This window comes from Tauraco erythrolophus, chromosome 16 (genome assembly GCF_009769465.1).
Source record: "Tauraco erythrolophus isolate bTauEry1 chromosome 16, bTauEry1.pri, whole genome shotgun sequence".
Lineage (NCBI taxonomy): Eukaryota > Metazoa > Chordata > Aves > Musophagiformes > Musophagidae > Tauraco > Tauraco erythrolophus.
In genome coordinates this window covers 13,666,306-13,738,394 of record NC_141480.1, presented here as the reverse complement: position 1 = coordinate 13,738,394, position 72,089 = coordinate 13,666,306, and the positions used below count along the sequence as shown (strand labels likewise).

Here is a 72,089-nt window from a genome sequence, read left to right as displayed (position 1 = left end):
GTCATTTAAATTTTGAGGCTTCAGTGGAAAAGGTGAAACTCAAATACATTTTCTGTCTTTGTACCATTTATAGCTAATGTTCTTTGACCATTTGTGTGTCACAGTAGGTCAATCATCACACCCAGTTGGTTGATTAGTTGTCAGCAACAGAGTTTATTGAGGAAAATACCAGAAGGCAGAGAATCTGAAGTTGAAAAACTGAGAGTTAAATAAAACACTTGGAGTAAAATTGCCATTTTCCTGAATTTCAAAAGGCAGTAGGTATGTCCTTTCTGCAGTGGTTATTGTTAAGTATTAAAAGGGTGTGGAGGCCAGTATAGCAGCTTCTCAAATTCTGATGGTATAAGGCACTGGGAACAGTATGACCTTCCCCACCTTTCTGCCACGGGTAGACTGAAACTTATGATATATTTAGAGAGTGTATGCAAATTATGAGATGTTCTAATTTACATGATCAGTCATTATTTATGTACTTGTTTTCAGAAATGGCAGCGAACAGCTTGATTACAAATGTAAATGCTAACGGAGTAGCGCAAACTGAGTTTTAGGAGGATACGAGCTGATGTTATTGACTGGCTATAGGTGTGCATGCTCTGCAAGATCCCTCCAGCTCCCTGGCAGGAGCACCAGCAGCTACTTTGGGTGCTGATGCCTTCCCTGTTTGCTTTAAGTCCTGAATGAACCAAAGTATGGCTGGAGCATTGCTCAGTAGCTCCAAGTGTATAAGGACTAATGATGTTATGGAGTAGGCTTTACACTGTGGGCCTGTTTCAGTGCAAATGAAACTGAACTAAAAAATTCCCAACTTTCATTAACATGGTTTGGTGTTTGTCCCATGGTGCTATGGTTTATGAATTCCAGCCATAGTTACGCAGCTTAAAAACAAGCTGAATGTGGGTGATCTAGCTAAAACAAGAGCTTTAATTGGTCTGAAATGTTTTATGAAACTTCAGATTTAAAAATCTCAGCAAGTAAACTATAGCAAATCTCAGAATTCGTGCCTATAACTTCTAACCTTGTGACGGGATACTGAACGTTCAGGCATAACAGTATTGGAGTACTGGTGTCCTTAAACAATTATGCAATCTGTATTAACTGTCTTTCTGTGATTAGATATAGCTAATTTCTACTTACCTCTTTATCTCTTAAAAAACCTAACATAAACAGTGGAACAGATATAAAAGACTATCATTTTGTCTTCTCGTGATTCTGAAAATAGTTGGGCCTCGTCAGCTCAAACGTTTCTGAAATCTGGATAGAAAACCTGCCTCAAATGTTTATCATGAAAACTTACAGTATTTTTAACCCACTCATTTTCTAACTGTATCATATCTTCTTTCTTAAATGCCCTTAAATTCTGGATTATAAACTAACATGCTGTAACTCAGGAATGCTGGGAAAAATGTAGCTTACAGTCTCTCAATAACAACCCGTCTTACTTGGTGCTCTAAATGGGATCTTAATTATAGAAAAATAAATTACTTATTTACTAATCCACACAGTCTATCCTAATTTGTTACTTTATCTTACTAAGAATAATTAAGTTCCATCCAAACATCCTATCAGTTAATCCTCCCTAGAAAATGAGCTCATTAAATATGTGTGAGAAGGGTATTTTGTGTTAAAAATCCTTCTCCTGCTTGAATAAACAAAGCTTTATTTGTGTTGCTGAGTAGCAACATTTTTAATTTCTTGGTGACATTTTAATTATGACTATTGACGCTACAATTAGGAGCACAGTGAAATCAGCACAGTTAGACAAGGCCATTCCCAAAATGTGTCGTCTTGTCACCTTCCAGAATACTTTAGTTTTTTTTTTTCTCTCCTCATAACAACACATGGAAGAGGGGGGCTAACACAGAGGTAATTCTTCAGTGAAGGAAATTATAATTAGGGCCACTCTTCTCAGTCCAGAATGAGATGATCTTAATTGTAACTGTTACTCCATGACAGCTTCTCCATTTCCTGTGAGGACTGAGCTGGTTCTTGTAAACTAGTTGGTGGTGGCCAAATTCAGAGCACAGAACATCTAAAATACAGCAACTGAAACACTACTGTGTGTTCTAGTGAACCAGTGGCTGCAGGCAGGGAATTAGAGAAGGTGTGAAAATATTTGGTGATTTCCAGCTACACTGATGGTTAAATGTACAGTGCTTTTTTATCAAAACAGCCGACGCTGGTTTTGAACTTTGACTTGGAAACTCAGTTAGACCACACTCGTTTCTTCAGCCCGTGCCAGGTACTGTACAAACATAATGTAGTTTGGGCTCTGGTTATGATGTGAATAATGATAAAGGGAGGAAGAACGAATAATCTTGGGAATTAATTATGAGGCATTCAGGAAGAATAGGTGGCAGTTCTTGGTAACTCCACTATGTTTGAATAAACAAATAAAACATTGTCAAAAATCTGGCAGAGCAAGGCCAAGAAGAACTTATGTACATTGAACTTATGAGCAAATTAATTTATATTCATTTCATAGAATCATAGAATGGTTAGGGCTGGAAGGGACCTTCAAAGGTCATCTAGTCCAACCCCCCTGCAAGGAACAGGGATATCTCCAACAATATGATATCTTCATATGGGATATTTCCCATATGAAGATCCCTTTCTGTTGTTTGTAAAATTATACTAAATGAGTCTCTTAAATATTTGCACATATTTACTCTCTTTGCATATGCTGTGTTCAGTATTTTAAGGTATTTCACAGATTCCTTCTGAAGTATGTCATTTTGTTGGGTGAACTCATGCAGTTTTTCATTCCTGGATGAGGTCATTTATCTATAGACTTCACTAGATCTCTCTGGTATGGAAAAGCTGACTACTACTTTGCATGCCTGTCTTAGAAATCAATAATGAAGCATATGCAACAACAAAAAAGTCTCAATGAACTAACAGTAGCCTGATTACTTACTAAATTTCAGTTTTCTTTGGCTTTTTTCTTCCTTAGTCTCTTTAAATATCTGTTATACTGTATCCTGATTATGAACCAGTCTGACAACTGTCAATCACAAGCTAATTGGAGTGTGACTGTGCAAAGAACTTAGATTCTGTTATATGTTGAAGAAAATTCCTTAGAACTAACCTTGGCTTCTGGTATCTTAAAATCAAAATTAGGAAAGAAGATCAGGAAATTAGAAATTTATTTTTTTTTTAGAGAGTATCTGTTGTTTTAGGAATGTCCCTGTTCTGTAAGATAAATAAGGGAGAAAGAAAAGTAGAAAAAAGAACTCCTGTAAGTAAATATTTTCCTTTTATGAATAGTGTTGAGAATAGAAATAAGTATTTTAATGTGTCTTGCTCTATAACAACACTGGAGCCATTGTGGGTTAACATAATTTTCCGGGCCATTTATGATAATCCCTTTGTGATAGCAAGATTATCTGGTAGAGTGATGCAACAAGTGAGCTGAGATCACTTATATCTATTTATGACAAGTGCTATAGCACTTTCATCGTTATGGGGATTCAGTAGAGACTTATTTTGTGTTTCAGAGTGGCAAGGGTCTGTTGAGAGGAGGGAGATTAATTTTACAGAAAGGTTATATGCAAGCCCTTTTAAATATTTGGATGATTATTCCAGCAAAGCTGGAAAGTGAGCCTCCGGTCTGTTGTCTAGCCCTCTTCCAGTGTTTGAAAGGACAAGAGAAAAAACAATGATTTGGGCAGAAAAGAAAAAAAAGGAGAAACTAGGATATAAATTCTATATTCTGAGTATGATGGAGATACAGCATCGTATAGAGAAGACACTGGGCAAGCCTCAGAAGATCTGCTCTTTCTGATGTTGATCTGCTCTCCTCTTACCTGTGTGTCTGATTCTCTTTTCAACGTTTCTTTCTCCTCCTTGCTAATGCGAGCTTCTTGAAGACCTCTTGTTTGTATAGTGCCTGTTTCAACTAAGCCACAATATCGTCTGGGACTCTGGACTATCTGTTGTGCCGATTGAAACTCACGTTTCACACAAGGTGGCCCAAATAAGCATTTACAAACATCCCTTTTAACTGGAATTTACTGATCATCAAGATGACATATGATGAGGAATCCCAGACTAGTTTGCTTGTATACTTCTCAGCATTCTGTGAAATGAATAAGAATTAGCCCTTAGGGGTTTACACTTTGCATGTCAGCAGGATTTGGTGATGAAGCAGATTAATTTCCTTCACTTTGGATTAGGAATGTGGCTTTTCTGATAAATTATAGTTCTACCTTTACAGAAAATATCCCAATAGGCCAATTAATTTGAATTTGCTGCATAATATTAGCTGGTCTAGTTAACTTACTTGATTACATTGTAATCTTTCCCTGCCACACATCGTAATCTTTCCTTTTCTCTCAGAGACACTTTTTCATTTTTTAACTTGCTGTATTTTAAAAATTAATTCTGATTAGTATTAAGTAATGTGGTACATTTAGTTACACTACTCAGTCACTGCTGGGTAACCTCTTCTCGATCCTTGTCTCGATTTTCTCATTCAGAGATGAACAGGATTTCTGCATTTTACATACTAGTGCTGTAGGTGAGAATAAAATAGACACCACCACCCATTCTTTTTCTTCTTTATATTCCACTCCTGTCTCCTTGGAGGTTTGATTCTGATTTTCATTTTCCTCCTTCATGACAGCAGTGCATTGGAGTGAAGTTTGTAAATTTTCAGCAGTAGCTCCCAAATCCCTACCCTGGTCAGGATGCAGCAGCGTAAGCCTAGACCTCACATCAGAAATTTTCTTGCATGCTTTTCTATTTTATCTTCCCAGTTTGGGCTTGTCGGTTTTCCTTTTACTGCTAAACAGATCCTACTTGTATCTACACTCATCTGCTATTTCCATTATCTAAGATCAGGAAGTAAAATGATACTATAATCCACTTCAAATCATATTAGAACAATCCTCATTAACTGAGGCTTTGTCTTTAATCACCTCATCAGATTATGAAGATAGATTTTTGTCTAAAAACTGCCACCAAGGTTATGAATAGGGCCACTGAATCTCCCTGAAATACTCTTGTTTCTCTGCAGTTGAAAATTTTACTTCACTGAAAACCTTTCACTTGTGCCCCAGCCTGATTCTAGCATGCACTTTTTTCACATGGGACTCAGCATCATACTCGCAACCTGCAAACTGTATCAAATTATTCAAATTTTGTTCAATGCTAAGGTGTAGAAAGCCCATAGCTGTAACCCACATAATTTCCAACTCTGAGTGTGGGTCTGAAGTTGGATGGCTGAAACTTATTTTCCTAATTAGGGCTGCAGTTTCTTGTCAGATCTTTTGGCCAGGTAGGAGATGATAGTGGCAATTACTTTGATTATGATACAGGAATGTTTTTCTTTTTTCCAGATGTCTGTCCTCCAGATAATCAAGAATTAAGTTAAATTTGAATTATATGTATGTTGGCTCAATTACTACAATAACAGAAGTGTTGTGATGTAGCTGGAGAGGGGCCTGACTTCTCAGATGAAATCACTAATTAGGTCTTGGGTTCTCAACATGAATCAAAAATTAAGACGTACAAATACAGCTAAATAGTAAAGTCCTGGAATGTACATGAACATCTTCAGATCTCTTTACTGGGGGATGGGAGTTTGTTCCCTCTTTCTGCTGCAGCCTTTTGAGTCTTCCTTTTCTTGCATGCGGGGCTTTTTTTACTTCTTAATACTTTGCAGCCAAATGTCTGAAATCCAGCACTGTGCTGCTTTTTTTTTTTTTCCACTGGTAGCCCTCACTGCTCATCTTTTTGTCTTTTGTACATAATATGATTTTCACACTATTTTGTATAAAACACAAGACATTGCAGGTGTGAGAATTTGTTTTATATAGCAGAATGTACCTAACATTTATAATAAATGTTATTAACTCATGGACGTTGAGCAGGTTTTTCAGTCAGCTATTTATTTCCTGTGAATCACTTGATACCACATTAATAATATTGCAACATTATCAACCTTGCGTTTTAGTCATCATATTTAGACTTCCACACTTCTTTTCATAGCATCTATATCCTCTATTCACTTTGAAAAAAAAATCCTACAACTTCTCATCACAGTTCTTTTAGAGCAAGAATATATTGCTCAAGGTAAAGTACATCTGTGTCTCTTAAAATCTGCAGAAAAACCTTATGAACACAGCAGTGAAATTTTATATTTCAGTATTTAACAGACTTTGTTTTTTATACTGATAGCTCAGAGTCGTACATATCATATGGTGCAAATGTATTTGGTTTAGACTAAAACAATGGTACATGGATGTTCCTAATTCAGGTTTCTCAAACTATACGTTATTGACTCATAAAGACTTGTACTCCAAAAAGCCTGATGTTCAAAGTTTGTCTTCGTTAAGTATCAACTAATAAAAGTAAATTGCAGTATTTGTTCAACATTCATTTCATGCGCTAGTTAAAAAGCAGTCTAAAAGATCTAGTCAGAAATATGTTATCTTATCCTTGTTATAATATTAAATACTTTGCTGTTTCAAAGGCCTGAGCACAAACAATTGTCAGTCATGATCAACGAGAGGTGTACAATTACTACTTTCTTTGCAGTGAGGGATGTTAGCATTGCTAGATCTCAAATGAGACATGAATATGCACTATTTTTCTGAGATATTTCACTCGGTGAAACTGAGAGCACCCTTATCTCCCTCCCACTCCTTATCTTTGCAAATTACTGCTTCCCTTGCTGATGCTTGCGGAAGGAATGATCCATACAGATGTGACTATCAGCTGTTAAACCTGGGATAATTCCCAGTGGAATCAAAGCAAAAGCCATGGTCTTCCTCTTCCTTCTCTTCCATTTCTTGAGTCCAAGTTCAATTTACCATATGGAGGAAAACTATATTAGAAAAAAATAAAATGGAGGGGTGCTTATGTCACAGATCTAGTTTGGTGATGTATAACAACATCTTACAGAGAGTAACAAAGCACTTTTGCTCTAAAAACTGATATTTTTTTTTGTAAAATCCAAAGGCAGTGTTAATTAGGGATAAAGTTCTCAGAATGGGCAGGAGGGCAGCAAATAAATTTCTGTATTTTACTTTCTGCTTTGACTAGATCAGAAATGACTAAATGGAGGGGTTTTTTTTTTGCTTTTAGGCCATATACAGTTGCAAGTCACAGCTGTCCCAGGACTATTGCTCTCTAATCCTGACATAGGTTGCCTGCAGCCACTAAATCTTTCCACAAGCTCTTTGTGTTTTTTAATCCCACAGTCCCTTGTGACATAAAACAATCTGTCATCTCACTTTTGTCCTGAGTCTGTTCCCTATATCTAGCTGTAACAAGTCTTGGCAAAAGCAAGAGTGAAACAAAAGCAGGTACTTGAAAGTTTAGCAAATAGAGGGAGTTCTAGCACACAGAAATGAAATTAGAACAAAGTTTTGGGGGTTCCTGAAATGTGCATCACTCATGGGGAGCTCACTCTGGCTTGTTTAAAATTGTGGTTACAGCTCAGGCCACAAACATAGAGTGATTCAACCCAGCTGCGCTGAAGCTCACAACTTACTCTCACAGCAAATCAGAGGTGCACTCCAGCCTGGTAGATGAAATGGGGTTGGAAGGTACATGGGTGACAGTGGCTGTCATGCTTCAGTGGCACTGAGCAGTCATTGTCAACATACTGTTTTCATGTACTGAAGTTATTTAAATGTACTAGGCAAGAATAAACACCATGACAGAAAAATTACTTTTAGAGGATCTTGTACTTTGTTATCAAAATGCTAATAATTACAGTGAGGCAGATAAGGGAAGTTTTCAGATCATGTGATCTGTTTCACCATTGAAGACTATAAAAAGAACTTAATAAATAGATTTAAACTAAATTTAATAAATCAAAACTAACCATCTTAGCAGATGGTGCAACCATTGAGTAGTGGGATGTTGTACCTGAGCTTCTAATGCGCTTCACTGCTTTGAGAAAACAGGAAAGTAGTTTTGCAGTGGGTGCCAAACTCAAAACTTTCCAATGATTTCCACAAAGTTTAGGAGGAATTGTGGCACTGTTCATGCTTCTCAGGCAAGTATGTAACATGGCATCCTCTACATGAATGCTTTTGTGTTAGTGGGTGAGTAGACAGCAGAGTTTAAGTGCAACTTAATACTGAAGCTATGGCAGAAAGAACCACTGCTTGAAGTTGGAGAGAAAATTCCTATACTTGTGTGTATTTACATTAAAACATATATATTAACTACAATCTAATAATTTGATTAGATGTTTAGGACTGTTTCATAAGAGTTGAGAGATTCCCCTTACTATCCTGCAATTTAAGCTCTAAATATATGTATGAACGGAACCTACAGGAAGGCTGGGGAGGGACTTTTTACAAGAGTGTCCGCTGATAGGACAAGGGGAAATGGGTTTAAGTTGAAGGAGAACAGATTTAGATTAGATCTTAGGAAGAAATTCTTCAGTACGAGGGTGGTAAGACTTTGGAATAAATTGCCCAGAGAAGTTGTGGATGCCCTGTCCCTGGAGGTGTTCAAGGCCGAGTTGGACAGAGCCTTGAGTAGCCTGGTCTAGTTGAGAGGCGTCCCTGCCCATGACAGGGAGGTTGGATTAGATGATCTCTGAGGTCCCTTCCAGCCTGTGCCATTCTATGATTTAAGACATAGTTATTTTCCCAAAGGACATTCTGCCTTTGGCAGAGTCCCAGATCTGGTGCAAATTCATCTATGGGTCAGCAGGTTTTGCACTCTTTCTGTCATGTTAGCCGTAGAAATATTCTTAATGTATTTTATACAGATTTATACTCTACCATTTTTCCCTTAAGCAGATAGTAATTAGGAGCAATGGAAAAGAAAATGATCTTATTCTCTCTGACTTCCCATAAGACCTTATTTCATATTTACTGAACAGCAGCCTCACAGTGTCCTCTTCGGAAGATTCAAGTGCCAAAAGGCAACTGGTTGTATTTAGTAATCTTCTGCATCAGTAGTTTTGCCTTTTGGGCTCCAAAATTGATTTTCCTCATCTTGGCATATCTTTACAGCCATGCCCCTTGACCTATTGCGCTGCACTGGCCCAGCAGTGGCATCAGTGGCAGGAGAAATGTAAGTCAGACTGGTGATTTCTGGGATGTTAGAAACGACAGCTTCATGAGTAGAGAGACTTGAGACAGTTCTTTTGAAACATGTAACAGCTGGGAATCGGTCACCACAGAGGCTATTCAAATTTAGGAAACTTTTTCTTCTTTATATGAAGAAATCCCTTGAAAGACAGGGAATGTGTCTACCCTGAAAGTACACAGCCCAAAGTTATTTTGAACCTATTTTAGACTTCTGCTAAGAATTCCATAAACTGTGTGAGAACTGTTTATCTCAAAAATCTTATAGTTTTTTATTAGAAACATGATGGGATGAAAAAAATCTCCATAAAATGTATTCTTGTTTTATTTCAAATTCTCCTTTTAAAACTGCCTTAGCCACAATATTCTTGTACACTGTTGTCTAATATAGAATCATAGAATGGTCTGGGTTGGAAGGGACCTTAAAGATCGTCTAGTTCCAACCCCCCTGCCATGGGCAGGGAAATCTTCCACTACACCAGGTTGCCCAAAGCGTCAGGTAACCTGGCTAGGCTTTTGGGCTAGACCTTTGGCTAACAATAGCATATTTCTCTGCTGAGGCTTCTAATATACATAATCATATCCGTTACTGTGGAGAGATTTCCATCTTTCTCCTTTTTTTTTTTTCCAATTATCTGCCTTTTATGTCTTTGTACAACAGTCACTGCTGAGAAGTCCAATCACTCACCACAGATTCCAGTTGCTGTTACAGCTAATAGCAATAATACCTAGTTGATACGTGACATTTTTTCTCAGCAGAATCTAAAGGTCATACAAGAAGTCTGGGAGAGCAGAGTGAGTGGATCCTTGCCTGATTTCTTCAAACCCAGTTAACTACAAGATAATTCTTCTTCTTAACCTTCATTTGTATTAAGAGGAAAATATGAATTCAGAGCATTTGTAAACAGATCAGCATCATTATCAGCATTTTGCCAGTGAAGCAATGCAATTATAGAACAAGTGACTTATCCACCTTCACCCGGAAAAAGACTCAGTAGTTTAGGTCCTTGGAGAGTTCAATCATAGCCATACCATTGGAATATATCACCTGAGCTATGGTGACGTGACCATGTTGAATATTTTTCTTTTAATTGTGCTGAAGTGGACAGAAAGTTTCGTTTGGATGAGCAGTTTTCTAAAACTCGGACATCATGAGTTAGCAGTTTCTATTACCAACAGGCTGTGGTCCAGTCTGCCCTTTTTTTCACCTGTGGAAGTCTGTTTAGTTTCTTGGACAGGGAAGTGGTCTCAATGGTAACAGTTTCTTACACCTTCTGAAACACATTAGTTTAACTGTGGAAATTATCAAATTAGAGCAGTGCGCGTTTAATAAGAATTTTTCAGTCATAGGGAACAATGATTTCTGTGAGGACTGTTGGTCCCCCCATTTGGAGCAGCAAAGAGTGGACAAGGACAACCTTCTACAGCCCTTTTCAGCCTTATTGTTTCGTGGTGCCACAGTGCCCCTTCTGAGGGGGCCACCCAGACATCCCCACACTAAGGCTTAGGATTTTCCCCAAGAAACCTGTGGCAGGCACAATCCTGCTCCTTGTTAGGTCACTGCTACAGGGAGACCTGTTTGGGCCATGGCAAGGGTCCTTCTCCCGGTCAGGGGACGGCCAGGCAGCGCAGCGGGCAGAGCACACTGCTTGGGCATGCAGATGTTGGCTCCTGCCAAAGCCCTGGTGTGACCAGGAGTCATGAAGTGGCGCCTGTGGCGTGACCTCCTTCCCCATCACACAGAAGCACATGTTCACTGCTTGCCAACCTCCCCTGCCCTGCGTTAAGCTGCTGCACCTCTGACTTTACAGCCTTCTTGCCTTCAATTTCTTCTGGCATTGTGCAGGCAAAGTTTTTTTACATCCTTATTTTTCTCCATGTATGCTGATGAGAACAGTGTGTCCGTTCTAATTATGCAAAGCGCTGGCACTCTTTGAGTAATGCCTCAAGTGGCAGAGCTGAAATCTCAGGCAAGTTCTTTTCTGTTACTATACAGAAACTAGTCATAGAAACAAGATATATTTTTGACCTGGGATTGGGGACGTGATGCATTACAATTCAGTTTCGACTGTGTTGGTTTCTGTTCAAGATCCTTTGTTGTTCTGACCTTGAAGCCAGTTTACTGTGATGATGCACACCATCCAGCCACAGTTACAACGTGAGGAGAACTGGGTGATTATTTGCCACTTGCACTGACCGTACCTTCTGATATCATCGGTCTTTTTATCTTTTAAACGTGCATTCCCAGCTATTAAATACTAGATATAATAAAACAAAATAATAGCTAATAATCTGTATAACTTGCTGGTAATACAGAGGTATAATAGCTTGTCTGACATTTTTTAGAGCCAATATTTACCTTTATCACTGGTAAGTGCCTCCTGAGACTCATTATTCATGTAATTCCCATTAAGAAGCAGTAGTAAAACAGCCTGTTGTCTTACAACTCTTGTTGTTAAGTACACTATGTTTAGTAATAAATACATCAGCTTGTGCTAAACCGGAGAATTATTATTATTTCTTATCTCTAGACATTTATAAATAAATGAATCATGTTTATTTATAGACTTCTTTCCATTAGCTTCTTGCAGTAGCCGGATACAACTGCTTTTCTTTAGGTGTATGGTCGTATTTCTGGAAGCTTGTGTATTCCCTTTGAACCTAAAGCTGTAACAAAATTCATATTTTTGCTTTTTATATCTTTTACTTTGCAATTAACCATGGATAACATTTAGGAAAAAAAAGTTGTACTGAAAGATAAATTATGTTAGTTCTAGACTAATGTGATGGAAATACTTCACAGAATCAAGTTACTTGAACTTCTGTTATTTCTGCTAACCTTACTAAGGCCTGATACAGGAAGAGAGTAATTAACTTGTGTCTCTAATTTGTCTGATCAATGGCTCCATGCAGATCTATGACAACCCTCAATATAAATTTCAAGCTCTTTTATATTATTAAGAAAATCTTTTGCAGCAATGTGAATATAATCAGGAATTCTTTTTTCTCTTTCAAAGACTTTGATACCCATGTTTGTGTGGCTTACCTCTTCAGTATTTAAGGTGCTGTTCATGTGTCTGCAAGAATAAGATTTTTTTTTTAGCCTCATGCTCTGGCAAAATCCATACTCAGAAAATTTTGTTAGCAGAACTTACTTACAAAATCTAATGATCTTTTTCTTGCATCCTGTTATAATTATTTTTTAGCATTACCAGTATGCTTTCAAAAGTCATTCTATGCATGGCTAGAAATATTGGTGAGGTTTTCAAAAGCATCAAGCACTTGTTTCATTCTGCTCATATCCGCTTGAAAGGGCTTTTGTTGTTTTATTAACTCATTTGCTAGGAGAAGGCCAATGCTGTCTGAGGGTGGTGAGGTGGACAACGGGTGGTTAATCATTAGGACTAAAGCTATGATGAACATTTCAAAGTGAACTTTCTGGTTTACCAGTTCTCTATATTATCCATAATGACCTTTCTTTTCTGTCTCAGTGTAACCTAAAATTAGTTTTCTCAATTTTTATACCTTTTGGGAGTTGCAAGCAGAACTTTCCATTCAAATACTGTTAAATGGAAGTGGACTTTTTCAGCCCTGCCACCTTTGTTGGAAAAGAAGGCCTAGGTTGAAGTCACTTATAAATGAACATAACCGCTGAGATTCAGTAACTCGATGACCAGAACACAACTCCTGTGCATTTTTACAAAGCTGCTAGGAACATCATGTTTAATTTTTTCTGGAATTTTTCAAATCCTTGCGGTAAATTTGTTGCATTAATAAATATCACTACAATGGAGAGCAATCCTAGAAGCTTACAAACCACTTGTTTCGAAGTGTGGTTCTGCTGCTATGGGCAGTAATGGAATAGGAGCTTGAAGTATGTGAAGTATCTAAAAGAAATTTGCCCTAATCTCATAGCAGCTAAATTATTTTTTTCTTGTGAGGCACTTCAGTTACCTGGTATTAAGCAGATGATACACACATGTAAAACTATCATGTGTCCAAGACAGTGCATTCTGGGCAGCCATTAGCAAACCACTTCTAAACAAATTTAGCATCTTAGGCCTGTTTCAGATCCTTAAGCTTGTACAACTTCAGGTTAGTTAAATACTTGATGTAGGAGGATCTTTGGAAAAAAATTGATCATATCTGTATGTGTTCAAATGTCCTTGATTGGAAAAAGTGTTCAGGAAATACATCTTTCCTCCCTTGACTGCTAGCACATTCAGAAAAGCAGTGCCTTTTGTTGGTTGATCTGTCTGTCTGCAGGTTTTTGAGGGTAAATGTCTCCGGTCTGAGTGAAATTGTCCTGGTTTGGGCTGGGACAGAGTTAGGCTTTTCTTTTTATTCATGTAACAGCTGTGCTGCAAGTGCAAAATCTACTCAGGGCATCTTCCAATGCCCTAAAGCAGTTTAATCAAATAAGTTTATCAGCAGCTGTGAAGTCATCCTGCCTGTTTGGACGGGCCTACAGCCCGGCTGAAAGAGCCTACAGAAACTTGTCGTTTCAAGGCTTTTACCTCTCTTGTTGTATTTGACATAGTTTGTAATCAGATGTAACATGACAGCAACAGCTCGACAAGCTGATAATACACTTCACTTGCAAAAATTCATGTGCTAAGACCGCAAACACATTTTTATTTAAGCTATGTCATGTTTATGCATAGCAGGAGGATTTTTTTTTTCTTTTATGGATCTGCTATAGAAAGTCTGAGGAGATCTTGAGTTTTTATCTTTTAAATTATGACTGATATTTTTACAGCCTCTAGAAAAAAGTTTGGCTTTCCCCAGTTGCACTGATTTACTCGGACAGTTATTTAGATACAAAGCACAGGCTGAAAGAGTTTCTCTTATTGTTTGCTCCCTGAAGCATGTGTGCCCCATTTTCTAGCCACTAGGGTGTTTCGTAAGCTTTTATTATTTACCATATTGGTGAAAAATAGAAGGGGATAGAGAGAAAAGGAGATTGACTTTTTTTCACGTCTCACATAGTCAGTCCTAGAGGAAGAATATCACTAAGAGGGTCATTGGTGATGTGAAAAAAAAAAAAAATAAAGTTCTTCCTCATTAAGAAAGTCCTGCAGTAGCTTCTAGGGATGATCCAAGAAAAATTGGAAGTGTTTCCCCTAGTAACCTAATACCGGAACAAACACAGCAATGCCATGTCACGGTGTCATGCTGGATTGTCTGGTGACTGAATCTGTGATCTGATGAGGCTGTTCTTCCACTCTGTGAAGCTGAATATTGCTATATATTTTTCTCTGAGTCAAATCTTGTTGCATCTAGACATTTTCACTCATTTTACTTGAGCAAAATTCTGCCTAAAAATGTCTGAGCAGTGACAAAGGAGATGTCAGAATCCTCATGTGTGCTTTGCATCTGGCATGTGAACATAGGAGGTGGGTGTTCAAAGTGTCACTTGCCGCTTTCTTTACCATACTCTTCCAGAAAATCCTATGTGGGTTTCCATAGGGATTTGTCTCTGTGGAGTTAGTAGTAGGAGGCAAGGAACAGGGATTCAGACTGCATTATTCTCATTCAAAATAGAGGAAAGCATTATATATTAAGTTAATAGAATCTGAGTCTCTATAAACACAATCTCTCCTTCCATTTTGAAGAATCCTTCTGCAGGACTCATGCTTAAGAGCCGTATGAATATTGTTATGGACATATATACACTTATATCAGCCTTTCCTACTTTGGATCCTCTAAACCAATTGTCTGTCTCCCCCTATATGAGTATGTGCCGTGCTTTCCAGGAACTTTTCCAAGAAAATTTGAGGGCTGAATGCACTGGAATGACTTTTCCTCTCTCTGTGTTTTTTTATGTGGGAAAGAATGAAGAGTCTAGAATTAAAATTTTCAAGCTATGCATGTGCTTGTTTGAAAGCTATCCCCCCAACATATTAAATAAGTGAAATAATACTATTTTATACAGCCTGAGATTCTTTTCTGCAGTCTTTCTTAGATCTGTGCATTTATTTAAACAGTGAAATCTATAACATAAATACCTGCATTTTTACTCTCACCCTCTGGTTTATCTGCCATCTTATCTGGGAGACAATGCGTTTTATTCTGTTCCCATTTTATATCATATTCGTTGTTGTGATACTAAACCTTAACGATTGTCCATCTGATTCAATTAATTGCTTTACTGGATATATGTCGTACAGACTGAACTACCGTTTTTTGAATACCAAATCAGATTTCAGAAACGTTCCTGTTGTTGTATTTGTCCCTGGAAAACACTGGACAGAAAATTACATCTGTTAAAACTGCATTCATTACCAAATCCACAGAAACTAAGTTTTAGAATGAATAGCAGTTTATCAAACAATGTGTCATAAAAGGCAGTAACTAAAGAAAACCAAAGTAAAACATTCACGTTCATTATTGAACATTTTTAGCTTTATTATTATAATAGAATTACAGTCTGACATAAAATAAAGAGCTTTTGCTAAACTCTGTAAAGCAATACATGCTTCTGCCATAAACAACCTCTATTAGATTTAGGTTTTATTGCCACATCACTGCACTGAGGTGCAATAAACATTCAATGTCATCTTTTTAAAATTATCCCAGGAGTAAACAGAAACTGTCCTCTATAAGAGTGTATCATTATTTTCAAGGAAGACTTACTATTATTACATGGTTTAGCAAAGCATTGTAAAAAAGCTACATAGAGAATACCTTGTCTTTGATAAACTGTGCAATCAGGTTTATACAGTATAATACTATTGGCATAGACTAACTAAGAGGTGATATAATGCAATCATTGCATAGCAAAAAGCAGACTAGTTAAGTAATAGTCACATCTAATGTGCAAAATGCAGACCAAAAGGTAGCTATGAATTGCTAGAAAGATAAAAAGCCCTAAATGAATACACTAATTTAACGCCAAAAAGAACAAGATAAACAAGTACACAGAAGTTAAAGAGCCATAGTTTATTTTTTTCTATACATGTATCTACACATGATACCAGAAGATGAAACATCCCCTTAAAATAAACTCTAATTAGATAACTTATCAAGTTTAGACAGGACTAAATGTTAGACAATGAAGCATTATTTAAAAAAAATAAATCTTCTCTAAATAAAACATTAACTATTTCCTCTTGTAGATAGAGAATGTCAACTTTTTGATTGATTGAGAAGGACATTAGAAAACACTGCCTATGAAATTTGACTCTCAGTAGCCGTTTCTCTGAAGGCTCATGTAGAATTGTTTTAAAATTCTTTGAATGCCATATATTACATATTTTTAATTGATGCTTGCAAAAATCCACCATTCTTCCCATCTGTTTGAAAAATCTTTATCTGAAATTTTATTTCTAAGAATCAGCAGTAATGATACTGACTAGAATTTTTTTTTAAAGGGAGCACAATACCTGCAAAATGGACATCATGTATTTAAAGCCCTTACATATTGTTCCTACAAATATATTGCTACAGTAAAAATGAAATGTAGTAAGTTTACTCAATAAAATCTATTTTCCTGTACATTCTTTTATGTATGACTTTTTTGTATTTAATGCTACATATATTACATCACTTATTGTAACAGTTATGTATCAGCAAATATAGCAGTAATATACAGATGAACTTCTGTCTTAACAAATATTTCACCATTTTTACCTACCAAATATAATCCCATACTTTAGTATTTATGCATGACCTAGGCAGACCAGTCATTAATCTAATAGTATACATTGGATGACGTTGTCAAATTGCAAGCTACTGTACACTTCACCACTTTATAAATGGAATTAATTCCAAGCACTTTCTGCGTATTTATTTTTTAGGCTTTCCAGTATCACTGTTTATTTTTTTTTTTATTTATTCAGGCTCTAAATATGTTTTATTGAGTCTTTAACAACATATTAAGAGCTAAGAGGTGAAACCTACACAATGTTTTAAGAACACAACTTTAAAAAAGTAAAAAAATGTACAATCTCATGCTGCATATTTACATACATTATTTAAATATTATATTTTGTCTTTCTTCTATCCATAAATCTCAGTCTAAAGCTTCTTTTTAATGTATCATTTTATAAAAGAATACATTCAACATATCTAGAGCTTGCAAAAATTGTTGGTTTGGTTTTTTTAACTCTCTAAAACATAGTGATGAGTAAAAGCTATCTGTAAAAGCATCCAGGAGTTGTTTGGATTACACAGGTGATAGAGGGAACTTGGGATCTGCACTTGATTGTGCAACTGGTTTTAAATCTAGTCTAGTGACAACTTAATGCTTAGAACAAGACTGCAGTAAGACAGCAGATTAAAGCATTTGTTACCATTAGATCTTACACGTTATACAGTGACAAACTACCCAGAGTGAGTAGATTTCCTTTTTCTTTGAAGACCATTTAATACTATAAGTCAGGTGGTTTGGAATATAGAAAAGGGATTAGGAAAATAACATATCTTATGGGATTCAGCAAATGGAAAGCTTTACATCCTTGAAAAGATTATACACAGTGATTGAAAAAACGGTACGGTATAGTATGTGCATCAGGAATGTCATAAAGAATGTTTTCCCACTCCCCACAATCCTTTGAATAAAAATATCTTTCACATACATATATAATACCTTTTGGGGGCATTCAGTACTAAGCTATGTACAAATGATTTCTTTTTTTTTTCTTTTCATTACTCTGACTTTCTTTTCTATTCTCAGAATCACTTTTCCAAAGTGTATAGCTGATATTGTTCTCTCTCACACACAGACTTTTAAATATAAAGATATGTTTTACCTTTTGTTAAATAAAGAAACCTTTATTTTCTTTAAGACAGAGGCAATGAAGCAAATGGGAATTACTGTATGTGAAAGCGAGAAGCAATTCCCAGAGCAAAAGACAGAACAGAACTATACGGATAATGAGGTTATTGATGCGGAGTTGGAGCTTTTAACTGGGGCTCCCGGTTTAAATAGGTAGCCCAATAGACTAAGTTAAAGATTCCAAAAAGCAACGGGAAGGCTATTCTTGATAGTCGATCAATTTTACTGACGCTGTTAAAAGTTTTCTTGGGTTCTGCAGGTTTTGTTTCTGGTTTAACTTCTTTGGGCTCAATCGTTGCACTTTTAGCAATGGTTGCCAGCCCAGGGTCCCTTGCAATATTAGGGGTGTAGCTCGTAGCTGCAGCTGTGTACGTGTTATTTTTCTTAATGAGAGGATCCTTCACTTTCTTTGGCTGAAGAAAGAAGAAAATGTTTTATTCTCGCTATCTTCTCAACAGATAAGACTATGAAAAAGCACTATAAAATTTTGCGATTAATTGAATTTATACCACAAATTGTAATAAGCTGTAAGAAAGAAATTAGTGTCTGGATATATGACTCATGCGAAATATTTAGATGAAGACAAAGACAAAATCATCCTTCTGTGTTTCTTGTATTAGTTAAACCAAATTAGATGATGGACAAATTATAACGAGAACTTGTACTGATAGCTAGGCTCACTGATCTACAAAATTACCTTTAATGGTAATCAACAGTGGCAAAACAGTCATAATTCAATACTCGTTTAATCAGCTGTGCTTCTTGAGCAGGACAAAAACTTTAAAAGACATTTAATTTCTAAAGACATTTAATTTCTTAATAAAAATATCATGTGGCCATCCACTAACAGTGGATTAATTAATAAAATGCAAAGCTACCAGTATTCTATTCACTAACGGTTTACACACGAAGCATGTGTGCATTATGGAATAGAAAATTAATGTTCTTGTTCAAATGCTACAATGATGGCTGAAATGCCGTTCCACATGGAGACTTAAATAGCTGTATGATTTTTGCATCCACCCACCTGTATTGCTAAATCAAGAATGTAGTGAAAATCTTTTAGTGGAGAAGAACTTACTGATCAGAAAGAATATCTAGATTTTTCCCCTGGATCCTTATGTTTTCTAGTATTCTACTTCTGAGATCTGCTTGTAGGAAAAATTTTAATTTTTGGTATCTGGGGTTACCAGTTGGAATTTAACTTTCCCTGTTGCAGACAGTCCAAACGCTTCCACCAGCCACTGCACAAGGATAAACATAGCAGAGATGTAGTGGGTTGTTAAGAAGGTGTAAAGAAAGCATTGCTTTGCTCGAAGTTCCTCTGATTATGAGAGAAAAACAGATAACAAAAAAATCCCAAGAGGTGTAGAAAAATCTTTAGGCAGTATTTGGTATTTACCACGAAAAGAATAGGTGAATGTTATCTGTTTTATCCTCTTAGAAGGAGGGAAAAAAAAAAAGAAAAAAAAATGCAGCTAAAGAGAAAATATCAGCAGAATGTGATCTATTATGTCATCTCACAAGACAGCAAATGTAATTCTCTGTTGTCAAGAAGCAGCTGTCCCTTGGCAGTATTTTTTAAAGTAGTCACAGCATTTTTTAAGACAGATCAGCTATAGATTAATAGCTATATAAGCCACCCAGCATGGGGCTTTGGTAGAAGGTTCTTGAACAAGAGCTGAATGTTTCAGGGAGAAGATAAGCTCCTGCAGGACACTTGAGAATGTGAAGGGAAGCTGCAAAAGCGTCAGGGCAAGTGGGGAGACGCTTGTCAAGGCATGACTTGGAGCCCCATGCAGGGAGGAAATGAAGGCTGAAATGTTAAATTTCTGCTACTCAGTAAGAAAAAGGACTCAAGTAATGACGCTGATGTAGATGCTCTTTATTTCATGACAATAATATTCAGCTTAGCTTGAGGCTAAGAAAAAGCTTCAAATTGTCTTGGACTTTTTCCTGCTGAATAGGAGGAACAAATAGGTTGAAAAAAAATACTCAAGAAAAAAAGCAATGTCAGAGTATTTTATTTTATGGTTTTTTAGTTGTCTATCTGTTCTTTCCCTTCTGAGCAGGAAGGCTGCTAACATGCTTGCTGAGCATGAAGCCAGTCCTGTTTCTTTCTCAGCCAGATACTCTAGTAAGCAGCAATAAATCCAGCAGGCAAAGAATTGCTTCACAGAAGTCTCAGAGGAGAGTTTCTATACATTTAAATATCATGAGGAATCTGATCCACAGAAAGTCCCGACATCAGTCAGGGTCTTAATATTTCATGTCAAATTCAGCTTTATGAGAAAGTAATAGGGCAGCTAATTAGAGCTCTAAATTTCGTTGAGCTGCGATGCTTTGTTCACCGTTAGTTTTTTCCTTGCTTGCCTTTCCTTGAGTCTGCAGAGAATACGCTCTTCCACGTACCAGTATGTTTTTCCTGACTTATATCAAATGACATAGAAAGACCCTTACCTGTTGAGGAACGCAAAGCCATAAATCTTCCAATGTTTTAAACAGTATTTGAATATTGTGTTTACATTGGTGGGTTGTTTGGGGTTTTTTTTTTTCTGAAAATGTAATTTTCTTTGAAACAAATGAAATGGCTGATTATAGTAACTATGTTACAAGGTAGGTTATATTAATAAGGCAATATTTAACATTTAAGGATTTTGTTCTATTGATATAGCCCATTTTTTACAATAGATATCATGAAGATAGGAGCACAACAAAGAATCAAATTATTTTCAATGAAAGTATCATCAATAACTGAAAACTCAATATTCACCAGCAGTTGTGAAGAAAAACAAATAAATTATATATAGGCATACACTCCTGAATTAAACACATATATTCGCATACCAGAGAGTAACATCTGCTCCTCCAGATATTTATTCTGCTGAATCTCTAGTCTATGAATGTTCATAAGAACCAATTAGTCAAGTTAAAACTCTTTCAAGATCGCTCTCAAAAAAAAAAAAAAACCCAACCAAATGAGCTTCCTCACAGAAGCAGCTGACACAATAACTCTAAGAAATGAGAAACTTTCTCTTTCATCCCCTAAATGCCCTCAATAATCTCGTAATGCATTGTGATTTACAGACCGAGTCTGACCCAGACCAAAGGGAGTCAGTGTGGTTCAGGGAGGTACAGATCAGGATTGCACACTCCCAACACAGTTATCAATGCTCGCCTCAAAACAGTTCAATGTATCCTGTAGACAAAGAGGCAAAAATAATATTTCTGTTTTTAAAAAATAGGGAAACGACAGGAGCGGAAACAAAGGAAAGTCTCACAGTGATTTATTTGGTCATGATCACAGAGCAGTCCTCCTGAAGTTCATGTTGGGGGGCAATGTTCTTTGGAAACTGTCAAAGTAGCCACAAGATTTTTTTTCTATCTTTATACTGAGGCATCCACATTTTCTCTTGCTAAAACACTAGAAAATTAATTGCCTTCCCTTAAAAAGAATACACATTTATCTTCTTTCTATTCAGTTGCACAAGCCAAAATCTCAGTAAAATTTTAAATTATTAATAGAATGAAATATAATCCAATATGTCAGAAGTAGTACTTAGGTGCTCAATGTCTAAGTAATGATTGTTTATGTGTATAGATGCTTGATGTGGACACATGAGGAAACTCTTTTGGAATAATTACTTACTATTCCAAATAAAAATAATTTCTAATGAGCTAAAAAAAAAAAAACATAGAGTGACCAAGCATGACACAGTATGACCTGTTGGGACAGACAGACATTAGGTGGTGTTACCTTTTCAGGAACAACGCTTTTGCCATCCCATGCGTAGCCTCTCTTTGTGAAGTAATTCACTGTTGCAAATTCAATGAGTGCAGAAAACACAAAGGCATAACACACTGCTATAAACCAATCCATTGCAGTGGCATAGGCCACCTTGGGGAGTGAATTTCTTGCACTGATGCTCAGAGTAGTCATTGTCAGGACAGTTGTCACTCCTGCAAAGCAAACGGTTTTAGTGTCTTTAGATCGGAGGCTCTATTTTGTGCTTCAGTTGTCAACTGTTAAAATAGATGGGAAAGCCTTGTCTTCACTCCTAATTCTTAGAAACTTCCTCACTTGAGTTCAGTTGCTAACTGAGGGTATCAGATTTCCAGTTCTGTGGAAGTTGCAGAGTCTTCAAAACATCTTTTATACCTTTATTCTTTGACATTGTTGTAGTAGAATAATATTTTTGAAGTTGGAACAGAAATAATATTTTGAGTTGTGGACTGGATACTACTTCGTTTGCTGGTATTTGGAGAATCATTGTTGCTGTTTCTTATTCATGCTCTGCCAATTGTCCTACAGTTGTATCAATTTAACTTATTTAGTTCTTTCTTGCAAAGTTCTAAGATATTTAGATGGAAAATTAAAAAACTTGCTGTTTTCATTCAGCTTGTTTACTATATGCTCCTTCAAATGTATACTCAAATGCACTAAGCTTTATGTGATACTACATTTATTTGAATTGGTGGTTTTACAGGTTTCTATGATTTCTGTCCCTTTATTCACTGATGCCCTGAAAATAGCAAAGACTATAGTCAGAACAATGACAAGATAATGTGTGTTTCTGATATCAGAGTTTCTCACTGCTGATGAACCTTTTCCTGGCCATAGCAAGCACGCGGGACTGTACTGAACTCACTCTGCTTGCAGCTGCTCGGGAAAAAAAAAAAATCTACGAATTCAGGCTAGACATTTACATCAAATCACATGTCCACAAGTAACCTTGACAACTGCAATGTCATGTATTGAACGTGTCTTGCGAGTTCATCTTCGCTGCGCTGTGTTAGTGAAAATGTGCTGTGGTCTAAAATAAGCCAAATAATGAGCAATGTATTTATTTGCTGGTATAAAGAGCTTGAATTATTAGTGCCTAATGAGGAAGCAATTTCTTTTCCCTGAGAGACAACCTAATCTTGTCTTTGACTCATTACTAGTGATCTTATGTTTCTCTTACATAGTAGCAAAACAGGATTTATAATTTTTATTATCTGTGGTATTAAGTGGACTAAAAGATGTAAGTTGTGCTTCCGTATGTATATACATGCATGCAAAATCTTCCAAAACATTGTTTCACTGGCATTAAGAAGTGAAAAAGCTATCTTGATACATAATGATGGAGTAAACACAAGACTGTTTACTAAATAACTGTCTTCTAAACAGAAAACTTTCAGAAATGCGTGGGTTCTTGAGCCTGTGAAGGTAACGTTGTGCTTGAACATCGTGCAGTATTATTATATATTATTCATTGTGAGACTAGGAAATTTTGTTCTTCATCTAGGGACAATGAAGTATAGCATTTCAAACTGATAATCTGACATTTCTTTTTAAACAGCATGTGCAAAAAGAGATAAAATAGTTACAATTTCAATAGCTTTGACTACAGAGGCCCATAAAAGTCCCAGGTTAATTCTCAGTGAAGCTGATGATAAAAATTAAGAACCAATTTTAGATGTTAATCTAAACAATATTATATAAATTAAATTTAATCATACTGTGGTCTATAACATTCTTCTCGAAACACACATCTATATATCAACAGAAAGCCTCTACTTGTTTCATGAGGTCTAAGGCTATGCAAGTCGTGGTCCATTTCCAGGGGCATTGGGAAACTAAAGCACAGCTGTGAAGAGTGCCAGAAAAGGTCGATAAAAATAGGTCTTGTTCACCAAGAGTTTCAGAGTTTGTGTTTCTCAACAAGCCTTGTGACTTTGTTATGTCCAGTGTAAATGGGTAAATTCCCTTCGGCAAAGCAGGAGGGCAATGGCATCGTGCCCCAGCCGTGCCCTGAGGCAGGGAAACTAGTGTAAAAGCCAATTTGCCTGTGTGTTCTTCCACCTCCTTCTGCTAAAGAGGTGTTCAGGTGTCCCATCTGAACATCACAAAAAAAACTAGGTCACGTAGCAGAAATCTCAGGTTCTGTCTTCCTTATCTGAAGATTTGTTACATCACCTTTTCTTTGTTTTCTAGTTATATACTTGACTTGGATTAATATCTCCAAAGAATATGCTAGTTGTTTGTTTCTAATTTTAAGATAAGCATTTGCAAGCAACAGCTAAAACACTAGGGACCAACTGTATAAGCTTAGCGTCCTTTACATTGCCTTCCTACTGCATTTGTTGAGTGCATCTGTTCACCGCTAAGCACAATAAATTGTCACTGATTTCAACAGAACACCTTTAGCAGCACCCTGCAAGAGATTTTTAAGACAAGAATTTTCAAAGGGCCTAATGATGTCAAATGACCAATACCCATTAGAATCATAGAATGGTTAGGATTGGAAGGGACCTCAAAGATCATCCAGTTCCAGCCCCCTGCCATGGGCAGGGAAACCCTCTGCTACACCAGGTTGCCCAAAGCCTCATCCAGCCTGGCCTTGAACACTTCCAGGTATGAGGCATCTACACCTTCTCTGGGCAACCTGTTCCAGTGCCTCACTACCCTCAGAGTGAAAAATTTCTTCCTTAGATCTAATCTAAATCTCCCCTCTTTCAGTTTAAAGACATTGCCCCTTTTCCTATCAGTACATGCCCTTGTAAAAAGTCCCTCTCCAGCTTTCCTGTAGGCCCCCTTAAAGTACTGGAAGGCTGTAAAGCTCCAGTACAAAGGTTTGATAAAGCATTTTTAACAATCTCCACTATGAATGTCATTGCCATTGTCAGAAGTGTTTTATTAATATACTTCTTGTTTTTCTAAAGTCAAACTGTAATAGATTGCTTAAGATATTTTCAGGTCTCTTTTTACAATCAGTTTAAAAGCTTTGGACCTGAAATCAGCTTCGGCTACATCTTTGCGATGAAATGGGTTAACTATTGTGTTCTGCACTATGTCCAGGCTCATGCTGTTCCCCAATAAGCTGTTACACATAACTAGTTTTACCATAAAATTTCTTAAACCTATTTGGCTTGTGGTTGCCAAGTGGTTTATAGGTCTTGCTTACCAAATACAGTTCTTGCTGGAACAGATTCTCTGTTAAGCCAGAAGGACACCTGTGACAGTATCACTGTCATGATGCATGGCAGGTAAGTCTGGATGACAAAGTAACCAATCTTCCTCTTCAAGTGAAAATGTGTAGTCATAACAACATACTCCCCTAAAACCAAGAAAAACAGGAACATTAAATCTTTTATAAGTGTACAGATTAGAGGGGTTTATAGGAATTCTTTTTTCATTATATTCACCCCTATTGTAAAAAAGAAGTCCTCAGATAAAATTGGGTCAGCTCTGAAGAAAAAAATGAAATAAAGCAGGTTCTAAAGTTTCACTAATAGTACAAAACTGGATAGTTCTGGGAAAGGCTAATTAAATTTACATCTTTTCACCTCTGCTGAGTAGTGAATGAAAGTCTGCATTAACTGGTGGCTCTTTAGGTCTTTCATGAAAGGTTTTATTCCATTAGAAGATAGAAAACCAATGTAATATACACATGTAAACATCACATAAAGACTAAATCAAGACAGGCACTCAAAAGTGTTTCAATCAGGCCAGGCTTAAGATATTATTGTTGATGTGATTGTGTCTGCATTACCACTGTCAGTGCTTTGTGTACTCCGAAGATTAAGTGTCCCTGTTTTGCTACTTCAGTACTTTAGTAAGTGATTCTCTCCTGAAGTAAATGGACAATGCAAGAATAACAAAGAATATTTTCATTGGCACTAACTTTTTGAATGATACAAAAATATTCTAATTGCAATTGAAAGGAGTCTTAAATATATAACTCTTTAAGTATATAACTCTAAACTTTTCCTGCCAGAGCACAGCAAATAATACCTCATTTTCAGATCATTATTTACATCATTGAAAACGGATTTTGAAAAACAGTATGTTCTCAAAAGATAGGAAAATCTATTGTTGTGACTTTTTTTGTGTGTAGATTGGATCTTATAATTATGCAATAAACATTGCCTTAGGAAAGAAACAGGTGGAGATTTAACTGAATGGAAACCTCTATCTAGATTAGAGATGACATATGAAATTACTGTTATTCTATTTTAAAATGTATGCAGTTGGAAAGAGAAAGTTGCTTTCATACAGGAAAATCTTGAATTGGGTTGAAAAACTATGTCTAGACGTTGACTGCTTATGCACTGAGCATGTCAAATGCTCTTTTCTTTGATTCAGACTCTAGAAGAACATTCAGCTGAACAATCTTGCTCAACGCATAACCCTGAGGAAAGCTTATGAATAAGATATGACAATACTTCTGGTATGTTTCAATATAAAAGACAATTGCAAAGGGGGAAAAGAAAATCAATTATAAATTCAGAGGTAAAGCAAAGGATATCTAAGGAAAAATTTCTTTCAAAAATTGGACTGGCAGTAGTAGTATACTGGGCACTATTACTTGAATTTTGGCCACCTTTCTTTAACTTTCACTCAAACAACCTTCTTTTCCTCTGTACCAGAGATTGTGATCTTATGAAGGGTGTCAGCCTTGGCTAGAAGAGTGGCTAATTTAATTTTATCTACTAAAATATGACGTGGGAAGCTATTTTAATGCAATCAGATATAGAATGCTCACAACGGTATGTTAGAATTAATTCAGTGATTGTGGATGGCAAGCTAAGAATACAGAGTGAACACACCACTGTACTCTGAAGCTTTATTTAGCTGCTTAAATTATCAAAGTATTTTTAACCTCTGGAAAATGAGAACAAGATTCAAAGCATAAAGGCAATTAAAAAGACAGGGATTACTCTCATCTGTTAAGCATTGCAGCAGCTCTGAGCTAGAAGTCAGCTAAAGGTAACGCCATGAGGAGTGAATCGGGTAAAGCATAGGCCTAGGATAATGCCTACGCTTCAGTTAGAAGGAAAAACTGTTTTTAAGTCTCCAAAGCACCAGGGGACTGCAGTTGTTTATTAGAAGATAGTAGATCTTTGATAAGATTTATTTAAATAACGGCAGGACATAGAAGTATTCCAGTTATTTACTGAATTTTTAGCTTCCCACATTTTATGGCTTTCTTCAGTGGAAAAGCGTAGCCACATTCGTGACAGCTGCCGACCGCTATCTAACTTCCCAGCAATTCCTCTGTAATTCTGTTTTCAGAGGTTTGTAATTCAGCCATAATATACCCTACAAGCTAAAATTTCAAATAGCTCTTGAGCAAAATATTTCCTGTAATCATAGTGTCTGATCGCTAGGCTTGCACAAGTTGTAGCACAAGTTGTAACTTGCACATCTTACATTCTCTTATCTCGTAATTCTCTCATCCAAAGAAATTAAAAAGTAAGTTATTTCTTTTTAGCCTTCTTGGAATTCCTGAAGTCTTCTGCAAATAACTATGTTGAGCAGATAAATTTGGTTTTCATCTTATTTATTCTATGAGGTTTAAATTATTTTATACATATTACACAATATGAAGCATTTAAAAGTGGTCACACAACTCCTTCATCTATATTAATGTAATGTTTCGAACGATTGCCCACATTTGAATACTTCCAGTGCTCTGGAAGAGTTTGTGCCTGTGCTCAACGTTTCTATAGCTGCAGTTTTTAACCAGCCCTTAATTTTACAGTAAATCACAACCACTGAGTCAAATGCTCAGGTGTAAACTAACCTGTGTCCTTAGAAGAAAATAGTTGATAATTCAGTAAAGTTACATCAAACCTGTGTCTTAGTGTTCTCTAAACTATTTGTAATAAACCCAATTTATTAGGTGAGCACCTAAAATTAATGTGCCTCGCATCAGAAATAAAGTTTGAGGTGGGGGCTGAATTTTAGCTATAATAATACTTTTTCTGTCACTTAGAGATAAGAAGGCTTTCCTTGCCATTAATTTAAAACAAAGTATTTCTCATTTACTACTTATGCCATGTAACCAAATAGAACTCAAGAACAGCATCGTCTCAACAGATTTACAGAACAACAGAAAAATATATACCATTGTGAGTATAAATCCTGATGATTCTCAGTGCAAAGCAATGTTTTCAAGGTGGCAAAATAATTCTATGTAAATAGAAACTTGCATGACCCCTTTAAGCATCTGTTAAGGGGCTTACAAAAAAGATCACTTTGAACTCTGAGTCAGTGTGAGTCAGTGGTTGGAGAGTGACAGGAATTTTACATACAAGTGAAAAATGGATGACTCTGCTTAAGCAAAACCGCAGCAACAATTATTATTTCATTTACTGAATACTGTTTTTAAGCCTGTAGTACCTGCACATTCCATTGCCAGCATAGATCAATAACTGTGCTATAAATAGATTTAGTCTTTCAAGATTCTCTTGTCTTAAACCCAGTGTTTGTAGTTATCTCATTCTAGATTGAGCAAAGGAAAAATTTAAAGGGGAAAAAGGAATTTTATGGATTCATCATGGGAAATTCATGTCTGGACAACTATAAATATCATCTTAAAATTGCCCAGGATCTTGCGGATTCCCCTAATGATCCACAGAATCAGCTGCATGACAGCTTCATTTTCTAGCCTAATAAAGGTGCTGAGAACTCTGAAGTGAAGATTGTCATCATCCACAAGTCTGAAAGTAGGGAGGGATTTCATAATTGTCATTACATATGGCATATCTTAAAATACAGATGATCAGAGGACAAAGCTGTGCTGGAGGATTCTGTTGAGACTAGCTGCCCACCTACCTAAATGGGAAGAAAAGTGATTATTAACCCTTTCTGATCCCCACCATAATTTTGGAGAAGGTGAAGCATTTTTCTTTCCAAAGTAAATCAGTAAGAATTTTTCCTTGAGACATTGAATTTGCAAGCAATAAATGTGTTTCTTCCGCCACTGCATATTCTTATATCATGTAGTAACTAAAAAGGATTGCAAGTTTTGTACTAAAAAGATTCTTTAATGGGCTTATTTTTAGTTTTCATAACTGTGCTTTGTTTAGTTCTTTGTAATGTTTTTCTGCAATGAGACAATAGCATCTCTATTTCAGGAAATATTAATTATGCTATATTTAATTTTATAGATAGGCATAGTAAAGAGATTTTTCAGGTAGAAAAAGGAGACAGAATTCAAACTTATGAAATATCATGGATAAAACAAATATATTTTTGTTTCTTCATGGAAATGTATGAAGAATTTTTACACTTCTTATGTTTACCTTCAGGTCTGTTTAAAAATTTGTTATCTGCCTTTCTCATCAATTTATGGGGTGCTTCTCGCATTACTGTCTAATTACTCTGAACTATATCTGGTATCATCTATTTGATTTAGATATGTTCTCAAGCTCATGAGTCTCTTCTGATTATCCTGCTGCCCTTATAATGCATCCAGCAGGCAGAGAATTGGCGATGAGCACAGAAGAGCAGGCGCACAGGTTGCCTGGGCCTCTGAGTAATTTCAGAATAGAAGGAGCAAAGAGCTCAAGATCCTTGCAGTTCCTCACAAATCCTGTTGATTTTTCAGCAAAGGGCAACTGGGGTGAATTACTGGCTCCACAAAAGTCAATGGCAAATTTCTAGCTGTGGCCAGGCCAAGGGTTCTCCCCGTTTGTTTACTTGTCTGACGCATGCGTCTGTGCTCAATAATGGAAGCAGTGAATCTACAGGAGCCGTTGTGTTGATATTGCTCTTGTGCAAAGTCCTTATTACTGCCATCCCACTTACTTTTATGATTACATCGACTGAATAGAAGCTTCCAAGCAGTAACCTGAATATTGGTCTGTGAGAAATTTTGCTGGCTTAATTGAGCATATGAATATGTTTTGGCAAGCTAAATAAAAAATTCAGACGCAAATTAGGGTTCACCTTAAATTGTCTCACTTTTCCTTAAACGTTCATTGACTTTGAGTGGCACATTAGAAAGTTTGATTTATGCAGATGTAAGTTCAGTCACAACATGGAGTGCATTTAAAGCAATAGAACTACTTCTAATGCAGTGTTTCTTTTGGTCCATTGAACAGTCAATCTAGTCAATACTTCGAGCTCTTGTTCATGCCCAAAGCTCGGTTTATTACCATATTTAGGTCTTCATGCCCCTTCCAAATTATTGAAAAAAAAAAAAAAATTAAAAAGTTTACATCTTGAAACAAACGCTGCAAAGTGAAAAAGCAAACGTTTTTAGCCAGCTTCAAGGTTACAGGTATATAATACTATAAATATTGGCTCTATTTCTGTATCTCATTAATAGTTTTTGAGTTAAAGGTAGTGCTAGCACTAAGATACCTAAATCCTGTTTGGATGTTCCAGATTAGTTTTAGTTTGACTCTTTTTTTTTTTTCCTTCACTCTCTAAATACCTCCTTGAGAAACTGTATGCTTTTAGCAACTTACTTCACTGCCTCCAGGAATATGATCTTTGAGAATTCTTGTTGTTTTACTATTTTTTTTAAGCTTATCTAATAAGCAGATAATACAATAAGGATACGAGAAGAGTTTCTTTGTAATGTAGATTACTGTTTTTTCTGGCTAGATCTGTCACTATAGGAAGCTTTTTAATTGTTCAAATATTTTAACCACCAGTTGAAGCAGGAAAATAATTCCAGGATATGTTATCTTTTCAGAGTCATGTTTTCCTAATCTGAAGCTCATATATTGCAATTTACCTCTCTTACTCTTTGGTCTTTGTATTTTTGTCTCCTGCTCTAAATTATGTTTTGGCGGTTAGATATGACCCTTCCCAAAGAAACCTTTTTCACAGACCTGTGCTGGACTGAACAATTCCAGAGTCCACAGTTTGTCCGAGCAGATCATACTGGTTCAATCGAGAGCCGTCTTCCGCCACAACCACTGACCTTGCTGGTTCCCGTGTCCACTCGTACACAACCTCTGCTCGGGTATAAGCATCTAATTTAAAAGAAATACATTGCATTTCAGCTTTGCACCTTCTACTGCCATATGACTTTATCAGAACAAAGTTTTGAGTGGTAATTTGGATATTCAATTCTCTTTAATTATCTGTAGAAATCCACAGCTAGCTTACTGGAACTTTTTATCTATGGGAAACATGACTGATTTTATAGGTCTATCCACATGATGATTAGCTAAATATCTGCTGTAGGGTTGGATTAAGGTTGGTCTGCAGTGGCATAACAATCTTTCTCTCCCTTCCATCATTCCTACCTGTATAAAATCTGAGTAACCAGAAGCAAGAGTGAGATGTGGAATTTCATGGGCAAGCGAGGACTCCAACTCTTTTCTGAATTTTAACTACTACCAAGAAAGATGAACCCATCTTTTCGTTCTGTCCTAGTGTCGTGTCTTCTAGGCCACTGTAAGAAAATAAATCCTTTTCAAAGTGACTTCAGTGGTTTTCTCATCAGCAGCCTGGCTAGAGCTCTCCGTTTGGTTATCCCCTCCTCGCACTGTGTATAACAGTGTATAACTGGTGTATAACGGACATAGCAGACGTTTCAGAGGCTGCCTAGGCTCAAGTGAGTTTAAATCACCGTCTATTTTTTTTGCTTTGGTTATCTCTGGGAAATGCTCGTGCTCAAGATCACGTTTGAGTCTTGAACAAAGCAAAAGAAAAACGGTGTGGGCTCTCCAAACCCGAGTAGTCTGGTGTGTTACATAGATAATTCAGTAGCATTCTACCTATGTCATCCAGGTGATTTGTGCAGTTATTAACATGTTATTTATGTTATTTCAGGAATCACTCTATATATAAATATTTTTAATCTTGGTCCTGATGTAAATTTCTTCTGTCGTTTTGCATAGTCTGACAGCTCTCCCTCTGAGCAGTTAGGGTGGGAGTTAGTTGTCTACATAGAAGCATCTAGTGTCATTCTTCACACTTGAAATTATCTAAGACATGTATGGGACTGAATGTGTGATCAGAATCTACATAAAACTTGCACTCCTGAAAGGCAGCCGTAAGCCAGATGGGACATCGTAGGGCATCTGAAATGACACAAGGCTCCTACCTACAGGATGAGATTTTCCCTTTTTTCAGGACTGGCAAGCAGGAAAGGAAAAGGAGGAATCTGATTCACTTGACTTCATTTGTGAGTCAGTAATTTTATCTTATCAATGTAAGAGATAACAGTTAGTAATTGAAGAGGTGGTGTTGGATGGAGTGCACTGGAAGTTAATTGCATGGCATTTGACCCTGCATTACTGAAGCGGAAGCGTGCTTTTACCCTCAGATTTCATACTCCCCAAGCACTGTAACATAGATATAGTTTTTTTGAATCAATGGTAAATGCAAATCTACATCTTAATAATTCTGACCTTAAAAATAATGGCCACAGTAAGTACAAGAATTGGCTTGCTAATCTAGTCACTTAAAGAGTGGCAACAGTGTTAATTTTCAAGCATTTCACTTGCTCAGGAAAGTGAGAGTAGTTTGGAAGAGAGAGGACTGATTTCTTGAGCTACTGAGAACCACTGGATTGGGTTAGAGGGCACACACTCATCAGTGCTGGAAATTAGCTTGCCCTGCCCTGTAACTGTTCCGTGCCCTGTTCAGCGTCCATCCACAGCTTCCAAATCAGATATTGCACAAGTAGTGACACAGCCTTTTGCTCCTCTCACTGCTGCTTCCCAGAGTGGCCTTAGTTTTAAACTAACAATCAGATTTTTGTGGGAAGAGTTGAGGAGAACATCTGCCTTTCTGATACTGTTGTGCCAACATATGGCTTTTTGTTGTTCCAAAATCTCTTTAGCATTTGTCACATTGAATTTACATTGGAATAACCTCTAGCTTAAGCTGCTATTTTGGCAAATCATTTTAGCCTTGGAGCTGGGTCAAACATTTATCAGACTCTACAGTAGAGGCAGAGACGATAGGAGACCTGCAACTCCTTCAATATGTGGCTTTTCTGAATCCAGCTCCAACAAGTGAGATGAGTAACAGTGGAGGACATGGGAAAACTCTTATCCAATTTATTTCAAAACAAACAGAGCTGGGCAAACACTACCTTGGGGAGCTACTAAGTGTAATATTGTTGTCTGCACTTAAAGCATGGCTTTCATGACAATGAAGTGTCTTTTTCAGTACATTTTTTCAGTCCATTAAGGTGATTAATAATGAATTGCTTTAGTTGTTTGACAGAAATGTCCCAAATGTATTTAAATATGATCCTCACTGAAAAAGTGGCAATTAAATATAAGAACTGTTCTTTTTCTATGTACAATGGTGAGTCCTGTTTTTATTTCTCACTTGGGTCCAGCCGTTTGTCCCATGGGAGGTGTTTCTGTTTATATCAATAACTAAGTATAGAGACAAATATTCTATAATCTGATAATTTTGACATATAATCTGATGAGGAGGGGAGAGGTCCAGCTTTACGATCATGTTCTGGACAGCGAATTCCCTGTGTAGTGTTTGCAGTAAAACCATGTTACAAAAGGAAGTTTTCCCCATGAGAATCCCAGATTAGATTACCTGAATTTAGTAGGGGAATGCAAAGTTGCCCTAAAAACTCCTTAATTTTGTCTCATGGCCCTTCTCAGCATTTAGAGTTACTGGTTTTTCTAGCTCCTGTTCAGTACAGCTGGCATGATAGCCAGTTAATGTTCCAACCAAAAAAAGATAAACTAAAATAGCCTGTAAAGCATGACAGACCATGCCTGCGCTCTGTGCTTAGAATCCCAGTTACCGCTTCTGACTTTAGTGTAAGAAATGGTCTTTCAGTCGGAAATATCACTGATTTTTTTTTTCTTTTTGTTCATTTACAAAAAATATGTATCTTATGATAATAAAGTGGGTTTTATTTCAGGATAAAAAGGAAACAAATTTAGATGTAGAAGACATACAGATACACTTGCCTGGGTTTTTTGCTATCTCATTTTTACCTTGCGGTGTGGTTCTTGGAGTCGTACTCAAATCAATATTATCTGTCCTTTTTCATTCAATAATTTCTGCATTTCTTAATCATTTAATGGAGGCAAAATCCTTAGTAATCTGGAAAACCATGCACTTTGTGACCCAAGAGTACACTAATCTGGGACACGGTGGGCCAGAAAGAACTCAATGTGGAAAAAAGTGGGAAGTTTTGTTCAGAGTAGGGAGTGTCTGGTGCTTAGGCTGTGGCTCGATGACGCACGGATGTGGTGGCAGGGGTCTTACCAAGGTGATGAAAATTCAGTCTAGTAGTTCGCTTTTGCGCAAAAACTGTTGATGGTTGAACTTTGCACTGGCAGGCTTTATGCACCATTAGCCATCTTCCCACCTCCCACCAGTCTGCATAAACACTTCAATGTGCATTTTAATAAATTCCATCCTGCGACGCTTCTGATCTCGCTGGGATCTCAGGTGCACAGATCTCCTGTCATTAATCAGGAAACCGCTGCAGCTTTTTGCCCTGATAACAGCTGGAGTGCGGCTTCCCCTCCTGCTCCCTTCTGTTTCTCAGGAGATTTGGAAAGATTTATTGGAAGTGCTGTAAGAAAACTTGACGTTCAAGGAGTAAACTATTCTTGTCAGTTATACTCCAAATTCGTATGAGCTTTTTGTTCTCTAAATCTTATCTAGGAGCCTAGTAGCTCTTTAAAGACAAAACATCAGTCCTTTCTCATGGTAAACATGGAGCTATTCAGCCCGAAGTAAATTATCGCCCTGTCTGGTACCAGGTGAAGAATGAATTGGATGCTCTGTTTGTTGACGTCTAAAATAGATCAAGTCGCTAAGTACCCATTATCAGTGAAACGACCCATTTCTACTAGAAAAAGATAGCCATTGAGGAAACAATTTCTAAGCTATTGCATCTTCCACACGTTTTGTCTTTTTTTTCTCTTGAACCAACCAGAATCAAACAGCTCTTAACTTTTTTTTTTTTTGAAGGAAGGCTGTATTTAATTTTAAAAAACATTATGTTTAGCTAAGTTTCAAAGTATCAGTGTCAGGTCGGTTGTTATTCAAATTAAAGTTTTGGGGGAAATTCTCAGCTTACAGAAAGCTTTGTCGGTTATTACACCGATTTTGATGTTTTGTCCAGTGTGTTCTCTGAGATTGCAAATGCTGCAAGTGGAGGACTCTATTTGGAGATTTGTGAGATTTTTCACTTTCAGAAATGTTGCAAGACTGTAACATGAATATTTGATAATCGTAGGCAAAATTTTGTTGTAACATGCCAAGACTATGGTAGGGGAATTACTTTCACATAAACCAATTTATTTATTCAAGATCTATGTTACTTTTCTTTAACGTTAATTTTGGATCTTTACAAAATAAAATAACTGTAAGATTAACAACATTTTCTATATGTCAGACTACTTTTTTAGATATTTAGAGCACTGTCACTTTTCTCTTTTGTAAATGTCCAGGCATGACACTGGAGGATATTTAAGACACATAGAAGACGTTCATTATATTTAATATAAATATAGATAAGAAAAAAAAAGTGAAAAATACATAAGATTAGAACCTTGAGGTTTTCTCAGTTGCAAAATACTTTTGTAAAGTGGCCTAAAAAAGGAGAAACCTCAATGTAAAATAAACTTACAGCTTCCAAATTTCAAGGGGCAAGCATGTGCATCCATAGGAAAGTCTTCTAAGTGCATTGGACATTCTGCTCTCACAGTCAATCTATAATGGATTAATGAGCAAAAGGACACATTTATTCTAGTTTCATAGAAATAGCAAATAGACTTCTGTTAAGACACATAGAATTAAGTAGAGCATAATCTCTGTTATGTGATTAATTAGCAGCTAGAACGGGACATGAATTGTCTGGCTGTGGGTGCTGACAGGCAGGTGAAGACACAGCAGTGCGACTGGCTCTGCCCCGCTACCATGTTTCACTGTGCAGCAGAGACCTGCTCAGACTTCTAATTTGGCGTGAGGATTAAAATCTATTAGAAACCGAAATTGCTTCCATGCTCCCATCATTACATTGACCCACTCTGGATGCTCAGACATTTGCTGAAATCATTTTGTTGCTATCAGCTTGGGTGCAAACACGTTTCTCAATAAAAGCGATTAAATAAACTAGACACAGTCACATACCACACATCAGCAAGGAATGAACAGTATACTTGAATACTAGGCAGAAGATTGCATTAAGGCACTTGCAAAGGTGAGCAAATAGAAATGGTTATGGTCAAAAAAAGAAACATGTATGAACAATGTGCTGCCAAGATAGTGTTCTTGTGGATTAAATCCCTAGCAGCCAAGCTTTTAGGAAGACAAGAAATAATGACCTGGACTTGTATAGTTACCAGCCAAGCAGATTCTACCCTAGGCTAGACAGTATTGAAAGATGTTGCAGAATAAATTGAACATTGGACAGGCTGCCAAAATCTTGGAGATTTTGTTTTCTTCAAATACCTGTACTGCTTTTAAAAATATTTTTAAATTGTTAAAAGAAAACTCAGTATTCACCTACGTACTGAGCTATTCATCTTGACTTGGACACAACAGAATCATTTTACACCTTGTTTGATTTCATGGGAGACATAAATGGAGGATGTGTAGCTCTGTAGAGACAACATACCATTTTTTTTTCATCATTTAATTTGCAGTCTTTAAATTCAGAATGTTTCCATGACTGTGCATCACCATTATTTCAAAAGGATTTATTTCACTCCTCTGCTGACAACTGGATAAAGTTTAGTTATCCATTAAGAGAATAATGTATTTCCAGAAAGAGTGATGCCAGTACAAAAATATTTTTTTCTCCTAACTTTCCAAATGCTTCAGTGAATTGTTTTTCTTGTTATGAACGGATTAAGAAATGTCTATTTTTAGACTGTCATGCTCTGTATTCCTAAGCACATGAATTATGAAGAATGGGACATGAATTCTGTGTGCATCTGCCAGTTCTTAGAATCTGCTTTCTATAGGATCCAAAGATTAGACTCTCGTACACAATCTAGTAGTCTAGATTACATTAAACTTTTAGGTGTTATTATACTTTGCTCATGGAATCCTTGAAAGCAACTCCAAATTAAGGTCTTCTGCAAACTGATGGATTCCTAATGCCGTAGGTACCTTTTTAAAATCAAGCATTAAGACACATCCAGGGAGTGTAAAGGTAGCACAGCAGGAGGGGGGGGGAAATCCACTGCAAATGTCTCAGCTTGTCCATCATTCCATGGCCTATTGTGAAAATAATTGCTAAGCAGGAATTACATTATGCTCAAAAAAGAACCTGTTTCCTGTTTGGAAAATATGATGCTTTAAACAAGTTAAATTGTCAAACTGAATGAAGGGAATAATATTTTAGGGCTCACCTCATTGTGTACAGCAATGTCCCATCCTCTGTAATTCGTAATAGTTTATTTGGCATAGTCATGTTATGAGCCACTGACTTCTTTCCATTGTGGAAAAAGGTATCAGGTGTCCAAATTTTGCTGGCCATTAAATTATTTAACCGGAGAACAGTCATAGGTCCTTTGAATTTTAATCTCTCATCTTTCCAGCTTTGGCGGAAAAATACATCTATAGTGTATTCCTACATCATTTCAGAAAAAAGGGAAACACTTATGACATATGTCCCGATATGAGAACTTGAAAAGTATATTCTTATCATTCCCTAGAAGCAAGATAACTGTTAATGAAATTAGTAATTATCAGAACATTTCTTCTCTATATTACAATCTGAAGCTAGTTATTAAACAGTTACAATATCATTACTGTGTTCAGCAGAATAAATGTTACGGAGCCTGAGACATCAGAAGTTAGACAAGAATTTGAGATATAATGTAGTGGAAACAAAATAATTTACCCTTTCCTCACTTTTCCTTCACCTTCCATAAAACTGTAATTTGAAGCTATGGATATGTAGCCAGTATGCATAGCACAGGAAGCATATACCTCGTAGAAGAAAACGAGCCTGATGAGACAGAGTCTTACTACAGCTTTTTGCTCCAAGTGTCTCATTAGCATAAACACGTAGTCAACCTGCTAAAAGTTCACAGTTCACTAAAATTATGTGGTCTGATTTGTGAGACATGGAATGGCGCGTTGGGCCAAATCACTGGACTGTAGGGAGCACAAGCTGAGGACAGCTTTGGAACAAGAATTGTAATTCGGTTACCTAAGGACTGGGCCAATGGGGAAGAGATGCAGTGGCTGACTCAGTGTACACGAGAATCGAAATAACCGACACTCACTACGAAATGCAAGAGTTATTTGTTAAAAAGCAACAGGAACAAAGTTAAGAGGGAGAAGGTGAAATTGGAAAAAAAAATATGTTGAAGTATCATACATGTAGTTGTAGTTCCATGGAGTGATCTTACTTTGGGTTTGGTTGGTTTTAGGTTTGGTGGTTTTTTTATTTATTTACATCCCAGACCTGTGAGTCATTTTGGTGCATACTTAATTATATTTTCATTTTTTGAAATCACGTACTCAGTGAGCTGCTGAAGCCTGGATTTGTTCAGCTCCAGTGACAGCAGTTGTGCCCTTATAGCCAACTACTTGCTTCAGAATTTTGCTGGGTCGAGGCCTCAGGTTGAACTGTGTGTGAAATCTTGTCGCAGGTGTGCAGCAGAATAGAAGAAAAGCAAGTTTAAAATGCAGTAGATGGCATTAAAATATTGGATTTCCTCCATGTTTTAGTAGCTCCAAAGGAAATTTCCCCCTATGCATATGAGAAAGGTAAAAGACATGTCCAGAAGCTGACATCATTTCAGTGTGCATCTAAGCCATTCCCTTTTTATTTCTTTCGATCGCAAAGAAAGAGGTGAGGGGCAGGTGGTACAGGTTGAGAGAAGGGATCTGGTCCTTCACTTTGTATGAACACAAGGTTCTTGGACTGGAAAAGAACAAGGAGGCTGAGAGATTTGATAAGGGACCTGACAGCATGAGACAAAACTCAATTAAAAAGTAGCTGACAGGTCATGGCTGGCACAGGTTGAACATTTCTCTATCCCAGGCCGTTGCACCATGTAGGATGAATTAATTTTGGCTGAGGTTTCGCAACTCCTTAACTTTCACTATCCACTTTAATATGTACAATAATTCTCAAATGAATCCTAATAGACAGCCAATCTTTAAGATCAAGTCATCAGATACCATGATTAGGGCTTTTTTCTACAGCAGGGTATCATACAGAACAAGGGAACAAAAGGATTTTGTCCAAACCATGTACTGTAGCAGTGGTCTACATGCAAGCATGAGCGAGATGAGATTCAGAAAAAATTCTCTACAGTGGAGACTCTTTATTCCTCAGTTTGTAGGTAAAGAAAGAAGATTCCTATTTGCACTTTGGCAATAAGTTGTATAGTACTGAATATTTATAACTCTTTGACTTAAGTGTTCTCTAATGTACTCATCTGATGTCTCTCCCCAGAGACTGTTTATTCACAGGGTAGAGCACACTGTGGTCTACATCAAATGAGGTGCTGTATAGGAAGGTAGTAAGATAGAATTTTGTTCCTGAAGAGCTTACAGTACAGAAGCAGTGGGAATGGAGGTTTACTAGAAAAAAAAAAACCACAGAATTGTCCTTTTGAAAAATGTTATTTTTAAAATGCATCTTACACCAGACAATATACATCAAAAATTTCATCAAAATGACAGTCATCTGAGAATAGCCTGTTATCTGTTGATTAGCTCAATCCACCGTCTGAGAGCATGCCTGAAAACCTGCAAAGTTCTTCCAAAAAAAAAGATGTTTTTATTTTAAAAAGCGCTTTTTTCCTCTTTAACTTTATTCACAAGTTTAAGAACAAGCCAAGACATTCTCTTTATAGAATAACAGGTTATGTCTATGCTGTTCTTCAAAGAGTGTATTGAGAGTGGGTAGGAACACCATGTACTCCTTGATATATCAAGCTACTATCTATATAGCTGCCTCGTTGGGTTCCTGCAAACAGATGGTCTAGGTATGCTGATGTCTCGCTGTCACTGTGGTTTCATAACACATGGCGTCAGCTGGAGGAGCTCATCGCCAGTTCCCCACCATCAGCCCTGGGCTCAGACAGCAGCACATCACTCCCTCAGTGTGCCAGTACAGCTGCTCCTGAGGCCTCCCTAGGACCAAATCCCACAGCCCAGTCTACACTTACTGTACATCTGTTCACTGGAGCAAATTTGGGGTAGACTTCAAATGGTGGTGTCTACAACCAACCTGTAGAATGCATAGAGGACTTTGCCCTAAATGTACATTGAAATTAACATAAACTTTCTATTCTGGTAAGCTCTTCATTTTATCTTTTTCTTTCTGTCTCTGATTTCACACTTACATCCTTATGCAAAAGAGCTAGCATGAGTAGGCTGCACACATATTACTTTTTAGAGGAAGGTGAGTAGGAGTTTTACACTAAATACTTTTCTGTAATTCCTTAGTTTTCAAAACATATGAACACCTGTCTGTGTGTTTCTTGGTCACACACTTGATTAAGAGACTGATGAATTCTTTCTCCTGTTCAACTAAGTGAAAATCACGAGCCAATGTGGTATGGGTTTTTAATTATTTTTGAGATTTTTTTTTTTTTAAGTAGCAATTGCTTATGCTATAGTAATACAGCTATGCTGAATTATAGCTGAAGTCAGTAATTTTTTTTTCAAATGTTCCTATTCCTAATTCTGAAAGTAGATTATTTTTTGTTCCAGTATTTTATTCTTCATTAAAATCCAAATCGCATACAAATGTCAGTTTGTCCCAGGAATGTCAAATTAGCTTAACCCTTCTACTTAATAGTTAAATCACCTGAAAGTACAAAGTATAAGTAGACGCTGAAGTCCAGCCATTGTGTAGTCCCAAGTAATTCAGCAGGCCTATCAGTTACTCTAAACTTATGTCTACATATATGAAAGCATCTATGTGCATTTGTTTATTAGATTGCCGCACATTATTAGAGTTTTCTAGTAAATCTGGCACAACAAAGCAAACAATAGCTTAGCCATCACAGAACAAAAAAGCAGAAGACATTGAATGATTTTATTTTTTTAAAAAAAATTCTTCTTCATGGTGTGTATATATAGTACTTAAACACTATTGTATGTATGAGCTGAGGAGATAAGTCCCTGGCCTAGCTATTTCTCTTCTGTTGTAGGTCTTCTTAGCAGAATGACTGGCTAAAACATCTGTACTGTTCTTTTTCATTTAAATATCATGGCATCAATTGCAGTCATAAATTTAACTAAATATAAAGATAACAATATGTAAATGCTGTTTTCCAAGCAATCAGGAAAATGGTGTCTTTGCATAAAGTTCATTTAGGAAAATAAACTATCTTGTAAAAGTTACTTTCTCTGTTATTCTATCCCTTACCATTGTTTTGAGTAGTCAGAAACTTGTAATAACCTGGTGTTTAAGGCCTGTCTACAGTTTTAGTTCAAATTAAAAAAACTGACACTTTTGTGATAAGAAATAGAACTTGTTTCCTTTCCTTTGACAATTTTTTCTCTTTTTTTCCTTTCATTTGGTGAATGTCTTTAGCTAATTATAGCCAGCTACAAGGTTGAACTGTTTTATTTTCTTCATTTAAATTAATGAGGATGTTTCCAGTATTCATCTAACACAGGATCCAGCAGATAAGAGTAGCTGCAGACCAGACTTTCCCTGTCAATAGCAACCTACTTGTGAAGACCTCATTTATACACAAAATTTAAAGTACCTTATCCGTATTTTTACACACTTTTTAATATCTCTTAAGACCAGGGCTCACAACATCTTCATTCAGTTTTCTGAACTTCTCCATCCCCTGCAGTTATCTAGCAATTTGATTTTAATATTCATTCCATAAAGAAGTGACACTAGTTCTCTCATTAATCTTCTCTTTCAGCAGCCAACATCTAGGAAAGTCACTTCCCATTGATCAGTAGCTTTTAATATAAAAATACAGGTTAGACTGTACAGATGTCTCACTGTAGGCATAAGTGTTAATTGCATTTTAAGATGATGATCTTTCTCGGCAAATTGGATCAGTGATGTGCCAGCAAGGACCTGAGCAATCATTCTCAGAAGAATACAGAATCCAAAGCCTAATGCATTTCATAATATATTATGTAGCAGATATAAGGTCTGTTAAAACACATTATTAAAGTAATTGAGGCTGCTAACTTCAGGGCACTTAAACGCAGTCACAGCTGGCAGGAACGGTTGCACATAAAATGCTGACAACATTTTGCAATCAAGGGTTTTAAAAAAGCCCAACCTTAAAAGGAGTAAATAAGTTATTGCATAGATGTTTCACCCTCCAAATTAAAAAGACAAGAGAAAATGAATGCTGTAGAAATATAGACCATCACTTACCATATCATGGTCTGAAACAGGTCCAAAACTAGTGACGAAGATGTCAGTCTTCACTTCAGTTACACGCTCTGATGAAGCAGGAAATTAGGACAGTGAGTGTCTATCAACAGTCTTCACTAGATCTAACCATTACCAATTCTCACAATAAATAGAAAAATTATTGGCTTTGATTAGCCATTCTAAAATTGGCTACAATACGATCCTGATAGTTTATTGCTTCGAGATGTAATTTCACAGTCAGTGTTGTCAGCAACATTTTTTTATTACAGTGTTTCCACAGAACTTTTTGAGACATGGCTTGTGATGCCACAGTACAGAAGCCAGAGTTCCAGCGTTGTGTAAATCTTTTCATTCTTTGACTAATAAATCTTGTCTGACAATATAAACAGTGCTGAGTATTTTACACAGTACTTAAAAGTCTCATTGGATACTCAGTGTTTCTGGGCAAGCTGAATGAAGGTCTCTAATAATTAACCCTAGGCTTACAAATTATGTATTTTGTATTGAGACACAGGAACATAGAAGAAAAAGAGAGATAGAATATGTTATGGTGTATAAAAACATAAAGATATTTTATTGGCATGAGTTAGAAATGGCTGCATTACCCTTACCTGTAATAAACAATGAGTTAAAACTTTTCCAAATAAATATCAGCTAAACTTCTCTAGTACAATTTTTGACTTATGTATAAATGTTATAGTTTGTAAATGTTTTAGATTTCTTCTTATAATAATACAGACACTAACATTAGATTTCCCTTAAACTACCAAATTTGTTTTATAGACCTTAATGATACATTAGTATAAATAATAATTCAGAAATCTGTAACATGTATATAACAGATCATATGTATATGCTATACCATAAAGCTAGACTTTTCTGTGATTTCAAAGGTGTGCATTTACTCCATGGCACAATGCTCTTGGCCATTCAGAAGAAACTAATGATTTTAGTGGTCACAAATGCTGAGTCTGAGACACCTAAAATGGTGCTGATCTCCAGAAAGAGCCAAACATCTGGCTTCTGCGGATCCACTGTTAAAAGTCACTTTGAGAAACGTACAAGCTTAACCTCCCCTCTTTCTCTCCTCCCCCTTTACACACTCACAGTATCAGTCACTTCTGAACATACTGGTATTTTCTAGGCGACCCATCACAAAACATTCACCCAGGATGGCATATATCAAAGAAACTGTTGATTTAAATATAGCTGCAGGGAGTAACACCACCTGGAGGCATAAATCCTAACAGTGTCAAGTGGAGCTCAGCCCATCAGCTTTCAGAATTTACAGTGATGTTAAGTCTGAATACATTTACTATAGTGCTATACAAGTGGGGGTTTTGGTAGAAATTTTGAATGTGGAAGGAGTGATACAACTCTAAAATAACTTTTAGAAAAAATGAGAAATTTGGAATATTAAAAGTAATCCTAAAGAAAAGAGGCTAATAGAAAAGTAAATGTATAGTAAGCAAAAGTCATTCAGCAAGCAAAAATTTTAGTAAGACTATGGAACTTTTATATGTAGCTCTCTGTATAACGTTATTTAAATATTGTAAAATAATTAAATTTAAAAAAACTAATTAAATACAACTTTCTGATTTCAAAAGACTTTGGACTGTTTAAATATGGTATGTTCCATCTGAAAGGAAAGTTCTGACAGAAGAGAAGTGAAATAAGGAATCAAGGTTAAGCAGCCAGTAACAATATGCATTTTAGTATCTGATGCAAAAGTTCTAACTGAAAATCAGTGTTCTACGATGCACATACAGGTTTTTCACTTTCACTCAAAAAACTCTACAACTTCTAAATATCTATAAATGTAAACAGTTTAATATAAATTTTTAATATATATACAATAAAATATTTCCTTTTCTGAGACAGTGATAATCAAAATGTAATATTAGATTTGATTCTATTGTCATTCTAGTATTGTGCAGAATGACACTTGTATTGTTAGGAAGTTAATGCAAAAATTAGGTGGTAGCAAAAGTAATCTCCAGAACTCATTAAAAAAGTTAAAGAATGAAATTTCCAATGTTTTATTCATAATCACAGAAAGCCACGCTATGATGTGGCTGAATTGCTTATTAATATTCTTTTCATTCTTTATATCTGTGATTGAGATGTGTACAAACTACAGTGGCTACTGACAAAAGCATTGGATAGGTAAAATTTCTTCCTTGGCTGTCCAGGGAAATTAATGTGTGACCTTATCGTTGTTTACAAGCTTTTCAACTGACTTAAAGAAATTTAAGTATTCCCTTGGCATCTAATTGGCAGAGTGAGAATTAACTTTCTATTACTGGAAGAAGCATATGGGAAGAAAAGTACTCTCTCCTTCAGCCTGTCACTTTCACAAAAGTTCAGGAGGCTGTGGTCTTGTATGAAACAGCTGGCAGAAAAAGAAAATGGAGGTTTCACAAGGTCCAGTAAAACATTACTGAATGGATTCTTTATGTTCCAGCTACTGAATCACTTTTTCTTAAGACTGAGAAACTAATATCATTGTGAAACCTATTAGCCTTTTGCGTATTGAAAAGTGAAACTCAAGTAGCTTTTAAAGATTTTTCAGCCCCACTCCCCGTCTTTCCATTTCCTTTCCATTGAGGCACTTCCACTGGTGTTGTTAGGAGATAGAAGATGCTAGAAGCTCTTCAGGCACAATGCATTAATTGCTTAATGGTATAAGCTCAGAGTCCCAGCTCTGAGTGAGCCTCTATTTAATATAATGTCACTAGCTGATTTACCTTGCACAGACACAGAATACGCTCTTTAAATCAGCTGCATATCACGTAGTGGTATCCTGAATCCTAGTTTGGGGAGACATATGGTCATAGTAGAGAGATTACAGCTTAAGGAAATCACTTTGAGGACACAAAATGGAAACTAAAGGCTTTGGCAGTAAAATGGAAGATTTCCAAGGGAGTGGAAAAATGTGTGATGTTTTTCATTTCTATATAACATTGAAGATAATTTAAGTGGTATATAAAGCATAAGTAATAATAGAAAATTCAGATTGTGAACTCACAAGAGATCATGTTATCTTTGTACTGACTACACTTTTGCAGAGCATACAATCCCAGCTCTCTTCAAATCCAGATAAACCCACTGTACACAGCAGCACCAAATGATTTCTTTTTTCTTTGATATGTTACCTCATTCTCAAGAGCAATGAAAAAGTGCGTATGAACACACAGAAAAAGATTAGCCCCTCCAAAGCCATATGGAAGTTTTGAAACTTTTGTTTACTGTTTTACTAATTAGATGATTCAACTGTGCTTTGTTAAGAGCTTCAGAAGTTGTGAGTCACTCCTGCACAGGACGTGTGTTTACTCATAGTTGTGATATATATATTTAGAATCAAAGTTAACCATGTTCAGTTTGCAGCTTGACTTCAACTGCGCTTCAAATGCTCCGAATGCGTTTTTCAGGAACCTCAAATCCTGAGCTATATTCAAAACCTGCACAATATCCCTAAGAATTAGAGAAAATTCTAAGTCATTGAATAAAACAAGCTCAGGTCAGGAGCTGATTGGACTGCTGAGGATACATCCATCAGCTGTAAGGATATGTTAACCCTGTCTCTTGACTATTACCTCTATCTCCTGAGCCAGGAGCAACTAATATAGGGATATCTGCAGAACATTTAACAATTCCAGTAAAAAAAAAAAACAAGGAAATTATTAATGACTTACTAGTTTTATTATAAGGCAACCATAGGGTCCAAGTAGTTAGTGATCAGCAAAATAGCGACTGAGTACCACACGTAGACACTGTGGAATGCAGCCTCAGGCAACTGAGTCACAAAGAGCTGGGAAAGCACCAGTCGATGTGAGCTACTGTGATTTTACTGTTGACAACTACTGCCTTTTGCTAATGATGCTAGACTAACGTAAACTCTCAAAATTAATAACAATAAATATTTTGATTTAAACTCCCAGGGAGCTCATTATTGCTAGAATTGTGATTGGATTACAAATTGAGAACAAAATAAGAAATACAGATTTATTTAAACAGCAGGAAATAAGCCTATTTATCATAGGAAACTATACTTTAACTATTTCCCTTTCTGACCTGCTGGTATTTGAGCACAAGGCTTATTTGAATTGCTTATTTTGGTTGCTTAAATTAATTCCATCTTTTTTGGTAATGCACTTGTTCCTCCTGCATGACTTGTGTAAGTGTGTGCTATAATTACTAAAACAGAGATTACTTTTCCTATGGTTTTGAATGAAAGGAATTTAGATGCCTGTATAGCATACACTATTATTACTAAGAGAAGTTGTAGAGACTAATCACCCTGGCTGCATCCGATGAAGTATTTTGATTGAAGAACCACAACAAATACACTCATAAGAATTTTGTGCTGCTGCTTTTGTAAAAGTAGAGACCAAAAGGGAGAAGAGTGAGCTGTCCTGTGATTACCCAGCTATAGTCTGTGCTGCTATGAAGGGTTTACCAAGAGCTGCACAATGTCATGGCAGCTCTCCCCACGCCAATTAACAGCTTAGAGCTGCTCATATCCTCCCTACTGTTGTATTAAATGAATTTTTCTAGTGTCTTTTATGGCTTTTTACAGTTGCCTTCACATCTATGTGGTGCCTACAAGTGGAAAAAAGACCACAATTAGTCCTTTCAGTTTTCACAGAGTGAAGTATAGCATGTAGTCCTTCTTCACTTACAGAATTATGTGTAGAGGTCCAGTATAGGACTCTCTTTTCGTTTAGAGTAGAAACATTTAGGTTTAACTAAATTTTTATTACACACCATATTTTCCCTAAACTTTGACTTAGCTCAGATACAAGTTCAAATCCAGCAATTTCCATTGGGACCTCAATCACCAAGAGGTAAGTTTATCATATATTTATAGATAATGTTCTCATAAAACTGAATTTTAAAACCTAATTAACATAATACTGCCAGGTTTATTTTCCATCACTTTAAATATAAGCACTCTGTGGAACTAATGAGTTGCCTGAGATGGACCGACGTTCCACTTAAGGACAGTCACACTCAATTTTGATAAACATCACACAGGAGAGATCAGTAAATAGCTTTTACTTATAGCACAAAATAAGTATAATTCTGTTCAATACTGAAGTAATGTTGATAAACTACTTGGGATGATCTAATGGGCGTTCAACTCAACTATAAAAGCAAACTTCATTTAGGAAGATTCTGGGCTGCATCATCAAACCCACTATTGATTTTCTTAGTTCTGTGTTAAACAACCTTTCTACTACAAAATCCCTCTCAAAGGGATAAGCCACATTTACAATTATTCTGAGTTCAAAGGTCACAGGCCACATAATATCCTTCAGTTTTAGAGAGAGGAAGTGGGCACTGCAAAGGTGATAGTCCTAAAAAACCTGTAGTTGCACCCGATTTCATTTTAATGAATCTCAGCACCCGGTACAACCAACCTGCCCTGTACAAGCCTGCCCTCTCTCCACTGTGGCACTCTAAATCTGCCATGGTGGCATTCCAGGGCTCATCTCTATTCCCCACATGAAGATAACCCAGAAAAAAAGGCAACAGCATATCCATTTTTCTGAGGATCTTTTTTTTTCCCACCATTTTTTGTTGCTTTTCAATTCTTTTAAACTCCTGCCCTAGATGTACTATGAGAGGTCACCAAACATTCCTCCTTATTTGACTCCTTCCCACTACTATTTGATCCTTTATTTTGTTCAGGATTGTGTATTTGAAAAGAGAACAACATCTCTGTTATTTAGCTTATTTTTGATCATCTGTAGTTCTAGGATCCAGATAGTTCCCACAGAAAATTATGCTGTTACCTAAATGACTTCACTGTTTATTTTTTCCCATAATGTCTAACATCATTTCATCTTTTTCAGCTTCAATATGTTACTCTTTGAAATTCCTCCTCCTTGCTTTTTGTAAATTATTATCCTCTCATAGAGTTAATAGGTGTCCTCTAGTGTGATTCAGAACATTTTTACATTTGTTTTGAAAGTTCTATTTTCCAGGCATAAATAACTGTAAATGTAGTTATTTGTCCATGTTTATGGATGGGTACAACAGATGCTATTTCCTAGCAATGTCTGACTAAGTGACTACGCCCACATATGAAGGAGGCAAACATCCAAATTACATAATTTGTATCAATAATTATTGATAAGAGGTGCAAATGTGCCAATGCATAACATAGTGCTGCATGTTTCTTTTAAAGGAAAATCAGATTAATTTTAGCCACAATGCCATTTTTTAAATACCGAGCACATTCAGTCACTGTAATTTTTCCCCCTGGGTCACCTACTCTATTTTTTTATATTTTCATTAGTGAGAAATAATTCCTACTTTGTTTAACAGTGAAATGCTCAGAGCTGCTCACTTAATTTCAGATATGGTCTTACTGGGTTATCTGATGAATAATAATTTTCATTCCCATACTCTTCATGGAGCATATGTGGTTTTTACTTTTCCTTTTGAAGTGATACCTCAAAAGAAGGTCTAAAAAAAAGACAGGGAGGACTTAATATTAATCTAGCACTGATTTCATACATGCTGAAGAAGTGTTTCAAAATTCAGCAGCTCTAAATTTTTTAGTATCTTAATGCTCCACTTTTTAACCTGGTTTTCCAATTAATGTATAGTATAGCTCCAACAATGTATCTTGGTAATGAGATCTCTCCAGGAGCTTTTTCCCGGCTTCATGGTGCCTCATCTGCCTCACCAGGATGTTTCTACCAAATAATGAAACTGTTCACTACACTAATAGGAAGTTTGCAAATTTAGTATTGAGAAATAGCACGGCGTTTGTTTTAAAAAGGGGGAAATTACTCCTGTAAGTGAGTAGAGCAAGATCAAGGTAAAGATCAAACCCCTTTTGCAATTCATTACAATTTTTCAGTAAACATACCTTTTTGTCACTGAATTCTTCATGCATACACATGAACAGAAGGAAGGAGAAACAAATAAACTGACTGAAGAAACTCTGTCATCTACCTTTTCTTCCCTAGGTGAGAAAGAGAGAACTTGATTCTCTTTTCTGTTTCTGTTCATGCGCAGAATTCTCTTTTCTGTAGGTGTATGTGTTTGAAAAACTGCACTACAGAAGGCGAGGTTGTACAGGGATAAGCAGGGAGTTTTCTGCAATACGCCCCTTTCTGTAGAAGACAGTAACTGTACCACGCAATGTTGTACTTCATCTACTGTTTCTCAGAAAGCATTGAAAGAACAGGACCAACAATTTCTGGATAATCCGAAGAGTGCTATAGGGTGATCAGTGGCACAGATTTAAATTGCGCCTAACGGCATAAAATTTGTCAACATAACATATACGTATGAGAGTCTCGGGTCTCTTAAATTCCCATAGCTACATCACAGCTAATATGGAATGAATGAGTTTTAGACCTAATTCTATGTATCTAAAAACGACGTTATATTGGTAGCTTTCTTAACTTTCTCTAAAAAGTAGATAAAAATCACGTTCTAACTGAAATATTTAAGAAGAAGCTATCACTGATGTTGGGAAAAAAAATGAAACGACGGCTCTTCCATACACATTTCAAAATTTCCAGCAACAGATTATTCTATAATGGAAAGCTATTGAAATTCCAACTACAAAAACAGTGCTGTATTTGATACATTGATTTAGATTTCTCATTGGATATTTTTATATCCACGTTTCAGGACAAATTTCCCCATTATACAAAGTGTCTAAATCAAATGTGTCAAAATTGAGTCATCTAGAGGTTCTTAGCTTATATTTAGATACCTCAGCAGGAAGGTTTTGCAGAGATGAATTTCAAAATTCCTGAGCAAACTCTTCATTATAAATTGGTACCAGAATCGAAAACATTGGCTTAGACATTTGTCTCTATTTTTTGAAATCTATAATTTATGTCTGTTGAATAAAGCATTATTCAATAGTGAAAAGAGTAAAGCTACTTCTTACTACATTTGATTTTAAACATTCATTTACTGCCCACAATTTCATTAGAGGTGGGATATTTTAAAAGCCTAGTAATCTTATTTCTAGTATTCAAAGCTGACAAATATAACAGATAAATTAAATTTACTCTGCTGAACTGACACCGTGAAACTATAATGTACTGAGCAACGGGGAAATTGTGATATTTGAGGTTCTTGGCTACAGGCAGGAACGTGCAACACAGTTCCAAAAAGGAGGGATGCAAAGATTATTTAAACTTTTCTAACCAAGGGTTAGAGAAACTACTCCAGTCCTGCATTCCCTCCACCCCATATTTCCTGTGCTCAGCTCATTTTTATTTTTAACTGATAGTGATGCAAATGGCTATTAAAGTTCGTGAAGAGACTCATTTCCTCCTATAGAAGCAGTTACATTAAACAGTCTTTCTGAAAGGAGTAAATTTTAACTGGACTGAGTGATCTTTTCATGAGGTACGCTGACCTGTTCTCCCAGTGCACCCTTCAAGTCTGGCTTCAGAAACATACATATAAACACATATACGTAACACTCTGTACTATGTGCTTAGTTCTCTAAATTGCAATCCAGAGAATCGGAGAAAATCCTTTCCCTGTGTCTGCCGTTGTTTGCTCTTCTAGTAACTATCAAACAAATCATAATAGCTACAAAACTCATATCAGAATTCATCATGTGCTCAGATTTTTCTTGTAGACATGTACCAGAATCTACACGGTTTATAGAGCTCAGTTTATTTATTGCCTTCTCTGCTGTTTATTTACTGTGATACAATGGCTGACTGAATTGTACAGTTGCATTAATCGAAGATTAAGGAGTGTTTATTTCTACACTACTCCAAGGGTTTACAAGTAAACAGGCAAAACTACTGGTAGATAAAAGTAAAAAGCGACTCTTACTTTGTTGTGTGTTATCTGAAAGTACACACAAAGATTTAAAAACCAAGCCATTTTTGAATGTGTTAATTAACACTTTATAAACAGAATTTGATCTTTAGCCATTCCTTGAATTCAGTGAAGTCAAATCATTTAAGAAGCTGGCTCACAATTCAAGAACTGTTGCAAGATGGTAGCCTCAAACCACAGAATAAGCTTACTCTTGATCAACTTCCATTTCATCTGCAGGAGGTGGTGTAAGAATTCTCAATGTAAAACCCTGTTCTCCTTATAATCAAGTTCTCTGAGAGCTATTATGTAAGAACAGGTTGAACTATACTTTATGGGCTGGGTTGCTTTGGTTTTTTACCTGAAGTATCCAAAAGGAAAAAGAAAAAGAAAAAAAAAAACCACATCTGAAAGAAGTGAACCCAACCTTTCCACGCACTGAAAAGAACAGATTTGTCCTTGTATGTTTAGAACTTGCGCGTTTGTGAATAACGAGCTTTTAAGACCCAATTCTAGGGTCGTGTCACAGTAGAAAAAATCAAAAGAGTGAACGTAGGAATGCTGATAAAGACTAGGCTTTGTAACAACATTTTTATAAAGATGTGATTGCTGTGTGGTTTTATACCTTTTTACGGATTCAGCATCAAGAGCAGAAGAAGAAAGACATTTTTACCAAGCTGTGAAGACAAAATGTTACAGAAACAAATCCTGACATACCTAAGTAGAAAAAAAATCTTATAAACTTCTCTGAGACTTTTATGCTAAAGTTGATTGATGCTTTCACTTTTAAAACCAAATCCTTTTATGAAGATAGTCATAGATAGATGTGGTTTTTAGGCCTGATTCATAAACTTGTCACTTGCCAGGTCACAGGTCATATTTTATTATCTTTTATTCTTTATAAAGTTTTAATACGTATTCAGAGGTCTTCTTGAATTGTGAACCATTTTCTTCTTTTGGATATATGTGTCAGAAAACTGAGTATGTGAAAGACAGAGAAGGCATGACATTTAAAAAAAATTGATATTGCGTATCAGCATTATTTAGTATGTATATATAAAGAGAATTAAACCAGGTATATCATGCAAAATTAACATTGTTTTAGCTGATTTTTATCTAATATATAACCTTGAAAATTATAATACAACACACCTCCTAGTCCTGGTCTCAAGCGATTATCATAACCATCCAGCAGACGATCCAATATTCTTGTAAATACTGTGGTGTTGTCTTTAAGTTCATCTTGTGAAGAGGTTTGTCCATAGCTGAAATACAGAACAGTTAACACTGAAGAACAGTAATCCACCAATAACCTTACAAAACAATAATTTCAAAATCTGTTTAATCTTCCTTATACTCATCTATGGTCACAAAATCTCCTCCCTAAGACAAGATTGTAGTGCTTTATAGGGTTCTTTCACTTAAACATTTTCTTCCTAAATTGTACATTTTTTGTGAAATTGTAGAAAACCAGTGCCTCTCTATAAATGGTGAGCAAACAGAGCTCAGTTCTTTCATGTTTATCTCATTATTCAGTAATGGTTATAATATTCTAATATGTATTCCTCAGTAAAAGTCTCATTTTTCAGCAAAAGATAATGTGTTTAATTTGTAATAGTTATAAAGTGTTTGCATACAAAGAAAGATACAATAATTTAAAACACTGACACTTAAGTACTGAAAATAAATGCTAAAACAAAGATAAAAAATACAGAGATGTCTTCTATATGAATATAGAAGTAAATCAAATGAGTGTGCATTTTCATAGGTCAATATATAATTTTGATTTATTTTATTTCCCATTTTCCTTTAGCAATTAGATTTAGACAAATACTTCCAACTTTTCCTTACAAATGTGTAACAAAACCATCTGTTGATAGGGAAATCTCTCATGTCTATAAAGCTTCACTTACAGATCCCTAATGCGTATCTCTAAGTCAGCCAAAGTTCCTTGCTTGAACAAGGATGAAATTTAGCTCTTTGAACTCTGCTACCAAAATCTTTCTTCCATCAATACAAATCAGGGCTTAGTGGTTTCTGTCTGCTGTAGATGACATCAGAATCAACCTTTTTCTTCAATCTGAAACCTTTACCAAATACCCTGTCATAGATGATTCCCTTAATCACAGATTACAGTTGTCTTAAAGCCAAACCCAGTGGGTTTTTTTCATTTGTTGCTGGGAAGACTTCCATTATAAACATGTGTAGTCATCATGACTGAAAGTAAAAAACACTGCTTTGCAAAACATCATTTTGTCGCGTGCATTGCTACTGAACAGGGCAGTGCCAAAAACTTCTGTCAGAATCGGGACTAGTCACAAAAGTGCTTCTTCTATTGGGCAGCTTGTTATCCATACGGCTACGGCGATATGCAGGTCTCGGTGCTATGCCAGTTGCTCCTGCTCTAACCAGCAAAGACCATCTTTTGAGGAATATACTGTTTCATGAAAAGATCTGGTTCTGTTAAAATACCTATGAAATTATTTTCTGCAAGCTGCATCATTCAAACATCTTTTATGTATCCCACACGTATATTCCACTCATATCAAATACAGAGAGAAGGAGGAAAGATAACCTGAATATAGGTACTCTGGAAATGCTTCCAAGTTATTTTGCAGTACAGGTTTGAATAAGTAACACTATAAATTTAAATGAGTTTTAGAACTGACACTCATAGAAGTTTTACTAACTTTTATTTCAATAGGATGTGACAATTTTCAGGGATTTTTTAATGCATATAAATCACTGTTTCTAAAGAAGACAACAAAATCTCTAACAGTTTTTAAAAATACTACGAATTTCCTCTAGCCATAGCATATTATTTAACTTAATTAAAAAATAAGTTGATTTATATTTATTTTTCATACCTAAAGTTGCATTTTAAGTCACATTCATATTTTTTTTTCTTTTATGCTTCCTGTATGTTACCAAATAACAAGTCCTCCTGCAGTCTCCAGTGAGCGTTATATTTTGAAGGATCGTTCCGCGTACGCCTTATGTAGAATTGCAACACCAGACTTTTCATGGGGTTAAATTTTATATTAACACTCATTGTCAGTAAACAAGCTGTCGTACATACATATCTCAAGGATAGCAGAAGGTCATTGGGATTAAGGTAGCAGAAGGATATAAATACACTTCAGAAACTGTAGTGGTAAATAAATGAGTATGTTTGCGGAAGAGGCGTCAGAAAGATGGACTAGTGGCAGCGCAGTTGGAAAGGACACAGTCCAATACACCGCTTCCATTCGGGGTGTCACATTTGTCAGTACCCTTACCTGTTCTTCCCACCATTTTATCAGAGGTAAAAAGCACCGTTAGGGCTGGTTGTAACTGGCGTATGGTCACAACAGGAAGAATGTGAAAATTTGTGTACATGAAAAGTACTGCAACTCCAGAGGGACTGTGACTTTTCATTCAAAGCACACATATTAAGATAGTCCTAATGCTGTTTTTTTTTTTATGATAAGAAGAATTATATGGAAAGACTGTGTCTTTCTGTATCACAGACACTTTATCTAATTCATCAATTGTTCTTTATCATAAAGGATTAACAGCACTCCAGAAGAAAAGGCAAGGGAAGTTACTATGACAAAATGGCTTTAGAAACAGATATATTTCATGTAAGGTGCATACATTTTGAGGAAAAAGTGACTGTATGTGATTGTGTTTTCATATTAAACCACCGTATAATAAAAAACTGTGCACTGACTCCATCTACAGGTCATTATAATAGTGACACACCATATAATTTAAACACTGGTCCAGTGCGTTTTAATTCTCACTTTAAAAATGCACATGCATACATTATAGATATAAATATAGGTACACATATCTATATAATAAACATGTTTTCACAAAATTGTCTAGGCAAGATGAAGTACTTCATGAGTACTTCAAATCTCACCTGTCAATATATTATCAAAATAAAGGTATTTCTTCTGAAATGTCATGTTTATTCAATATAGCAATTGAATCACCTGCTTTTTTTTTTTTTTTTTGAGGAAACACTTGGGCAGAAGAACCTTTGCCCACCACTCCACTCTATTTAAAATCTTCCAAGTAGCCAGCAGATAAGTTTATCTAGAGCTGTGAATGCACTATGGAGATCAAGCAATAAATACATCTTCTAGGGATCACTACTAACAATATGAAATTTCTACTGCTTTTTGGTAATTAGGTAGCATTATTGACAACACATTAATATTTTTAAAATACAGAAATATATCTGTGAATCTTCTTAAATACCTTTGCTGAATTTTCAATTGCAGAGAGTACTTCAAGTATACTCCCAACTGTTTTATAGTCTTTAGTTAACCTGCTAGTTGTTAGATGAGATGTTGTATGATTACAAATTGCTCTTAATACTAATGCTGTTTTTAGATTATGGTTTCAACGTATTTTCCACAAACATTCAGTGCAGCATGGTCTTTCAAACATTAACTGTTACGGGGTTTGAGCTTACAAATTCTTCTTCATTCAAGCAATTTCCCTTCACCAGGAAGGTCTACTTTGAATTTGCAAAACCAGCCAAGTTAGGACACAATCCTGACCCACCAAAAAGTGAAAGTTTTGCCTCTGCTTGCAGGGACAATAAAGTTACTAAATAGCACTTAAATGAAATTTAAAAAAAACTTAATTGCACTTTTTTTTCCTTTCTAAAGAAACTTGTATTTCTGAGCAGTCATTATACAATGAGTAGAAAGGATGGCACAGGTGTTTAAGAGGTAGTTTAGTTTCAATTTGTTTCCGAAAGCTTTTCCTTTTTTTTCTTCACAAAATTGAATTGTTATGAAAACAAATTGTAGTTTTCTTTCAGTCTTCCCTTAGTTAGATTTAGCTAGGATTTGAACAGGGATTAATTTCCCCCAATGCACTTAGCAGTAGCGCAGCCCATGCAGTATTTGTCTTATGCTGCTTTACTAAATTAAAGGTTCCTAAAATATGTTGGTGCATTAAAAAAATATCTCCCCACCTTCTTTCAGTCAATGCATTCAGAAGGAGGCTCCAGGCCCAGAGGCAGTCACAAAGCACCAGGAGTCTCTTCATGATGGGCTCTGAAACTAGAAAGAAAATAATCATCAACGTCCTCTACATTAAAACAGGTACTGTGGAAAAACATGTCTCATTTTGGAAACTTTTGCATAATTATTTGATGTCAGGCAATGACCTCACAATACTGTTGCTCATGTCATTCTGAATAAGGGAGCATGGCCTTGGCTGTTCTCCTGTTTACCTTCTACTTTTAGTCACAGAGGCTTAGGGTGGGATTTATTTTATGGTAAGGGTGTATTCTTGTTTGCATTATTCTTGAACTTTAGCAAAAACAATTATGAGTTAAAGCTGCTGTCCCTAAACTCTGTGGCAATTCTTACTCAGTTTTCTCCTGTGTTGAAAATGTGACAAGGTGCCTCCATAACATTTCCAGACAACCAAGTGTAATTGTTTTTTGACTGGAACCAGCCCGAGTCCTTCCAAACCTCTTGGAGGGAATGTCAGTGTGTGGTGGTGTGACTGAGGGGAGCGGTGCTTCCCTGACAGCCACTGCTTTTCTTTGATGTGATGGAAGCAACTTTCTTCTGCAGATATTACTGTTCTCCTCTTCCCTGAAATATTAGCATCAAAGAAGGAGTAAAATGATCAGATTCTGACTCTGTGATCTGCTGCTACGTATGCACACTAATATTTTTGTTAGGCTGAAGGGCACAATTCATAATCAAACCATGTGCTGACAACCTACACACCATCTCCTAAATCTCTACCAGTCCCTGATTTTTGCATTAGCAGCCTTCTCCTCTCCAAATGTCTGCTGTCCTCTCTCCAGACTTCGCTGAGTTACTCTCAGTTTACCTTTGAGCAAAAAGTAACACAACTCAGAAGCTTTCTTTCGCTTTCTAATAATCCATAAAATACAAAGTTAGCTGATAGTTGTGGAATCGGTGTTCCAGATTCAACTGATCGCCCAGGAAATGCTGCAGGTCCCTGTACATATCCAGATACTGTGTGCTGGAATCCAGTCGATTGTTAGTCATTACATTAAATAAGGGCAACAAAACGTGAAGCCTGTATTTTTGCCCAACAGTGAATTGTAGTTTTTTTAAATGCCTGAGAAAATGAAGCACTGTACGTGGAAATGTTGTGGTACCTTTAAATAAAGCTCCCCCAATTCACTGCACACTCTCAGGGACAATTTAAATCAATAAAATATCATTACAAAGCAGTATGTAAGCAATGAGATATAATTAATGCGTTTATAGGCAAATGATCGGCAGATAAGCATTGAATGAGGCTGAGCTAATCTAACTGGATAGGAAGGAGCTGGATGTGGCAGGAAAGCGTGGATAAAGATCTTCAGGGACAAGACTGCATCTTAACTTGCCCTGTGATCAGCCTCCTTACAAAGGGAAACGCAACATCTGTGGCTTCAAAAATCGCCTTCTCCTGGTCCTGCCAACTTCTGCCTTTGCAAAAGGCTCCTCAGGATAGAGAACGGAAAGTGGATTATTCTGAACTATCTTGATCTGTTGAACTCCACTCCCGCCCCCCCCCCCCCCCCCATCAGCACCCCCCGCTTCAATAAACCCATACAGGCACTATAAATCCTGGAGAAGGAAAGTTTCTTGCAGCTGGAAAAAGCAAATGTTAACAAAGAGTTCCAAGGAGCGTTAAATGCCAGCAGCCCCCAGACCCCGGCCTCCCCCAGCCCACACCGCCTGCGAAACCATCTCTGGTTTTCCCATTCAAAATGGGAGAAAGAGCCACGCTTATGGGAGAATTTCAGCAGCTCCCACTGGAGTAAAAAAAAAAAAAATAATAATGAGGAGGGGAAAGGGGGCATTTTGATGCATTTTAGACCCCCGGTGAGAGATTTGCCCATTTCTGAAGCGCAAATTGAGACTTGTTTTCCTCCCGGCATTTCAACTTTGTATTTCCCCCTCACCCTGAGAAAGCCACCCCTCCCACCGCCTCCCTCGGCGGAAAAAAAAAAAAAAAAAAAAAAAAAACACAAAACCCCAAACCCAAAAAACCTTTTCCAAGCGACCGGTGGAAATCAGTCCCCGCTAAAAAAATAAATAAATAAGATAAATTAAAATGCCCATCGATCGCTGCGGATTTTCAAGCTGGAGGGAGAGGGAAAAATCACACCGACCCGGCGGTACCTGCGGAGAGCGAGGAGAGGCGAGGAGCCGCCTGCGCGCCTGGACGCGGTGCCCGCAGCCGGGAGCGCCCGGAGGGGCGCGGGTGCGCGCGGGTGTGCGGGTGTGCGCGAGCGCTCCGCCGCCCTTACCGGGAGCCCCTCGGGCACGGGTCCGCGCCGCCGCTGACCGGCTCTGCCGGGGGTGCCCTCCCGCCCGCGCCGCGCGGAGGCTGCGCGGCTCCGGCTCCGCCGCTCACTCCGCCTCGGCCATCGCCGGCGCCGCCGCTGCTCCGCTCCTCCGGGTTTAGCACCCTGATTTCTCTTCCCAATATTCCGACCGCCGCTACACAACAAAAGCTTTCTCTTTACCAAGACAGTAGTAATACGTCCCAGGGTAAACCGGATGTGAAATAGGCTGTGACTTCATGCCAGAGAGATTTTATTTTAGAAAGGAAGGTGGTACCAAGCTCTCATCTAGAGACCAATCCGCCCATTTTTTATATGCAGCACAATTTAACTTCCAGTGCTCTCGCCCTAATCTCTTTCTCTCTGGCTGCAGACTCCAATCCTTCTACAATCTGCAGCATTATTATTACTGGGGGGGGGGGGGGGGGGGAGGCTGCCCGGCTGGGGGGGGCTGCACCGAGAATCTTTAGACACTTGCAGTTTACAAAACAGTCTATTTAAGGGTCGTACATTGAAAATGTAACCCATCTGCGTTAGCGTTCAACCTTTGATCAAATATTTAATCACGGCATAAATATGAATGAAGGCTAGCCAGAGATGTGGAGGATGCAGCACTACGTGTGTGCCTATAGACTGTATGTACCTATAGAGACCAGGCGGTACCTATGGATGTAGCCAGCCGGGGACGCAGATGCTGTGCCATCCTAATTAAACCCAGGGAACAAGCATTTTGGGCGAGACCCTTAGGAAACCAGCTCCGGGACCCGGTGGCTCTCCCGCACTTTCACACGCCCGTTACCGGCAGGTGCCACGTTTGCCCGGAGCGGCCCCGGAGCTCCGCCGGGGGCTGCGCTCGGGGGCTCCCGGCCCCCCTGCCCCTGCTGCGCCACTCTCTCACGGGGCCGCCGGGGACCAAGCGCCGGCTCTGCCCCCCCGGTGCCCCGCCGGGCACTAAAGCCGGGCCAGCCCCAGCGCCCCGCCGGAGCCTGCGGCGGCCGCGCCCGGCTCGGTGCCCGCGGCGGGAGAGGCGCTCCCGGCTGTCCCCCCGGGACACGCGTGGTGGCCCGGCCCTGGCCCACCCGTGGTCACCGAGGGGCACAGTTCTGCTTGAAGTTAACGTCAGTGTAACCGCCCCCAGCCACCGTCCTCTCCTGGGGCGTGAGCAAACTGGGCGAGCTCAGCGGGTGCTGGTACTTCCGCGGAGAAACACGGAGAAAGTTGGATGCGGGAGGGGCGGAGGGGCGGCGGGTGTGCCCGGAGAGCGGCACGCAGCCCCTCACCTGCCCACCACAGGTTGTCGTGGCTCTAGCTCAAGGCACCTTTCGTCAGCTCCAAGCCTTCTGCAGAAATGCCAGACGCTGCTCGCTGCCACAAGCACAGCATGGTCAGCTTGCTTGGCTCTGTTTAGTGCAAAGATAAAATGAACTCCTCAGTCAAGGATAGGTGTTACTTGTAAAGCACTACCAGCTTTCATGGGGTGGGAAAAATCCTTGTATCGTATGCACCTGCTGGATTTCAAATACTGTCTACTTTCCCTCTTCCCCTTTCAATGCCGTTGCCGATCAAATTTCTGTTCTCTCCTGTGATGTTTTTCCAAGGGAGGTAAAATCCATACATTTTGTTAGAGGCAACCTGAATGGGTATCCTGTGTGTTACAGTTAAACTATCTGTTGCAAGCTTCATCCAGCATTTTAAATCAAATATTGCACATTCTACACACTCTTATGAAATACGTGAATTGTTTGTCTTTGTAACAGCATGAGAAGGACTCAATGTGACCCAACAAACCAATGACATTCACAGCTAAGGCTGGCAGTAACTTCCAAGGTGGCAGTCATTTTGGATAAGTGCCTGACTTATAACAGTCTAAACGCTGCAATGATTTCCCTAAGCACAAGGAAAATAGAAATTTTGTTTATCAAAGTCCCCTAGTGCACCAAGTTCACCCAGTCATGATCAGCATTAAATAGCCACAGGTTATTTTAAAGACTTGCAGTGGACTTTTTGCTTAGCTTCCTGGCATTTCCAATGTAGTTCATCTCATTTTGACTAAAGGTTGTTAGCAGTGCACGGAAAAGTAGGGAGCAGAAAAACCTACTGAATTCCCAAGGGAATTATAAGTAGTGACTTTTCAAATCACTAGCACATAGACACACTCTTTGTGGCTAGAGGTATTTGCTGAATATGCAATGTTTCAATCTTCATTTCCTCTCAGCTAACATAATTTACTATGTTTTTATTCTTGCACTGAAGTATGCCAGAGTTTTACTTAAGCAACAAGTAAGTTGAGGTCCTCAGCTGAGTTTACAAAAACAGCACAAGGGATTTTTATCAAAGTACATGAGCACTGAGTGGCTGTAAGACCACTGAGGTTCCTTGCCCTGTCACTAGGGAATTAGTTATATTACCTAAAATGACCTTAAACTATTTTTTCTGGATGAATAGTACATGTTTGCAAAAATAAATAAATGTTCAACATAGCTCCAGTATTTCATTTTCCCCTTCCTTTCTCATGAATAAAGAAATTATGAGTACGTTTGCTGCATGTGTATGTCTGTGATATAGGTAGCTAGACAGACAGATGGGCTGAAGAATGAATGACTGACTGGTTAGAGGTTCCTGTACCTCTGTGGACTAAAACCTGAGCCAGTGGGCAGCTGAAGTAGTTTCAGAGCCAATGAGACATAACCTCGCATCCTATTTTTCTCTTCTTGACTTATTTTAATTTGTATATAAACAATTGCAACTATTTTTATTTTAGTAAAATGTCAAGGATTACACACGATGATCTTTGCCTCCATGGACACAATTGCCGGGTACCAAAGGATGGTGTGTTTTTCTGAGTTCTCCCTGGGTGAAAATATTGACCTAAAATTGGAAGTTGCTCATTCTCTCTCTAATTCTCATCTGCTCAGAAAGTAGGACAAAACTATTTTTCCTCCATGGCTGAGATCCCTGTCCATCAGTGCTCACACATAACCCAGATTTTCTCTTTTCTTTTCAAGGGCTGTTATCACAGTTATCATTTCATTCCATAGTAAACGCTAAAAATATTTGGATGCAATCAAACAAATAAACTGTTTTATGATGGACTGTGGTAGCAAAATAACTGTCTTTTAAGGAAAAATAGCCAACTATAAAAGAAAACGTTTAATCTTTTAAAGACGAATATAATTTGTTGTTACCAACAGGAATGCTCTTTCACAGAACTAATGCTAAGTGGGAGATACACGTCTTGCAATTCTTACTTTCTCCCTTTCCCATCCAAATTCTGCTGACACAATCCAAACACCGCTAAGAGTAAGGGATTTATCAAATAAGTCCATCCATGGATTTCAGGCACCTAACTTAAGAGGATATCTTTGAAAATCTCAAGCTATATATAGGAATGTGTATATTACCAGTGAGTCTTAGGGTCATATGATTTCATTCTTGAATGAATTGTTCAAATGAGAAAGGGAAGATGCATTTGAACTTAATGTCTCCAAGTAACTCAGTATTATTCATAGATTCATAGATTCATAGATTTCTAGGTTGGAAAAGACCTTAGAGATCATCGAGTCCAACCATCCCTAATCCCCATTAAACCATATCCTCAAGTAGCTCATCCACCCTATTCTTAAACACATCCAGGGATGGGGACTCAACCACTTCCCTGGGCAGCCTATTCCAGTGGCTGACAACCCTTTCAGAGAAGAAATACTTCCTAACATCCAACCTGAATCTCCCCTGACTAAGCTTATACCCATTTCCTCTTGTTCTATCTCCCATCACTAATGTAAAGAGCCCTTCCCCCAACTCCCCACCATATTTTCTCAAGTATTTATAGGCCGTAATCAGGTCTCCCCTCAGCCTCCTCTTCTCCAGGCTAAACAGCCCCAACTCCCTCAGCCGCTCCTCATAAGTTTTATTTTCCAGCCCCTTGATCAGTTTAGTCGCCCTTCTTTGGACTCGCTCCAGGAGCTCAATATCTCTCTTAAAGCGAGGGGCCCAAAACTGGACACAATATTCCAGGTGCGGCCTCACCAGTGCCGAGTACAGGGGCAGGATCACCTCCCTGCTCCTGCTGGTCACACTATTCTTGATACACGCCAGTATCCCATTGGCCTTTTTGGCCACCTGGGCACACTGCTGGCTCATATCAAGCCGGTAGTCAACCAACACCCCCAGGTCCTTTTCCGCCAGGCAGCTCTCCAGCCACTCCTCCCCGAGCCTATAGCGATGCTTGGGGTTTTTATACCCCAAGTGAAGGACTCTGCACTTGGCCTTATTATTAGGTGATTTGCATCTCACTGCATGATTTTACAATCACATTTGGAAAATGAAAATGTGAAGATGACCTAAGTGTTTTTCAAGCCAGCTTTGTGACTCCATAAAGTTTTCAAAAAGAGGCTATGTCATTTGTGTTACAAGGTAGTGTAGGGCTAAATCCTTTAAAAACAATATTATTAAATCTAAACAGTCAGCCAAACAAACTTGGCACAGCTACTATGTGCAACGCTTTCAACCTTGATGTTAGTACAAGTGATTAGTAGCAATGAAGTTAAACCAACTGAATCCTATTTTGCTAAAATAAATTTATTAAATGATGGATTAAAATTGACATAGAGAAAGATTTTTAAAGTAGTTAAAACTATTTTTGCTTTTGAATTTCTAGTAAACGCTTCTTGAAATCTGGCCTATTTCTGAAGTGCCTGCATCCTCTCTTTGTATATATATACATAACACATATACAGAGTATTTATGTAAGTCACCAGGGAAGAATTTTTTTTCAGTGTTGTGGGTTTTATCATGTTGTTCCTTATGTGTACGAAGTACACATATGTTTTCTTTTAGTTCAGGAGCATATATAAAACAACTGAAATTCCACAGCAGAATGCTTTGACACAATGTGTCCTGAATAGCTAAGGGATTTGAATAAAGCAAATGAAACTCAGAGATTTACTGGCATACAGCAGATCAGATAAAGAATTAAAACAGAAAGACCATCTGCTCCAAAGCTTTGGACTCTCTTATTTACAAGTACTGCTCATGTGATTAAATAGAAATATTTTGTTGAATATATGATTTGAATTTGATTTCTAATTTAATGTGTTTCAAAAATATCTTGAAGAATAGCTATTGACCTTTTGATAGAAAAAATGAAATTCAGTTGCTTAACTTTTTTTTTTTCCTCTCATTTAGAGCCACAGCCAAGAAAACAGGACATATAATTGTCAGCTAGTGTTTTTATAAAAGGTGAGTGATGATATAAAAAAAAGTTCACTCTTATTATGTCTCTTTCATTTTATAGTAAGGTTCTATCCATTGCCTCTTTCCTCTTCAAAAAATTAGTAGAAAGAGAACTTGCAGGGAAGTACAAATGAGAATCTTCATGAAACTAAGTTGCACTATTTTCAAAGAGCCAATCTGAGCTACAATGCCCATTAAAGACATGTGAATGTTCTTTCCAGATTTGTTTTGAAAATTGAAAGTGGCACTTCTTTCAACCCCTTAGCTATTAAAAATGGAATAAAGATGTAGAATAGCTGATGCCCAGAAACTTAGAGATGGTGATTCTCTCTTGAATTTTGAAGTCTCCAAATACAGTATTTATTTCAGACAGAAAACCCAATTACTTACAAGTTTCTCAGATTTTCTAATCCACAGAGACAACAATTTATTATGCCTTGCCACACTGTTGCCAAACATCACCACAAAATTCAATCCTTAAAGCCAGAAATGGAGGATTCTTTCCTAGATAATAATAGGATTTCTTGTCTGATGTCAGAAAGAAAGAATGGGATAATAATCTGTTTTCTAAAAAAAAAAAAAAACCACTGTGGAATTAATGAAAACCACCAAAAAGAACAAAGGTCATAACCGGGAACTTGTGGGGATTACAAGAGCCTGGTAAATCCAGTGGTGATCGTGGACAAGATCTTTTTCAGGAGGCTTTTCCTGCAACAGCTGGATTTATGGAATAAATAATAAAATAATGAAATACAAACACCGTATGTGTTTATCTCCTATGCTCTAACTCCCTGCTTCTGATAAGGTGAAGCCTTAACTAGAAATCTGCAACCTTCTGGAGCTTTCATAGCACTTCTAGTATAAATTCAGCACACCTTCTGCAACTAGGAAGCTCTCCCCACAAAAAGGGAGGAGCGTACTCTTGTCATCCTGGTGTGGATGCCATTCAGTTACCCTTCAAAAATAAGAAAATAATTTTGTGGGTCACTGCCTTTCCTGGAAGGAAAGATTTGTTTGGGACTCAGACCTTAGAATTATGACTTCTGGTTTGATATACTTAATGATAGTTCATAGTCCTACGGACCACTGAGATAATCTGTAATTTCATATTTTCTTAAGCAACAGTATTGATCCATAATGATGATTTTTCCTAAAATCAGATAGGATAAAAAACTATGTAAGCAGAAGTTCTAGATTATTCAATGTTCCTGAAGGTCGATACTTTTTTTGCTTTTAAAAATTTATCTGAGAATACGATGTTTAGTGCATTAATAAACCTTTGTTACTTATTACTTGTGGATAAAGAGAATAAATGACTATGAAAAGAAAATGAGCAAAGTAAAATAAATATTTACAGAGATAAGAAACAATAAAATACATTTTAAGAAATGAAGAAAAAAATCAGTAGGGAAAAATTCAGTTCACCAGTGTCCGACTATAAATATTTGCTTTTGGTTGAACTAAAAGATGTAGAGCCAGAATATCTCAGCCTGAATTCAGAGAGATGCTTAAAACGTGTTTAAATCCACACCTATTCAGCCAAACCCCTCAGAATCCACTTAATGTCATGGGTCATAAATAGTCTTGAACTTAAATGTGTCACGCTAGGCTGAATTTTGCTGCTTTGCAAGCCAAATACCCTGCTGACCTCTTAGGTGACCCTAGACACGTTTAATTTCTCTCCCTGTCTTGGTGCCTTTATTTAGAATGAGAACATTGCAACCTGTGCAGTTCAATTAGCCAAAATTCCTGTGGATTTCAGTGAGTGCAGTGCTAAGCTGAAGCTTTCCTGCAAACACTGTCTAGAAACCACGGAAAAGTTTGCAAAGCAAAGGTGACACACATATGAGCTTGTCAGGTGCTGGTTCTCACTGCCATTGTGAAGCACACAGTGTTTGATTGATCCGTTCCTCCTACTCCACTGCCTTCCTCACTTCTTAGAGATGGTGACAAGGAGGCTCTTCAGATGATTTTTATCTTCCTGTTGGACACATTGTATGCTTCCTGACTGCTGATGTTATTGCATGGAGATGGACTTGCTCAATTGCAGTACGCTGGCAAAGCACTCTTCCATGCGCTGTCCTGTTCCAGAGTTTGAAGACTGCTGTAGAAACAGCAGAGTAAACATTTAAGTGATACTCAGATTTTCAAATTTAATTTTTGTGTTGACCTGCTTAGTGCTAAAAACCCAAGAGTAATCAGGCATAGCAAATACAGATGAGGAATACACTGGGACAATCATTAACAAAGTGGTGTTGTAATGGTGTGATTTTACACTTAGCTTTTGCACTCATCTCTTCTAAGGTCCTTATCCAAAAGACACTAACAGAACTCTTCTGCATTTTCCTTCCATTTTAAAATTAGTTATGTTTGGTTTTATACTTACTGAAAATTACACAGACAAAACCTGTGTAATTCTCCCAGAACAGCTGTGCTGGTACAATTGAAGGCCCAGGTGTTAGTGACAGACATTTACAGGCAATATAAGAGCAGGGCAGGGTGGACACAAGCTTTGCTCTGGCCCAAGGCTCCTGGTTTCTATGCATTTTGCTTCTAAGGTGAGTTTTTCCTGATTTTTTCTGTGGTTTATATTGCTTGGTTTTGCTGTTACAGATTAAAACTTGATTTATGTGTTTTGAATTTCCATGCAGAGCCCCCAGTGTTAGTCAGGCAGAACTGAATTTTGATGTTGATTGGAGAGCTGCTTGATTAACTTTTAATTTTTTTTTTTTTTTGCTCACTGTAACGTACTTATTCTAGTGTGTTTCCTGTTCCATCTATTTCATTCATGGAAATACACCTCCCAACTGTTATGTTTATATGCCAAGCTTTGCAACATGAAGTCTGCATTTACAATAGTTTGCATATGTGGTTATATTATATTAGGAAATTATATATTATATTAGGAAATTACTGTTTTCATTCGAAAGCAGCTGAAATAATTGCTGGGCTATGAAGGCACAAACTCAAACAACTAAAAATCAAGATTTTCTGGAAATTATCAATGAAAGTAAATATTAGTTAAATTGAAACTGTTGTAATCTAGATGTGTGTTTTATTGTAAGGGAGAGCTATAATGATGCCATTTCTGAAGGTCTCTGATAATCCAAGATGATCCAAGGGATCTTTTAGAATGTAACCAGTAACTTTTAATGTTGAATATCATAAACAGTTTTGTAGGTGTAAGGATTGGCTCCCCAGCACGTGTAAACTGGCACAGCTGTGCTGAGTTTAGCTGGGTTGATGCAGCAGCTGTGGATCTGGTCCCTGCCTGCTACCCTGTTTAAACCAGCTGAGCAATTGCTATAAATGGCTAGGCTTGCTCGGGTAATATGGGAAAAGCCAGTCAACCTAATGTGAAGCCATGTTTAGCATTCATGGTCTTTACTTGCTGCTTTCATAAAGATGTTAATGTTTATCTAATCTTTGTAGCATGGATATTGGTGTGCACTTTTCCTTCTTTTGAGGTTTTGTGTACCAATATTAATTTGTTTTTCGTTTAGTGCTCAAACTGTTAATTAGGAAAGTTATGAAATATGTCTACATAGAAACAGTGCCTCTTTAGTCAGTAGTGATCCCATCAAAATGAGTGTTGAGGTTTTTTGTTTTGTTTTTTTTTTTTACTACTGCTGATCAAGAGCAAAGCAATTGAGTTTAAAACAACATTCAGGCTGGCAGTCATTGGTGTGACTGGGAGGGAAACTACTTTTTCACTTGTGTTAGCTCTGCTGTGGGGAAGAGAGCTCTGTATTTTTGAGTAATTCAGTGACGCAGTTGTGGAACTACCTTCTCGATTACTACTGGCTACCCTCCCTGAAGTGAATGAGAGCACACAGGCTCTGAACAAAGAGATATTATTAGCACGGGCAGACAAGAACATTGTCTGACTCTCTCATTTCGTGGTACGGTAGCAAGTAAAGCAGTCAGCTGTTCATATTGAAAGTAAAACTGCTTTGCAGGTCATTAAAGGCAGGGTTCATCTAACCCATCTTCAGTTGTGACTAATTAATTAGATCCCTAAATTTTCTTGTAGACACCATTTGTCATCAACAGAGTGATAAGATGACTCAGTTTACCTTTTTAAGAGCTAGTTGAAAAGGAATGAATCATTTTTTCATAGGGATATATCTCATTCTACTACGCAATACTAATAAACATTCAGCTAAAACTTAGTTACATAAACTTAATAAAGGATTGTCAAGTCAGGTCTATAGAATATTGCTGCTGTTTTGTAGCGGTTCTGGAGGGTTGGGTTTTTTTTTTGTGGTTTCTTATTTGTATCTGATCAATTGAGAGTTCAAGAAAAATATCCAACACAACACCATTTGGTTACTTAGCAAGGTGTGATGCTGTGATGATATCTTCTATTTTTTCAGAATAAAAAAACACAACCATATTGGTATCTGAGATCATTTGTTAGGAGTGAAAATGCTTTCCTTGTTGCAAACTAAAAGTGGTATTATTCACTAACATACATAATTCAAGCAAGAATTTGAGAGGCCTAAATGTTGAAATGGCTTAAGTCTGTGCCATAAAGCAATTGGCATGTGAGATTTATCTTACCAGTAGTCTGCAGCAAAACCTTTAATCACTTTGTAGTGGTGTCATGAACTTCTCTCATCTGTTAGGGATGTCAGTGGCCCTGTGACTGCAAAACTGCTGGTGTTTTCCTTGATTGTGCATAATGATTTTTCTCTAGTAGCTAAAATACATCAAAGTATGCCTTGCCTTGGATGACAGAGTGAAGGCCCTTTTCTAAAGACAGTGGTACAAACTAAACAAGTGGGACAGCAAACCAGCATGTGCCTGCAAATACACAGGTTAGTCAACAAAATTGCAGTTATTGAAACCTCCTAATGCTAGATCCTTGGCAGACAGCAACTAGAAAGGGCTCAGCCTTGGACTCCGTTCTCCATAAAGAGGTAAAAAGGAAGGAAGAAGTAAAGAAAGCCTTCTGACGGCAGAAAGTTCACTAGCACAAAATATCTGCTGCATAAAGTGAGATCTGTCAAAACTGCAAATTTTGTTGTCATTTAGGAGAATGAGCCGAGGGCGCTTATGAAAATAATTATGTATAAAATCTATATTTTTCTACTAATTTTTTCTTCCACGAACAGAATATGTGCTCTTCACACATCCTTTCCCCCCGAATTACTCTATGAACTTTTTCTTGTTTTATGTTTTCATTGTTCTTGAAATTGAGCAGTATAGAAAAAATTATCAGTCACCTAAGCCACTCAGATGTTTTTCCCTGAGTTTGAAATACACAATCACCCAGCATAATAATTTCTGCTGTCTAATGCTAAGATATCTTTTCTGTGAACATATTCTTGTAGTTATGCACAGGAGTGGGTAACAGGTTGTAGTTCAGATTTTCCCATTACAGCTCAAAGGTTTTTATTTTCTAGGTAGCATAGCACAAATGCATATATTTTAGAAGTTATTGCAGTCTAAATGCTGAGAAATAATCAAAATAAGAATATACTTCAAAAGCAAACTTGAAGACTTGATTCCATGAGACATCTACCACCTTTAAGGGTAACAAAGAGGGGGTATTCCCAGCTGTGTGTGGCCCTGTGACTCAGGCACATGTGCTGACATTGTCCATGCACTCTAGGAAAAACCCATTACATCCTACCAAGGGATGCCAGGAACCATCTTAATCCTGAATTCAGCAAAGCATTTGGGAATTTCTTATATACTGACGAAAGATATTCATTATAGAGATTCATAAATGGGATAAGTGAAACATCAATTTCTTCTTCTGACCTGATGAGTACTTACTCATAGTAACACTGTCCACCGTGGAAAAGCACTTGAGTCAAAGGCAACCTTATTTAGCAACTTGTTATGTTAAAGATGCATTTATGCTAGTGTTTTATTTGTGTTGTGTGGCTTTTTGAAACAACTCTGGCCATTCCTATTTGCTGCAGTTTGGCTAACGTTAGAGAGGAGACTCAGAACATGGAAATTCAAATCATTACAAATGAAACTGTGTCAGACAATAGTTGCCAGGTGTGTATCTGATAAGCTCCAATAGCTAATGGATATTCAGCCCATGGGGCCAGATTAGAAATCTCTCTCTCAAAATGCATAAAGGTAGGGTGCTGATCCACAGCATCAGCTGTTTTGCTCTAGAGATCTCCAGCTACTGGTTTATGGTACTTGGTAACGCAAAGCTGGCCTATCATAATTAGACATTCATCATAATTTTTTTTTTATTAATTTTCTTTACCTTTTGGTGTGTATTTGGGACTGATATCACAGATATTAGGCATGGCAATATCCATGCCCCAACTTTCGAAATTCTTCTAGGGGTATTTTTGCTTATATCTGCGTAAGGTTATGCCAGGCATGTGCTTCTCTGATTAGAATGTTACCTTCCTCCTAGTTCCTGTGGAGCTCTGTCTTTTTTTTTTTTACCTGTGAGAACAAGCCTTGGCTGTGTAGAATAGTCAGTGTTGTCTGCATCATCATATCTGCTCATTGTCCTAAGTGTATTAATTGTATAGGATTTTCAATAGGTCCTAGTATCTGTTTCACTTTTCCCTTCCCTGCTGTATGCTGGCATTTTTATGTATATTATTAGGAAAAATGAGAACAATAGTGCAGATTTATTGAGCAAGTATGGTTGAGCAGTTTGGGCAAGATTCTTTTAATTTGCTGAGTTTTTTTGTTTTTTTTTTTTTTTAAATAACAAGAAATACTTTTTACAAACTCAGACTGTCTTGATAATTATTTAATCCAGCAGTCAAATGCTTGGAACTGTTGGCTCATCCTCTCTAAAAAGTCAAGGAATTTACTGTCTTGTAGCCTATCCTGCACCTTACTCCCACTTCCCTTCTGAAACAGACCTTGCAGTTTACCCTATCAGAGTAGGACAAAAGGTCGTTCTGTAGAAGTAGGATTTTGGAGAATATCCTGTGAGATCATGTGGTATGACTAGAAGGAGCTAGAATCGACATCCACAGTCATTGTAGTTGTGTCAGTGTGTACTGAGAATCAAGACTTATATTTGACAACAGAATAAAGAGCTTTAAATACAGTTTGAGTACAGACCATCATCAGGAATAAAATACAAAGCCATTTTTGAAAGCCAAAGAATTACCTATCTTTTCGTCTGTTAACACTTGCGCGATTCTGTAAACCCATTTATGTGATTAAGTAGTGATGTATTTGCATGACTTGGAAAGCCAGCCTCCTGTGAGCTGTTCTCCCATGTTCTGATGGGGGTTGAGAGGAGGAAGGTTTTATTTTTCTCGTCTTTCATTTGTCTCATTAGAAATATCGAAGAAGGTACTCAGATTCTTTGAACAAAACAAATCCCCCAACAGCTTCAGCACCTGGCAATAAACATCTCTTAAGCACTGGTCTACAAGTGCTATGAAAATGTCTGTTCTTAAGCATGTTAGCAGTGGCACTGAATTCATGAAGACTACTTACTGTATTTTCCTCTGCCTTTTTAAATTAGAGGACTTCTAAAAGGCTTCTCCGATACTGTGTGGGATATTGCTGTAAAGGTTCCTCCCCTGAAAAACTGTTGGCAGAACTTGATATCAATGGTGAGATAATGTCTCTTTCTGACTGACTAAATAATCACTAAAAAATCAACTACTACAAGACAAATGAGAAGGCTGTTCACTTGTATTTTAATTTATATATTTCAATTTTTATACAGCAAGCACTGGCCATTTAAATACTAACTGTGACTGAGCTTGTTTAAAAAATTCAAACCAGGAAAAAGAACATAGCTTACTCCTCAGCAAATTAATGGTCTGCATGTACAAGCTATTGTCAGAGTAGGACCTGTTCTTGAAAATAATCTGATAATGATGCTGTTTAGAAGTAGAACATTTCATTAAAATGGTTCTTGACCTCAACCAGGTTTTATAGGGCTAGGTGCTACAAACAAGTATGCATCTTCAACCGTTGGACTTGAGTAGGTGCATACATTTGAAACTTAGTCAAAACAAATTTTTAGTGAAAAACAGTCTTGGATTGACACAAAACTCAAGTTGGCATTTCCATGTGTAATATGACAGAAAGGGTTTTAAAAATAAAATTTCTTCAACTATACCTTCTAGAATATTTATTGTATGTATATACTTAGACATAATCATATTTACTAGTGCAAAGTCAACGTGAAATAGCCTGTGCCAAAAGCTCAAGATTAGAAGCTTAACTTTGTCATCTTTAATGAAGAAACAGAACGTATACAGTTTCACAACTGTTAGCCTTTTTTATTTCTTTTGAAAGTTTTGAGTTAATCAAAATACTGTACAAAAATAGAAAAAGGATGTACAGTAATATAATTGCTGTTATATAGTGAACAGTACTGCTCCCAACAATGAACAGAAAAAAATACTGTTTGGAAAAATTTGTGTGTTAAAATAAGATTGTAGCTTAGAGTACCATCCACCCAAATAAATTATACAGAGTTATAAAATGAGACAGTTTTTGTAATTAAAGTGAATGGATGCATTTATTTCAGTATACCGAGTTAACACCTTTAGAGCAACTTGTATGACAGGAGAGCTATTTAAAGGACCACTGCAATGAAGAATGACTGACAATATGGAGCAGTACAGAAGGGACCTCATTAGTTTTTTGCAGGAGGAAGAAATTGGAAAGCTAAAGCTTTCAGAGGGCAAGAGTCAGCCGATGTAACAAGGAAGTCCTTATAAGAATTGTGTCTGTTCACCTATTACATAGCAAACGTTGCAGTTGAAATTGAAGTGAGAAGCGTCTTAAGATACTGTGGAGAGATGCGAAATATGTTTGTAAAATGTCTTACCCTCGCCGAATTATTTGTTACTGAATTTGACATA

General features: G+C 37.1%; 1 protein-coding gene across 1 annotated transcript; it reads right to left on the bottom strand.

Annotated features, from left to right (window-relative positions):
• Positions 1-17,936: 17,936 nt before the first annotated feature.
• GABRA1 (gamma-aminobutyric acid type A receptor subunit alpha1) lies at positions 17,937-58,270 on the bottom strand. Its single transcript, XM_086621322.1, has 10 exons — positions 58,213-58,270; positions 55,681-55,768; positions 51,858-51,970; positions 41,892-41,959; positions 36,919-37,139; positions 35,190-35,272; positions 30,445-30,588; positions 24,780-24,932; positions 21,590-21,792; positions 17,937-18,245 (listed from the first exon to the last, which is right to left on the bottom strand). The coding sequence occupies exons 1-10, from the start codon at positions 58,268-58,270 to the stop codon at positions 17,937-17,939; spliced, it is 1,440 nt and encodes a 479-aa protein (XP_086477448.1).
• Positions 58,271-72,089: the final 13,819 nt, after the last annotated feature.

Excerpts from the sequence above, each read along its gene's own strand:
- GABRA1 (XM_086621322.1), bottom strand. The coding sequence starts at position 58,270 with ATGAAGTCACAGCCTATTTCACATCCGGTTTACCCTGGGACGTATTAC. Across the intron at positions 35,273-36,918 it reads ACATTGCTGTACACAATGAG|ATTGACTGTGAGAGCAGAAT; the intron begins GTGAGCCCTAAA and ends AATCCATTATAG. Across the intron at positions 21,793-24,779 it reads TCCAGCAAGAACTGTATTTG|GAGTGACAACTGTCCTGACA; the intron begins GTAAGCAAGACC and ends TTTGCTTTGCAG.